Raw genomic sequence first — 72,089 nt, 5'->3', positions numbered from 1 at the left:
AGTTTAGTTTCATGGCAGATCCTGGTGTCTCAGGTCACTTGTCGTGTTTCATTGGAGGGATGACATGTGAAGAGAGGGTAAGGGCCACAGTCTGAGCAGGTGTAAATAGGCTTAGCTCCATCCAAATCAATGGGCCAGATCCTCAGCAGGTGTCAATGGAGCTATGCCAGCTGAAGACCTGGCTGTAAAATAACTAACTATGGAGAGAGACCTTTACAGAGACAACAATATTCCCAGGATGAAGATAACCCCTTTGCCATATTTCAAGTCTCTGCTCCAAAGCATGAAGGGGCTAGAGCGTTTCAACGTTACAACTGTAAGAATATTTTTTAACATGGACAAAAAAATAACGTATCTTCTCTAATCTCGTTTTTGGAAACCACTAAACTGTTTTTGCTGAAACTTTCCAGAACAATTCAGCCAAAGTCAGATACCCAGCATGGAAAGTTTCAGCCCAAATGGTTGAAGTTTGGCAAAGTTATAAGAACTGACACCAGGGTTATAGAATGGAAAGCATTAGGCAACCTTAACCCTAGGCATCACTGTCCACTCTGCCTATAATGACAACTAGTGGGCAAAACAAAGAGTGCACACACATCTGAAAGGTGTAAACACCAAGGAGGCACAGTAATTATTTAGGGTGGTTCATGGAGTAGCAGGACAGAATTAAGGAAGGGAGAACGTAAAGGCTGATTAACAGGAATACCACCCTGCCCATTTCTCCCAATGGGAGGGGATGTTGAATGGACCAGCAGCGGGATGAACAGCCACGCAGAAGGGAGAAAGAGAGGGAGCACACATGCCTGAGGATCCTGGGTCTGGGCCCTTCCTTCTAGCTCCGTGGCAAGAGACCACGCTGGCTTAACCAGGAGATCTTCAGTGATCTGAAACTCAAAAAAGAGCCCTACAAAAAGTGGAAGCTGGGTCAAATTACAAAGGATGAATATAAACAAATAATATTATGTAGGGACAAAATTAGAAAAGCCGAGGCATACAATAGATTAAACTAGCTAGAGACATAAAGGGTAACAAGAAAACTTTCTATAAATACATTCAAAGCAAGAGGAAGACTAAGAACAGGGTAGGCCCACTACTCAATGAGAGGGGAAAAACAATAACAGAAATTGTGGAAATGGCAGAAGGGTTAAATGACTTTTTTGTTTCAGTTTTCACCAAAAAGATTAATAGCAATTGGACCACTAACATAGTGAATGCCAGAGAAAATGAGGTAGGATCAGAGACTAAAATAGGGAAAGAATAAGTTAAAAATTACTTAAACAAGTTAGATATTTTCAAGCCACCAGGGTCTGATGAAATACATGCTAGAATATTGTATTCTAAACAATAGAGATATAGGAGATATCTGAGCCATTAGGAATTATCTTTGAAAAGTTATAGAAGATGGGAAAGATTCTAGAGGCCTGGAAAAGGGCCAATCTAGTGCCAATCTCTAAAAAGGGAAATAAGGACAACCTGGGGAATTACAGACCAGTCAACTTAACTTCCGTACCCGGAAAGATAATGGAGCAAATAATTAAGCAATCAATTTGCAAACACCTAGAAGATAATGGAGTGATAAGTAACAGTCAGCATGGATTTATCAAGGACAAATTGTGTCAAACCACCCGAATTGCTTTCTTTGACAGGATAACAAACCTTGTGGCTAGGGGGGAAGCGCTAGAGGTGGTATATCTTGACTTTAGTAAGGCTTTTGATACTGTCTTCCATGACCATCTCATAAACAAACTAGGGAAATACAATCTAGATAGAGTTACTATGAGATGTGTGCATAACTGGTTGAAAAACCGTTCCCAGAGAGTAGTTATTAGTGGTTCACAGTCATGCTGGAAGGGCATAATGAGTGGGGTCCCACATGGATCAGTTCTGGGTCCAGTTCGGTTCAATATCTTCATCAATGATTTAGATAATGGCATAGAGAGTACACTAATAAAGTTTGCGGACAATACCAAGCTAGGAGGGATTCCAAGTGCTTTGGAGGATAGGATTAAAATTCAAAATGATCGGGACAAACTGGAGAAATGGTCTGAAGTAAACAGGATGAAATTCAGTTAAGGACAATGCAAAGTGCTCCACTTAGGAAGGAACAATCAGTTGCATGCATACAAATGGGAAATGGCTGCCTAGGAAGGAGAACTGCGGAAAGGGATCTGGGTGTTATAGTGGATCTCAAGCTAAATATGAGTCAACAGTGTAACATTGTTGCAAAAAAAGCAAACATGGTTCTGGGATGTATTAGCAGGAGTGTTGTAAACAAGACACGAGAAGTAATTCTTCTGCTCTACTCTGCACTGATTGGGCCTTAGCTGGACTATTGTGTCCAGTTCTGGGTGCCGCATTTCAGGAAAGATGTGGAGAAATTGGAGAAAGTCCAAAGCAGAGCAACAAAAATGATTAATGGTCTAGAAAACATGACCTATGAGGGAAGATTGAAAACATTTGGTTTATTTAGTCTGGAGAAGAGAAGACGGAGAGGGGGCATGATAACAATTTTCAAATACATAAAAGGTTATTACGAGGAGGAGGGAGTTCGATTGTTCTTTTTAGCTTCTGAGGATAGCACAAGAAGCAATGGGCTTAAATTGCAGCATGGGGGATTTAGGTTGGACATTAGGAAAAAATTCCTAACTGTCAGGGTTGTTAAATACTGGAAAATTGCCTAGGGAGGTTGTGGAATCTCCGTCATTGGAGGTTTTTCAGAGCAGGTTAGACAAACACCTCTGGGGGATAGTCTAGATAATACTTAGTCCTGCCAGGAGAGCAGGGGACTGGACAAGAGACCTCCCAAGGTCCCTTCCAGTCCTATGGTTCTATGATTGTATTTACTGGAAGTTAGGCTGGGATTTCACAAAGCACTTCATGCTGGCCTACCCCTGTTCCCATTGAAGTCAACAGGAGTTTAATTATTGCCTTCAGCAGGGCAGAGTTAGGCCAGTGTTGAGTGCTTGTGAAAATCTCAGCCTTGGGTACAGTTTATTTTTAAAAAAATTCTCAGTAAAGAGAGATTTTTAACTGGCCAAATCCCACAAATACTTTAAAAAGAGAAAGAAAAGAAAAGCTCAGACTAAAACCTTACAGAATGCCTAATCCATGGCCTTCCATCCTGCAGGTCACCTGTGCTGAATAAAACCCTGGAGCATTAAAGAGTGATAGCATCAGAGCAACTGCCATTCAATTAGCGCAAGGACATATGCTTCCCTCTGCTACGGTAAGCAGAGGGGTGTCAGAGCCGGTGGAAACTGGCCAGGGGGTCACTGAAGGGTGAAGCAGTAACAATATGGCATGCTCTGTCCTTCATCCTCACCCTGCAGAAGCCTCTCTGCTCTTCATTCCACAGGGGTATGGCTCAGCTTTTTAGAAGGGTGGGCAGGGTTCAAGGCCAGGGTGAAGCTAATGTCTGCAGCATTGTCCCACTGCATATCCATGGAGATTTTCTCATTAGAGACAAAGTGGACCTAGTACATTTCCCTGTGCAGACAGACCTCTGTCCTTTGTGGGCGTGCTTTGGAGCAGGATGCCTCTGGAAGTAGCCATGCTGTCATAAGGGATGGGAGCTCTGGAGCAGCAGGGGCTCTGCCCTGCTTCTCACCGCCATCCTGAGAGATCCATAGGATCTCTTTGAAGATCTCAGAACAGCACTGTATTTGGAGAGTCACACCCCTGACCTGTCTCACTGTCCCTTTGAAATGTTTACAAGGAAGTTGATGGAATTTGCTGGCTCCCGCACAAGTTTTTAATGCATAGGGAAGCACACAGCTCACAGTCTCAATGGAGAACATTTTTGTGACTCTAATCTTGGTGGAAAAGCAGATAGAGACGGAGGAAAGAATTTAGGAGGGGAGGTTATTGAAGAGCCTGCGGGAAACGAACCATTCGGCTTACGTACTTTCAGAAATGCCTGTGTGTGAAAGTATTGAGTGAGTGACTAGGAAAAAGGTCAAGGAAGGTACTAATGAGGCAGCGGGAGGGAGGCCAGGTAAGCAACAGAATTAGAGCTCCAGTTAGAACACCTGCACGGGCGCCTTTACCAGCAGCCTCTCTCTTTGCCTCTGCCTGGCTGTGTCTACGCTAAAAGTTGTCAGTGATTCTCCCACTGGTGCAGCTAGAGCAGACAGGACACAGATGTTTTTAACCCCCAGTAACATGAGCCTGCTCAGAGCGGGTCTAGATGTCTGGGTTGTGACAAGGCATTGTACCCTGACACTGTCTCCATCAGCTAACGCCATAGGCTGGGCCCTACCAGTGACAGACAAGAGTGGAGAATTTCTGAAGCACACGCAAATGCAGACAAGGCATTGGCAGCCTGCTTCCACCACTATGTCCCTGGGTGCCCTGATAGCCGCCCTCAAACACATACATAGACCCCAGAAATTCACAAAGAACATCAGCAAAATGTATGTCTCATTGTGCAGCTCCCCAGGCGTGTGATTCAGGAATAACAGTCCCTCACCTTCTCCACTGCATGGTCAGCTTGTCTCCGCTCATCCAGCCCCACTTGGCGTTTGGCTGGGGGGATCCAGTCACACAAGTGGATCCTCCTGGCTACATAAAGCTGCAGTAGCTACCTGAATAGTCCTCTCTCCCATCTAGTTGTTGCCTAGCTACCATTAAGCTTTGCACTGTTAACCCCTGGGAGAGGCCCTGGAAGATGTGTCATAGCCAAAGCTTCTGCTGGCCCATATTAGGTAGCTCAAGAACTCAGTAAAATGCAGATCATTATTGTCTTGCCATAACAATAGGAGACAAATACACTTTCTTATCTCTAGGTATTTCTGTTTAAATACTTCATCATAATGTAATTAGCTTTGCCTGGATTAGTCATACACATCTAGGAAGCAGAGTCCTTCCTCTTCCTAATTATTGCAGCCCTGGCTGCTATATTTTTCTACATGTCCTAGCTACATTAATCTTTCCACAGCATCCTAGGATATGAATTATTTGGACTGATTTCTGTTTCTTTTAAAAATGGTGCCAAATGGCGCTTCTGCCACATGATGCACTACAAAGGAGAAAGGCGCAGAACTCCCTATCCAGGGGCCAGCAGTAATCTGGCTCCAGTTTTGGGAAGTGGAAAGGCTGGACAGCTAACACAGCCAGCAGCGATAGCTGCTCCAGAGGGGAATTTCTAGGCAGATCTGCGGCCCTGCCTGCACTGCACACTGGATAGCTGTGCTTGTGTGTTGGACACAGGTGTAGCAAGGCAGCCTTCCCTGCATTCTCCCTGCCTCTAAGTTCACTTTTCAACAGCAGAATACTTACAGGCACTGCTGCTTCTCTATCCCCAGCACTGGTCAGCTTTGTGAGAGCCATATCTGAGCCCTTTGTCTCTCGATATTATACTAACCTAGTGAGCTTTGCTGAGTACTGATAAATTATTTCAGTCCTTAAGCACTAAATTCTGCCCTCTGTTATTTCATCACCTGCTGAACTTAATGGAAAGACTCCCATTGATTTGAAATGGGTGTTGGGCGGGGCTCCTAAACCCTGATTCAGTAAAGCACTTAGGCACACACTTAAGTTTAAGCACATCCTGAAATCCAACTGAATTCAATAGGATTTAAATACGTGCTTAGCTTTAAGCATGAACTTAAGGGCTTCCATTAATCAAGGTTGAATTACATAAGACATTTGAACACCAAAAGCTAAGCTATTCTGGAGTGCTGTGGATCACCAAGCAAAGGCAGACACATCTTTGTAAAAGGGAGAAGGCACTGGAAGATGAACAGGTTTCTAACTTTAAAATTGTGTGCTTGATTTCCTTTGAACTTGAAAAGAAAAGAAAAGAAAAGAAAAGAAAAGAAAAGAAAAGAAAAGAAAAGAAATCCACCCATGAGAGACAGACATTTCTGGCCAAAAGAAGGGGGCTTTGTGTGTATCAAAGTTGAAGGAAGTAAAAAATCACATTTGATAATCTATGAACAGTTAAACTTGCAATCCATTATGAAGCCAAAGCAGATAATTGTGAACATCTTGTATGATCTCTTGTATAATACAAGGCATAGGACTTCTCTGAATTAATTTCTATTTGAACTAGAACATGTTGTTTAGAAAAACATCCAATACGGAGATGTTTGCTCTATAATATCACTGCCTGTCTCAGCATCCCGCACAAAAGACTAAAGATCCATGACAAACCACGGACACACTAAAGTAGAAATTCAGATCTGCTTTAAACTCACAGAGAGAAATACATTCCTGTTTTGTGACCCGTTTGCGTTTGCTCCCCACGAACCTCTGAGTTTTGCTGGAATCAATGTCTGCAGAAATCAAATTTGAACATCACATGTGTCAATGTTTGTGCTGAAAGTGCTTATATACTCATCTAATCAGGGAACAGAAAATACTACTTGACTTCTCTGACCAGTCATGACTAAGACATGCGGCTTGACCTTTAAATATCAAGTATTAAATGTGCACAGTGAACTATTCGCAATTCACCCATTGAGCAAAAGAAGGGGAAAAAAAGATGAATAGATGTGAATAATGAACAAATATGAGGAAATCACAATCTGTTTGAGAACATTCATCAGATAAATTTATCACAAGGTCTTAATTGCAAAAATTTTTGTGAACGTCAACGTTTAAGTATTGGCCTGAAGCAAAACCTCAGATCTGGACATCTCTGAACTTTGTGTGGGTTAGGAATTCAACTCTGAATCCACATGAGAATTCCACAGATGGCCCAATCTCTATAATGGGGCAAACAGAATCCTCAGATTGACCCCCTCTGGAATCTGGAGCAGTAAAACGTGTCTAAACCCACTCTCTAAGCCCATCTCTAATTCTTACGAAGGATGGGCATTTAAAATAGTCCTTATTCCAATTTGTGTTTGAGATTCTTAACCAACAAACACAATGAATGAGTCTCATAGGCTAAACCGCCAGGGCCCCAGTCTCGCAATGAGAACAATGGTGTCCACGTGGACTTGATTGCAGGCTTGGGACTGTAATGTTTTGAGAGAAAGGGGGAAGGAGTACAGTGAAATGAACTAGAAGGACAAAAGAAGGATAAATAGGGTGACCAGATGTTCCGATTTTATAGGGAAAGTCCCGATTTTTGGGTCTCTTTCTTATATAGGCTCTTATTACCCCCCATCCCCGTCCCGATTATTCACATTTGCTGTCTGGTCACCCTAAGGATAAACCCCAGGTTTCTTGAAGCCTTTCATACTTTAAATACCTGCCATTTGACATCCTTTCTGTGACTTTGTTTATCAACTTACTTGCAGTCCCAAGAAGGCAGCAACTATCACAAGAATGCTGAGAATTTTGTTTTTGCCTCTTTTAAGAAAATGCCCTCACTGGACACTACAAATTCCAGTTTGTCCTGCCAAGACCTCCACAATGCTCGTAGGGGTGAGCTGCAACATTGGTGACCAGAGGGTGTGGTACCAGATTGATTTCGCCTTTCTTTTCAGGCCCTTACACTACCTTGATCTCTCCTGCAATGGCTAATAAAAGAGTAGAACCTTAACGCTGCAGTATGCCCTGGACTGGGCAGCAGGAGACCTAGATTCTGTTCCTAACTCTACCATTGTGCAACCCTGGTCATGTTACTTCCCCTCTCTGTGTCCCCCTGCACCCCATCCTTTGTCCACCTTGTCTACTGAGGCTGTAAGCGCTTTGGGGCAGGACTGACCTCTCTTTATGTGGGTGTACAGCACCTAGCACAAAGGGACCTCGGTCGTGATTGGGGCATCTAGAGGCTGCTGTAATCATCATTGTGCTATGTGCATCTCTCCTGCAGAATACACTCAGCGTTCAACCACGCTGACAACCTGGAGATGGCAGCCTCCTCCCTGTGACTGAGGGAGTATTCCAGCTCCTCCAGGCTCATTCTAATAGGCCTTGCTCACATTGAATTCAGAGAGAGTAGAATCAAGTCCAGAAAGCAGTTATAGGACAAGATTTTGTTGCTGCCATGACTTTTTACACTGAACTCTTAGTGAGCAATCCCTTTTTAAACCTGGGTTGGGAAGGAGTCCCAAATGATTTACTTAGTACAATAGGGACCTCTACAGGTGTCTTCCTCTTGATATCAACAAGGACAATAACATGCTGGGAGTGGGATGTTACCAAACAGAGAAATGCAACCACAAAAAAGGGACGCTGTGAACACAGGGGACAGATGAAGTTCAGAGCTCTCAGATCCATACCAGCCTTGCGGAGCATAGGACTGTATCTCTACTGCATACTGGTAACGTTACTAACCTGTGCATAAACAATGAAGAGTCCGGTGAAACCTTAAAGACTAACAGATTTATTTGGGCATAAGCTTTTCTGAGTAAAAAACCCACTTCAGATGCATGGAGTGAAAATCACAGATACAGGCATGGATATACTGGCACATGAAGAGAAGGGAGTTACCTCACAAGTGGAGAACCAGTGATGACAAGGCCAATTCAGTCAGGGTGGATGTGATCCACTCCCTATAATTGATGAGAAGGTGTCAATAACAAGAGAGGGAAAATTGCTTTTATAGTGAGCCAGCCACTCCCAGTCCCTATTCAAGCCCAAATTAATGGTGTTAAGTTTGCAAATGAATTGCAGCTCTGCAGTTTCTGTTTGAAGTCTGTGTTTGAAGTTTTTTTGCTGAAGGATGGCTACTTTTAAATCTGTTATTGAATGTCCAGGGGGATGGAAGAATTCTCCTACTGGCTTTTGTATGTTATCATTCCTGATGTCTGATTTGTGTCCATTTATCCTTTTGCGTAGAGACTGTTTGGTTTGGCCAATGTACATGGCAGAGGGGCATTGCTGGCACAGGCTGGCATATATCACATTAGTAGATGTGCAGCTGAATGAGCCCCTGCTGGTCTGGCTGGTATGGTTGGGTCCTATGATGGTGTTGCTAGAGTAGATATGGGGACAGAGAAGGCAATGAGGTTTGTTATAGGGACTGGTACCTGGGTTAGTGTTTCTGTGGTGTGGTGTGTAGTTGCTGGTGAGAATTTGCTTCAGACTGGGGGCTGTCTGTTAGTGAGGACTGGCCTGCCTCCCAAGGTCTGTGAGAGTAGGGGATCGTTTACCAGGATGGGTTGTAGATCGTTGATGATGCCCTGGAGAGGTTTAACTGAGGGCTGCACGTGATGGCCAGTGGTGTTCTGTTATTTTCCTTGGGCCTGTCCTGATTTCAAAGAGAAACTACAGAGCTACAATTCATTTGCGAACTTAACATCATTAATTTGGGCTTGAATAGGGACTGGGAATGGCTGGCTCACTACAAAAGCAATTTTCCCTCTCTTGGTATTGACACGTCCTCCTCAATTATTGGGAGTGGACCACATCCACCCTGACTGAATTGGCCTTCAACATTGATTCTCCACTTTTAAGGTAACTCTCTTCTCTTCATATGCCAATATATATTTATTCCTGTATCGCTAATTTTCACTCCATGCATCAGAAGAAGTGGATTTTTTACCCACGAAAGCTTATGCCCAAATAAATCTGTTACTCTTTAAGGTGCCACCAGACTCCTTATTTTTTGTGTGGTTACAGACTAACATGGCTACTACCCCTCTACTACTTCTAACCTGTGCATGCTACTTGGCCAAGACCAGGATTAGTGAAATATAACAAATTACTGCTCTGTTTTTTTCCCGTCACTACTTTTTTATGCATACTTATTAGGGGCTAACCCAGCCATCCTAACTCACTACATGTAGCTCCTTTCTGTGGGAGCGGCCCTTGAAATCAATGGAACTACTCGAGGAGCAGGGTTCTATTCAAGGGGAGTAAGGGTGGAATAATCCAGCCATCAGGTTATTTAGCTAGACCGCTCAAATGATAATTTTGGCATATCCTTCCAATTTGTCATGACATTTCCCTGGGAATGGTCACACAGACAAATACCAAGTTTGAACGTGATGATGCAGACTTCATATGTATATTAAAAAAAGGTATTTGCTCATGGTCTTCCAACACAGTTTGCCCTTGAGAGCGATAGCCTGTTTCCTTCTTACCCCTTCTCTTCTGCCTTTTGTGAACTACTGTGAGTGCGTAATACAACTATTTTACCGTAATTACACTAAGAAACTCACTATCAGTGGAAAAGAAGGATGGTCCAGTAGGTAGGGCACCAGCCAAGGACTCAGGAGATCTGGGTTCAATTCTTGGCTCTGCTAGAGACTCCCTGTGGGACCTTGGCACCTCTGGAGCCCTTTTAAAAAAGTGGCATCACATGAGCTCTCCTCCAGTCATCTGGTACAGAGGCTGATTTAAATGATAGGTTACAAAGCACAGTTAGTAGTTCTGCAATTTCACATTTGAGTTCTTTCAGAACTCTTGGGTGAACACCATCTGGTCCTGGTGAATTATTACTGTTTAATTTATCAATTTGTTCAAAAACCTCCTCTAATGACACCTCAGTCTGCAACCTTCCAAGGAAACAAAGGAATGTGGAGTGACCATCGCTACCAGGCACATGTGTTAGAACTCCAGTGCGCTGGGCATGCCTTTCCGAGAAAGGCAAGCTTCCCCAGAGGGAGGCTAGAGGAATAAAGCTAATCCTCTTGACTCCTAAACTAAGCTAATTTAACTAACAAGCAAACTATCTAAAACTAAACTAGCAATGAGGCAAAAAAACTTTTAGCCAAGGCACGCTCAAGGTATGATGCTCTTAAGCACCATCTCAAGCCAACATGGTCAAGAAGGAGCTGAGGGTGTTTCATCTGAGCAGCCCTACATAATCTCGGTGCTTGGCACAAGGCTGCGTAGGGAGAATGAGAGGGCTGAATGGACACTGCTAATGGAAATCTGCATGTGCACCTAAAGTGGGGCATCCAGAGGGAGACACTTCTCGGAAAAGAACCTGCGGAGGCTGTTCAGGAAGTTAGGCTAATTAGGTAGCAACATAGAGCATGAGCCCAAAAGCAGCTGGCACTCCCCAAAGAACTAGTCGCAAAGGCCCAGCATGGCTGACTCCACAAAGGAATCTCTTGCAGCATGGACTTCCTTAGTGGTGTCACGGAGTCAGCTGCTCAGCCAGTACCTAGTGTGACACATTTGTCTCCAGTGCCTCAGAGGCACAGGGAGCCTGGTGCGATACCTTGGGTTAGCAGTGACAACCCCCTTTCTCCCCCATTGGCTGCATCTCGGGAGCAATCTGTACATCATCCCCTCCACCAATCACCTTCACCTGTGTCACCGACACCAGATGTGGGCCAGGTCAGTGTCCCTGTCCAGTCGCCCAAGTCACAGCACTTGATTGGCGAGGGTGCGATCTCTGGAGGCCTCAAAGTCACCCACTGAAAGGGCAGTGGAGAAATAAAGCAGGGGCACTGCCTCTCTCCTTCTCTGCTCTTTCCCTTTTCATTTCCCTTTTCTTTCTGTCTCAGATTCGCTTATACGATCCATGTCTAACCTGCAACACTTGTCTGGTGTTTCTTTTACTGATCTTTTCCTCCACCAGCAGAAGCCTCAGATGTTCTTCCTAGGCAGCCTCTCCAGTGCTGCCCTGGCACCGGAGAGGAACCTGGAAGAGAGCCTAACAATTTAGGTGTGCCCTGATCATGCCTCCATTTCAGGCCACACAATCTGCTTAGCCATCTCCCTGCCCTGTTTGCTCATACGCTACTCGATATTCACAAAACACAAGAATCAGGTGTGCACATCTTTAGGCACCCTGTGTTCCTTGACGACTCTTTGAAAATTAATTATGCACTCTGTAAAGTACTTGGCCACTTAGCCAAGTCAGCTGCTCACCCCAATGGGCTTCGGAAATTGCAGCCAGGATGTTAAAACAAACAAAACTACGTCTCTCTGTGTAAACCTTTTAAGGTTATAAGTTGCCGATGTTCATACCCACAAAATATGTGCCCTTCAAACAACTCATTAATGTATGTCTATATTCTAGCACACAGCAATTCTGTGCACAGACGGAATCACGTGCAATCTGCATAATGTATGTGCACATAAAGATAATTGCTGGGTAAAGAGACACACAAAAAATCTGAAGTCTTCCTCCTTTGACCCATTAGACACATGAGAAAAGGTCGAACCCACTGTCTCCAGGCTGAGCATAAGTTTCTAACAGGTGCCTAAGTGAAGCACCTGACCAAATGATTTAATCATTGCAGGCCAGATTTTGCTCTCATTACAAATGCATTAAGCCAAAGGAAGTTGATTCAAGCTGATGAATTTACTCTGAGCGGAACAATTGAGAAAGAAGAAATTGTAAAAGTGTAGAAGAAAGAAGTCAAGATAATGTAATGGAACTGGGCTTATTTAGTCTGCAGAAGAGAAGAGTGAGGGGGGATTTGATAGCAGCCTTCAGGGGTTCCAAAGAGGATGGATCTAAACTGTTCTCAGTGGTACCAGATGACAGAACAAGGAGCAATGGTCTCAAGTTGCAGTGAGGGAGGTCTAGGTTGGATATTAGGAAAAATGTTTTCACTAGGAGGGTGGTGAATCACTGGAATGGGTTACCTAGGGAGGTGGTGGAATCTCCTTCCTTAGATGTTTTTAAGGCCCGGTTTGACAAAGCCCTGGCTGGGATGATTTAGTTGGTGTTGATCCTGCTTTGAGCAGGGGGCTGGACTAGATGACCTCCTGAGGTCTCTTCCAACCCTAATCTTCTATGATTAACTAGATAGCTAGAGAGTTTAATGAGGTTGACCTTGAGAAAAAGGAAAACCAACGTACCTTAAGGAATGCTCACTTCAAAACCTAGAGGAAATGGATGGTAATGCACCTAAGGTCAGCTCCTTGCCCATACATCCTTGCCATTGTATTCATTGTACATTGGCACTTCTAATCAAGCAGGGCATGTCATACTAGAGGACTTAGGGTCCAGTTTAAAAGGGGAAATGTGCATGTTGACCTATCTTACATATTTCGTTTTGAGCATTTCACTTCTTACTAATGACATTATATAAAAAAAAACATGACACACATCACTTGGAAAAAGTGAATACACATAACAAGAGAGCCCGATTTTCAAAAGACAAATGAGGTCCCCAAATTAGCCCTTACACAGTTAGGCACTGTTTCCCCAGGGGTGTCTAAATGCAGCTAAAATCTGGATCCACAATGTGCAGCACCTGAAACAAAAACTCTTCTGAGCAATGTTGAAAATGATCAGCATCAGTATTCCAAAACTCTCAGTTAGAAGCTGCAAAGTTTTTCAGGAGCCACTGTCCTCTGAATCTATTTTATTTCCCTATCTCAAGAACAAATCTCCCCATCTGAAGACATCTTGTGGGTGAGAAGATGAAAAAGAAAGCACATAATATTAATCTGGCAGGTTGGAGCTAGGCATATTTCCTTTACCCATTTCTTGTTTAAATGGTGATATACTACAAGTTCCATGAGCGTGAAGCCAGCTGGGTAGAACTGTATTAACGAGTCCTTATAACGAAATAGCAAGTACAGTCTTGTTCCTCTTGTCCAGCAGTGCATATCACTGGGCAGGAAGATGCCTGACTGACAAGTCTGGGAGTGTGGGGAGCTACTACATGATGTACTGGAAGATCAAGGCTGTCCAGATGAACACTTTCATTGTCCATGTGAGCCTTACTCTTCTCAAAATGTCATTAGCCCTTTGTCCTCTAAGATCTCAGGGACTGCTCTCATTCTCAATGTTATTTTTCCAAAATCATCTGATCTTTATTCTTCTTCATTTTAATGATATCTTTTTTCAGTCTCCCATTTCCCAGTGCAAAGCCTTGGCCGCCTTTATCCACTGTGGCAATAGAAGCATATTGCATTTAACCCACTTGAGAGATCCGCCGTATTCACGTCAGCCCAGGCCCATACTATAGGCCATTGGGAAACCAGAGATGGGCTAGACTGACTACTTGCCTTTGGCAGCGTGTGAACTCCATTCTTTGCCTCAGAGTGTTGAGAGACACATCGTCGTCTTCCTCCATACAGAATGCCCTTGCCTGTTGAACAATCAAGGCTTGAAGTTACCAAAAGCAGCTAAGAGAAGTCAGATCTCCACTCAAAAACAAATGAACCATAGTCGGACAATGGGAAAGGATCCTCGGCCATGTCAATCCACTCAAATAAGTCCCCCAACAACCTTTATTAAAGCAACGAAAGCTTTTATCAAAATGAGTGAAGCCAGTCAGTTCTACAGGCGCGCTAGCTGTGCACCGGTTATTTGATTTCCACTGTCTCCGGTTATCAGTGGCGCCTGCTAGTATTTTGTTGGCACTGGTAGTTCTTTCAAGTAGGAACCTCCTGTAATTTATAGGAAAATCGGTAAGCATCCTATGTCAGTTCTTCACAACGCTGTCTCCCCGGTTCAGACTTTGTACGGTGATTTCAACTTTCTGCACCTAAAATGGATAGCCAATTTGTGAATTTAATCACGCGACAGAACAGTAATGATGTAAACCGAGCCAAATCCTACTTGCCTAAGTCACGTGAGCAGTCCCCACGAACTCAGCGCTCGTGGGCAGCTTCAGAATAATTTGACATGTTACCGATGCAGAAATAGAGGCACAGTGCAGTTCAGTTACTTGTCTAAGATCCCGCAATAAGCGAGTGACAGACCCAGGAACAGATTCCTTAGCCCTCTGCTCTATCCACTCAGACTAATATAATGCTCTTGCTTTCAGGTATTCTGAACAGTTTAGAAATTCACATAACAATTTTCATGCCCCGGAAAACACCTTTTTCCATACCTCTTTCTTACATAGCAATAGATTAGAGCGATGATCCCACTCAGTAACATTCCAGTGCCAATTCCCACTGCAATATAGTGCTCGTAAGAATTAAGCGCATACGAATTCAATGTCAAGTGTTCACATCTTTCGCCATTGTAACCTGTCAGGCACCTAAAAATACAAAAAAAAAAAAAATCCACAAGAGTATTCAGAAAATCTTAACTTGAAACTGGAAGATACCTATTACCTTTGATTCATTTTAAACACTTTGCAATTAAAATGTGGAAGGGAAATAACTGGGGTGGGCAGATTCTATTTTGCAGTCAGAAACCCGTATGTCAGAAAGCTGCTGGATGCCTTGCGCTGCGAATGCCCCAAGAGAGGGTGCAGTGAGAGAACACTGTGTTCTGCTGATACCTAGCTGTTGTAATGACCATCGGGCCCACAGGCAGCCAAGAATAGTTCTAGAAAGCCCTGAAGTACGTCAGGGCCGGATTTGATGCAGAACCACTCCCAGAAGCAGGGAGATCCTGCTAGCTCCTTTGTGGCCCCTGCCCAACAGTCAAGGAGCACAGCTGTAAATTTAACCCTTTGGCTTCAGATTGCAGCCTGATGCTGCAGTTCTGAGAGCAGAATGTGTCAAAAGCAGCTTCCAAGCACTTCATCTTCTGCTTTAGCTTCTCCAGTAAGCTTTAATTACCCAGAGTATGATGTTGTCACAGCTCCATTGTGTTGTTAATAAAGAACCTGAACTTGCATGGTGCCTAATTTGAAGGATGTCCATGTTGCACTGGTTTCAGTGGAACTACTTAGATGATAAACCTATGCCTGCATACAGATCAAATTGCAGGTCAGGATAAATGTTATGTGTAACATACACAGGAAACAAATATAAACTCGTCTACTTCTCCAAGAGTGTCTATTTAAACATTCAATGTATTCACCTGCATATGGGTTTCTTGAGTTCACTATGAAAAGCACAGAGGCCATTAATACAATAACTGTCGTGTTCTTCAAGACAGGATTGCATAAACTTCAGAGCAATAGGTTCCTCTGGGTAGTCTATTGAGAAAGACGTAGGAGAGGAGGAAAAGTTACATTTGAAGAAATAAAATTGTCTGAAAACAATAATCATGTCATTTTTAAAAGTAAGATCATTTACAAGAGAAAACCCCATTACACACACGTTGAAGGTGATGTAAAATTTGCTGACCAATAGCGACACTGCGAGCTAAAACAGAATGAAGACGCTGGACACCTTAGCATGGAGTTTTTCAAATACCAGTTTTAAATCAATGATTTCCTCTCAATAAATGTGCAGAAGTTTAATGAATATGCTGGATTCATTCCAAGTTAACGTCAGCATAACCCAGCCTGAAACCCAGCAGGATAGGAGCACAGAGGATTAGCAGGATTGTTGTTAGCCACTGCTTCTGAATCTGGCCTAATGTGATTAATTTTTAATCAAAAGGACAAAACACCATTGCTTTCAGGCAGCTTGCCCTTAGTTTGTTCCCAACACTGGCAGCTAATTGTTTTATGTAAATGGCACAAATCAGGACCATTCTTCAGGATTGTGGCTAGATCACTATTTGTTGATAGAAAGAGCCAGAGGCCAACAGTAATGGGTCGCGGGATGGGGGAGTGTGGTGGGGCAAAGGAAGGGAGGATGTCAAAGGCTTGCTAGTCGGACGAAGTATTTGTCTGAACAGGTCTCCTGGCTGCAGGAGTTATTGATTGGGTGGAGCAGCCAATCAATGCCTGTTATTTCGGGGAATTGTTTTAGACATAGCCGAGTGAGTTCTAACCTGAATATTTCACAACACTGGTTTTCAGTCATGACCGCAAGAAAAGAAAAACACACTCAGGACAAGAACAACACCGCTTCCAAGTCACTGAAGTCTGGTATTGGTCTTTTGTCAAGCAGAAAGCTTCCCTCTGAGTACGTGCTGAAACAGTGCTCCACCAGGGCACTCATGTACTCTAGGTTGTTGGAGGTGCCGTCAGAGATGTAAGCCCAACGTTCTGTCCTGACCACTTGTGGTCACTGATGATCTTATGACACATTTCTCAAGAGTGACGTTATTAATCCCCCATTTCCTGACCAAATTCCAATCAGAGTGATTCCATTCTGCCTTACTACATTCCCCCGTGCTCTCAGCTGGGTGAGCGCTTCCTCTTTTCATCCTAGTCCAAACAGTTCCAGGTGGCTCTTGTGTGCCAACGTATTGTAAACCACTTTTGTCTGATGCGTCAAGTGATGCTGGCATATAGAGGGGCTGATTCTGTCACCATTATTCAGGCTGAGCAGCAGCTCCCTAAGAGAGTAGTCCCACTGCCATCCAAGATACCATTATGCTGAGTGAGAGGGACTGGAGATTGCGTCAATCATGTACCTCTTTGAGACTGGATGCGAACTCACCCTTCAGTTAACAGGATGAGTTAATCAGAAGCCCCTCCACCATCACCCCTGCACCAAAGACAAAAGGGGGTTGTGAACCTGTCCAGGAGTTTGGAGTGAGTGGGTGGGGGAGAGCTTTGCTGAGAGACGGAGAGTGGACCAGATGGCACACAGAGAGGCAGGCAGATGCAAAGAGCAAGCCAGCCAAGCAGTAGCCAGAGAGTACAGTAGGGTTGCCACCCGTCTGGGTTTTGCCTGGACAACCCAGTTTTTGGCTTCGGTGTCTGGGTGCCATTTAGGATTGCCAGGTGCCTAGTTTTTGACTGGAAAGTCTGGTTGAAAAAGACCTGGCAGCGCCCAGTCAGATGTACCAACTGGACACCAAAAATCCAGTTACCGCAGGGAAGGAGGTGGCGCGAGGTCATTAACCCACACCAGTCCCTGCTCAGCTGGGGCTGCCTCCTACCTGCTGGCAGGCTCCTTGTCAGGCTGCAACAGTTCCTATTCCAGCCCTGGAGCAAGGGGGGCCCAGCTGGGGAGGGAGGAAGGTGGAGACGATCCAGGAGCTACAGGAGGAGGCAGGAAGAGGAGTGAGGGATTGGGGCAGGACCTTGGGGAGAAGAGGGAGAAAAGGGGGCAAGGCCTCAGGAGTCCCGTTACCAGCAATTAGAAAGGTGACAACCCTAGAGTACACTGTCACCTTGGAAAAAGCTACAGAGAGTATTTTTGGATCTGTTGGCTAAAGAGGCTTGGAGCTGTAAGGTAAGACGTCATTTCTTGCGCTCACTCAGAGACACAGGACTTTGTACATTCTTTGTAAACAAAACTGCATCAGATAAATTCCTGATATCACCAATTTCATCTCCCAGCTGAACATCCCCAGAGCTCCAAACTGCAGCTCAGGTCAAAAAGAGGCAAAGAGTACAACTCAGCCTGTGTATTGGTAGCAGCATCAAGCCTCAGGGTTGTTAAGTACTTTGGTATTTTAGAGGCTGAAAGGCCCTATAGACATTTATGTAATGTATAGCTCTTAATGTCTAACATAGGAGTTATGTGCTTGATATAACTCTTTACCACTCGTGTAATTCCTTCTCAATAAACTGCTGTGCATTGAAAATAATGACTGTGGACCTTTTTCACTGGTATAACAGTAATCTGCTCCGCCAGGAGCCAGTAAAGATACATTTCAGGGGTAGTAGCACCCCCTGTTGTCAACCCTGGGGAGGTAGGATTATTCTGCTAAATATTTCACGTAAAGCCATGGTATAATGGTTAAAATAAAATAAAAATATATCATTAAAATTTGCTAATCTACATAGAAAAAAGCACAAAATCTCCCACTGTCAGAATAAAACTGTAATATTTTCACTCTGCATAAAAAAACCTTCCTGGTTTTCTATGGAAGTACCATAGCAAGTTGCCAAAAGGTGGCAGCATTCCATTTTCACAGGATGAAAGTACTAAACAGCTGTATCAGACCTCATTGTTATTCTAAATGCATTTAAAACAGGAACGAAAACAGGCCTAGAAAATGTTTTGAGACAAAGTTTGGAGAGAAAAATCTTGTAATTCAAGGGCCCAGTCCTACAGTATTTTCTCATACACATAGACACACACGCACACACACTCACACACACACAGCCCCCGCTAACATCGGTGGGAGTTTTGTCTAAGGGCTGCAAGCTCAGATATCAAATCCAGACCCCAAAATTAAAAGTGCTAAATACTGTAACTCTACAATTTAAGAGGAATTACATTCAAATGAATTATAAAATCAGAAACAAAAAGAAAAACATTTTTTCTAATCACATACGGAGACAATTCTACTAACTTAAATATTGTATTATCCACCTACACACCGGATAAGCTGTTTAAAGAGCACCTAGTGACGCTGACCTTTGCAAAGCATTTTGTGATCTATCAACGAAAAGCATCATCTAAGAGCCAGATATTAGTTCCCATTTGCCCTTTAAGTCATGTGAAGAAAATACGCAGTATAAGCATGCATATAGATGGATGTTTGCCACATGCAAGTCATACAAAGGTGAATTTGACCTGATCTGACATGAAATCAAAATAATGGATAACTGAAGGACTGGTCATGACAAAACTGACAAATTTTACAGTTTGACACAAAATGACAGAGCTGTTATAAAAGAAAAACTAAGTGTATATGCTATATAGTTACCATATGTACCAGCACACACACAGAGTCCACGTATGCATGTGCATCCACATTCAAAATATCCAAAAAATATTGCGAGTGCCAGAGGTAGATTTGTATAAACTACAAATGCCCAGACTGCAATGCACTTAATAGAAATTGCATCAGACAGAGATCCGTCGTTTCTTCTGCATTAACTTTGATGCATATTGCCCCATTTTTGAGCAGGTGAGAACTAATCATCCCCATGGGATGCAGGTAAATGCGTCAAAGAACTTATCTGACCGCAAGCATGACAGCTGATCCATCAGGGGGCTATTTGGAGTAGGCTGTGCAAAACAGACCAGGAGTTGGCTGGTGGGTCTGCACAGGTTCTTTTCTTTGCATTTTGAGAGTACATTCACCCTCAGTTCCTCGCACTCAGCTGATGACGATGAGTATGTAGATTTTCATCCGTGATCCAGCTCATCTAAGTCTCTCCCAGTTTTGTTCCACTCTAAGTAAAACAAGACCCTTCCTATTTCCCCAATTCCTTCCTGATGATTAGGGAGCTGGAGCACATGACCTATGAGGAGAGTCTGAGGGAACTGGGATTGTTTAGTCTGAAGAAGAGAAGAATGAGGGGGGGATTTGACCGCTGCTTTCAACTACCTGAAAGGGGGTTCCAAAGAGGCTAGATCTAGACTGTTCTCAGTGGTACCCAAAGAAAGAACAAGGAGTAATGGTCTCAAGTTGTAGTGGGGGAGGTTTAGTTTGGATATTAGGAAAAACTTTTTCACTAGGAGGGTGGTGAAGCACTGGAATGGGTTACCTAGGGAGGTGCTGGAATCTCCATCCTTAGAGGTTTTTAAGGTCAGGCTTGACAAAGCCCTGGATGGGATGATTTAGTTGGGCATTTCTCCTGCTTTGAGCAGGGGGTTGGACTAGATGATCTCCTGAGGTCCCTTCCAACCCTGATATTCTATGATTCTAACATTGGAAAACGTCCCCCTTAGGCAGGAAGAAATTCTCATATTCCCTGTCAACTTCCAGTCAGCTGCCAGCCCAGCCTCCTGTCTCTCCATGTTGCTTCTTTCCTCTCGCTGACCTTGCCACTCAAGGTGAACCAACAGCCCCTAATTTTTGAAGTTGAGGATGACTGCATACGACATGCAGACTAAGGAAGGTTCCTGGCTGATGGGTGTGGGACTCAGCTCACTCTTGCCTGGATCCACAATCCCACAGGATAGTGCCATTTCCGACCTGGCATTTGCCTGGGAGTTAATTAATTTCCTAAGGGTTTGTTATTAACATGATTTAATTATGAGCTTCCTTACTTCAGTGTTAAATGACTGTTCCACCTGTCTAGAAATGGAAGCTGCAAGAATGGAGTGAAGGGATGTGGCCAGTTTCACACAAGAGTCTTTAAACACTTCCTTCCACCCCGAAGTCCAGTCTTCTAACTCTTAAAGGGTTACTGTTTTTAAAAGCAGAGGACTCTGATGAAGTGGGTTATATCCCACGAAAGCTTATGCCCAAATAAATTTGTTAGTCTCTAAGGTGCCACAAGTACTTCTCGTTGTTTTTGCTGATACAGGCTAACACAGCTACAGCTCTGATACTTATATCTGCAAACCCCAAGTGTGCAATTGCATGCCTGTATTTGTGAGTAATTGTTAAAGCCACCATCTCGCTGACTGCAAATATCCATTTTATATCCTTAACGACAGCAAGTGCACATTGAGGAGGTACAGCTGCCCACGTGGCTTTGTTCATGCAAGTGAACCTCTCATTTGTGAAAATCTGGCCCATAATAAATTCCCTCTCTCTAGTACAACCAGTATTTCAGACAGCAAGGCTAGTCAATGAATCACAGCATAAATGTCTACAGCCATGTGACACCAAACAGCATCATTTTTTATTCTTTATCCAATGCTGGAAGAACACCCATGTCACAGAGAAACACTCTAGGCCAGATCATGGGCTCCATCTACATCAGGGGTGGGCAAAGTGCGGCCCGCCAGCCATTTTAATCTGGCCCTTGAGTGCCTGTTGGGGAGTGGGGTCTGGGGCTTGCCCTACTCTGGTGCTCTGCTGGGGAGCAGGGTTGGGGGCCACTTCACGTGGCTCCCGGAAGCAGCAGCATGGCTCCCCTCCAGCTCCTACGCATACGGGCAGCCAGGAGGAGGGAAATGCGGCCAATGGGATCTGCAGGAGTGGGTCCTGTGGATGAGGCAGCGTGCATATCTGCCTGGTTACGCCTCTGCGTAGGAACTGCAGAAGGGACAAGCCACTGCTTCTAGAAGCTGCTTGAGGTAAGCACCGTCTGGAGCCTGCACCCCTGGGCCACAGCCCGATCCCCTTCCCGCTCTCCAAACCCCTTGGTCCCATCCTGGGCACCCTCCTACACCCCAAACTTCTCAGCCCCAGCCCCACACCAGCCCCCAATCCCCTGCCCCCTCCCACACCCTGAACTCTTCATTTCTGGCCCCACCCAGAGCCCGCACCCCCAACCAGATACCTCACCCTCCCACACCCGAATCCCAATTTTGTAAGCATTCATGGCCCGCCATACAATTTCTATTCTCAAATGTGGCCCTTGGGCCAAAAAGTGTGCCCACCCCGATCTACATTGATAAAGGAAAGTACTGCACTTAAAAGCAGACCAAAAATTATTATGAATTTCTGTCAATACTACTTCTTGCATACTGCGATGGCTCTCATGTGACTATGACTGAGACTAGTCGACAGGATCAGTATTTTGACTCTTTGTGGATGATGGGGGGAAAGGAAAGCTTATAGATTGACTAAAAAGCTACTTGAAAGCCTTTAGATGATCTAGCATTAATTGAATGCATATGTCGATTTAAAAACTAAAAACAAATACATCTTAAAAACAGAATAGTTAAAAATCCATTCCTCCTTTACTTACCTGCCAAGTCCTGAGTTCAAGATTCTTCATTTCCCTAACAACAAGTACACTGCTACCTTGATATAATGCCATCTGACATAACATGAATTTGGATATAATGCGGTAAAGCAGTGCTCCGGGGGCGGCGGGGCTGCACACTCCGGTGGATCAAAGCAAGTTCAATATAACACGGTTTCACCTATAATGCGATGAGATTTTTTGGCTCCCAAGGACTGCGTTATATCGAGGTAGAGGTGTACTGTCATTACATTGCTAATACCTATGGCAGCATCAAGAATGCAGCCTGCAGGAAAAACACAAAGCTCTGTACTCAGATCCTAGCAACCTTTCAAGTTTACCTTTAAGCAGACATATATTGAAGAGAAACAAGAAAAAGAACAAAAGGACACCATCAACATCAGTTGCAGTGGTTTTGGCAATCAAAGACTGTAGTGCAACAAATAAAGAAGCTGTCCAATAGCAGCAATGGGAATCATTAGTTTTAATCTATTCGGGTATCAGCTGCATTCTCACTTGATGTACATGACAATTCAGATTTAAGAAATAGCTGCTGATACCTAGAAAATGAATAATGGTTCACGCTGGCAGAAGAGACCTTCAGAAAGTGCACAGACTCTACAGTACCTGGTTATTACATACTTAACCCCCCACCTCCAAACCTGCATAACTTGGGATAAGTATCAACAGAGGGGAAATTATTATTTGTAGCGACCTCGCCACTGCCAGTCACTACAAAAAATAATTTCGTCTCTGTTGATATTCACACCTTCTTGTCAACTCTGGGAATGGGCCACATCCACTTTGATTGAATTGGCCTCCTTACACTACAAAAAGTAATTGTCCCTCTGTTGATATTCACCCCTTCTCAACTGTTGGGAACTGGCCTCGTTAGCACTGACAACTCCACTTGTTAAGGCAACTCCCCTCTTTTCATGTGCTGTATATTTATACCTGCTTACTGCATTTTCCACTCCATGCATCCGATGAAGTGGGTTATATCCCACGAAAGCTTATGCCTAAATAAATTTTAGTCTCTAAGGTGCCACAAGGACTCCTTGTTTTTACTGATACAGACTAACAAGGCTACCCCTCTGAAACTAATAGAGAAATGATCGCAGTACAATAAACGCTACCATTTGACTAAATGACAGTCACGTTAAGAGTAGTTATCAATTCAGGTACACTCAGCAGATAGGATTTTTTTTCAGTTTACAAATGTTTATTTGAGACAATACAGAGCAGAGCAGAAATACCTTCTGTGTTGTTTTTTGCCCAGCTATTCCTTCGGTCTGTGGTTAGTGACGAAACAGTAATAGCTGCCTCTTCACCCAGCGCTACCATTGCTGTATAATGCAAACAACAGTGGCTTTAGCAGGAAAACACTTTTGCATGAAGCTTATTTCATCTGTACAAATGTGTCCAGTTAAATGGACTGCTGAATGACTGAACTTAAATAATGAGGATTTCTTTTGATTACATTCTTGCCTCTTTGAATTCCTTTTGTCACAACTTAGTTATGACCGTGGGGAACAGAAAATGAGCTACGGTTTGTGTAGTCTCAGAATACATTCCCATGCTGTTATAAATCCCATTGTAATGACTTGATATTGTATACAATACAGTTCACTAGAACATGCTATATAAGGCATATCTGCTGATAGATAGATTCTCTTAAAAATGATTTGAAATGAAATCATCTCTATCCAAATTCAGTGAAGTCAGAAACTATTGAAACTAATTTTGTTTCTGAATTCCTTTGAGCTTTCTGGATTTTTTCCCCCCACTGCTTATTACAGAAAATATGAGTGAACGTTTCTTAAAAAATGTATAAATACAAAACCTTATGTTTATAAGACACTGATAAAAACCCCAGAAAACCTACCTCTTAGCAAAATATATATTAGCATTCCAAGTGCCATATCTAGCAGCAGATTAATAGAGTTTTCTTCTCTTCCAGACAGCTGGGTTGTTCTGCTTACCTGTGCTCATGTTTCTTCCTTGCACTTATATACCGTGAAGCGTCACCTGCTGTTCTGACCAATCAGGAAAAAACAAAAAAAAAAGTGCATCTGGCAACAACCTAAAGCCTCAGGGCAACCACACATTCATTTAGGAAACTACCATTATCCAGCAATCTGTTCGGGTTCTCTTTTGAAATGCCCGTTTCCTATCACCTGTAGGCATAATTGTGCATGCAAGGACACTTTTTTATGGGGAAACCTGGTATTTGTCAAAGCAGAGTAACAAGATGCAGTGAAGCAAAAGTCAGTGAAACTAGACATATGCACTACTTACAAATGAGAGATATTTTCTGTGTGGCGTGTACTTTTTGGAGCTTATATTATTCCTAGAGAGGAAGAACTGGCCAATGGTTAAGGCACTAGCTGAGAATTTAGAAGACACAGACCTCACTGAAGCTGATGGGTATGCTAGCCACCTCTCATTCAGGCTACAAGGGAACAATGAAATGTCTCTTTGTTTAGTGATAGCTGAAACAATGGGAGACCACCACCCAAGGTACTGGCTGCATAAAGGCCTGGGCAGAGGCTTAGCCATGCATGCCAAGGGGTTTCCTTAGAATGGATTGAAGATGCAGGGATTGGGGCATTCTTTGGTTGGAGCTATGCGGGTGAGAAGCAGAAAACCTGGGAAAAGCCAGAGAAGAACTAGTAGCATGGCTGTGAAAGGAAACCAAGAGAGCTTCTCTTTGGGCAGAAAGCTGGACATGGAAATTGCAAGGAAGAAAACTGACTCTTCTTGTTTCTATTGTGTGCAGGGAAACAGGATGCTGTTTACATTCTTTGTAAATAAACAGGGTTGCACTGACAAATATAGCTCACTCCTATCACTCATTGCTCTTTCTAATGGAAACAATCCTGCAAGGCCCTCCATATCGGTTAACAGCTCAGGCCAAAGGGGCACCAAGAGCCACACAGGTACCTAAGAAGATACTTGAAAGATAGTACAACATCAGTTACATTTCTATTAGTGTTTACAATTGGACTGATCCCTCCCAGGGTCACTAATTTAATCAGCGGTTCCTGATCCAGCAAAGCACTTGTACATGCAAGTAGTCCCATTGCCCTAACTCTCACACATTGTTATGCTCACAGAACATAAGCAGCGACTTCCACTTTCACTTTCTCAATAGAGAGGTAGAGGTAGGGACGAACATTTCACAATGTAAGGGCTGGTCTACACTGAGGGGAGGGGGGGAATCGAACTAAGATGTGCAACTTCAGCTACGCTATTCGCATAGCTGAAGTTGAAGTATCTTAGTTTGATTTATCTGGCCGTCCTCACGGCGAGTGGACTGCTGCAGTTCCACTGTCGACTCCATTTACTCCTCCTGCCGAGTGGAGTACGGGCATCAATTCACGGATTGATTTATTGCGTCTAGACGAGACGCGATAAGTTAATCCCCGATAGATCAATTACTACCCGCCGATCCAGCGGGTAGTATAGACATACCCTAAAAGGATACTGTCGTACATCTCACAGTGTCAGGTTATTCCTCTGTGTTGTTCCTCTCAGTGACCCATGGGATTAGATTCAGGAGCTTCACTTGTCAGGAGGCAAATGGCGTGTTAGCCTTGCCCAATCTAATTCACTCTCCTGGGAATGCCTTACAGCCAGGAGGTTTTGATCCTTGTCAGGTGTGCTGAGTCACTGCACACCTGAATACTCATGGGGTGCAGCTTGTGTTTTATGCCTAGGTGGGCAACGCAGGCTAATAAATCACAATTCAGGAGGATAGCTGGATCAAGCAAGCTTAATTTTCTTTATCTAGCCATCCATCCACCTACCCACACAATAGAAACTTAATTGTACTAGTACCCACAAGGTGGCTTCTTCATTATCAGTAGGTTCAATAGGATTGTATCCTTATATCCTGATCCTGCAAACACTTATGTGTGCATTTAAATGTAAGCACGTGCCTAAGGCTAGGTCTGCACTACTGTACTGCTGCAGCTGTGTCGCTGTAAGGTCTTTGTGTAGCCGCTCTCCTGCTGGCATAATTAAACATAGTGGTAGCTATGTTGGCAGAAGAGCATCTCCCGCAAACATAGCACTGTCCACTGGTGCTTTTGTTGGCAAAACCTGTGTCGGTCTGGGGTACGTTTTTTCACAGCCTTGACAGACAAAAAGATTTGCCGACAAAAGTGCTAGTATAGACAAAGCCTAAGTGTATGCAGGACTGGGACATGATTTGTACGTGGTTGTTGGACACTGTTTATGCCTTAGGCGTCAAGTGTTCTTCCTGTAAAAAACACATTACAGAAATGATCAGTTTATTCCATTCATTTGGCACAACAGTTTTATTTACTTCCTTGGTTTATGCTATTTTGACCACCATTGATTTTTCTAAATATGTAGAAAAAAATGTTAGCAGAAATATAAATACCTTCACTTTTCATTTTTGTATTTTATATACATTTAACAAAAATAGCAGGTGTCTGGGGTTTAAAAACTAAACAGAAAAAACTATCATAAGAAAAATCAGTACAAATGTAACTTTCCAACTTTTTTTTTTATTGTAGAAAGTACATTTTTGTAATTGAAGAAATATTCAGCATTATATTTGGGCTTTTTTTCATTCAGGCAATCTACAAACTACTGGCAAGCATCAATGGCTCTTGATTAGACTAAATAATCAAAACCCTCTCTACTGAGATTCAGAGATGTAAACAATGGCCCAATCTGACACCAACTGACGTCAGTCGAGCTAGAGTGGGCCCTCAGTGTTAATCATATATGCAATCATCATCAGAATGGCATCATCACTGGCATTCCCATTTTAATTTTACATCACATTGATTACTCTAATCCAGTTTTTGAACTGACTCTCTCTCTCTCATTGAATAAGTGAGCATCAACATTTTTATTCCTTTTTTAAATGCAGATAAATATTCCCCATTCTCCCAAGTTTGCCTCTTATTTTTATAGCAGTAGTGTCCTCTTCCCAATGTCACTCTTCTTTGGTCACTAAAGTTAATAGCAAAACTCCCATGGAACCAGGATTGGGCCTTATGGCAGAGACTAAGAACATGAGCTGATCACAGGAGGGAAGAGGGAATGCAGTTCATAGTTTTAACACAACTATTTCATTCTGGATGATCTTTTTCTCCTCTTTTATGTTACCAACGACACATTTCTATAGTAGGTTTTACTATAGATTTATTAATCCCAATCCTGATCTTGCTAAGTGAGCCATGCATGGTCACATCATAGGACCAGGGCATATCAAACACTGAGCATGCTTAAAAAGAAACACAACACACTGCATGTGTATCAACACATTTGGCTAATGAACCCTGGATTCTGAAGGAGACAAATTCTGGTTTCCATTCTAGTGCACATAGCTCCCACTGACTTCTGGGTATGTAGATAAGGTCAGAATTTGGCCTCTGGTGTATAAGCTCATTTTAATTTAAAAAATATACATGCTGAATGTGAGCCCTTCATGATTTCAGCATGACTGGCATGCAGTTGAATCTTAGGTTTGAATCTTGCATTACTTGGGCATGCAAAATTCTACTGACATCAACAGACGTTTTGGATTTGCAAGGAATTCAAGATTTAGAATAAAATTTTCAAAAGTGTATAAGTGACTTGGGAGCCTAAGTTCAATTTTCAAAAAGTGATTTAGCATTTAGGAGCTTAAGCGTCATTAACTTTCAATGAAGTTTAGGGTCCTAACTGACTAAGTCACTTTTGAAAATAGGACTTAAGAGTAAAATGTTCAAAAGCATATTTTTTTTTATAAACAAGTTTGACTCACAGAACAACAATACACATGTGAAAGCTGTGACTGAACTTTGTTTTACTCACAATTCAGCTGCAGGAGGTAACAGAAAGTATTGCAACATTTTGTAAATCATCATCAGATTCATAATATTTTACATGAAAAAATAAATACAATGTAGAAATAAATATATTTGTAGTAAAAAATAAATGTTTTATGCATCAATAAATAGAATGACTTGGATTCATTTTTTAGTGTAGCAGTAGCTCTCTAGTAAATGAGCTTTTTAGCAGTAATGAGTGTGTTCTTCAAGAGCATGGCCACAGTCATAGGTCCTACTCCTCCTGGGACTGGAGTGATAAAGCCCGCTTTCTTCTTTACCTCTAATATAAACAGAAAAAAGATACGACTGTAAGAATATTTCCAAATAATATATTTTCAAAAGCTCAGGAAAGTTTGGGAATCTCACTTTGAAAATAAAAAAGGAAGTCCAAGTCACCTGTGCATCTGGTGGATGGAATTACAGATGGGCTTCCACCACCACTGTTCTAAAAACGTATAAACAGCAGGGCTTCAGCTGAGGTTTGAGTCCTCTGTCTCAACCTGGCCTACCGCCTGTGGCCAGAATACTTAGGTCTGGTCTACACTGAAGGTGGAGATCGATCTAAGTTACGGAACTTCAGCTATGTGAATAACGCAGCTGAAGTCGACGCACTTAGATCTACTTACCATGGGCGTCTTCACTGCAGCAAGTTGACTGCTGATGCTCCCCTGTCAACTCCGGAGTACCAGTGTTGACAGGAGAGTGCTTGGCAGTCAGTTTATCGCGTCTTCACTAGACGCGATAAATCGACCCCTGCTGGATTGATCGCTCTGGAGGTAAGTGTAGACATGTAGTGTCCATCAAAGGGAAGGGAGGAGTAAAAAGAGAGCTGAATTTACTGGCTAACATGGCTTAGAGAGCTGGGATAAGACTGAAAAACAAAGTTGGGGCTGAATGGATAGAGCGTCTCAAGTAATAAATACTCACGGGCGTCATCAGTTTTACATAATTAGTTTCCTCAGAGGAGGCTGCTGAAAACCACACCAGCAATCCAGTCACAAACCATGAAACATAACTCCTCCCCCTGCAGGGTTAGGACATTCTTTCATTATTTGTGAGACATACTAAGGCAGCGTCCTGGACATTTCAAAGAACAGCCTTTAAGGACACAGGAGAAATGGAGAACAGTGTCATGTTAACCTGTTGGCATGGGAGATGGAATTTCTTGGCACAATGTGCTACTTATATATTTTGCATAAGGTTAACCATTGGAACTCCAGGCTAACCACTTGCAGAGGAATCATTTAACTTTTGGAAAACCCATCAAATGATGGAATGCAATCAACACATTATGTACTAGTTGTGGTTATTCTACATGGCAAGTCTATTTCTGCACTCAAAAGTCCAGACTGCCGCAGAGCTTGTGATTTTTTTAAGGTTATACATTTTCACCTCTCCACTACCTGCCTCAGAACTGGCAGTGCTAGCTCTTAAGGAATTGCCAGAAAAATCAAACCCTGTTATTTCTGCCAAATGCATGAAACAGAATAGAGGAGTGAAGTGGAATTGCTAAACAGCATTTGCCACTGAGTTGGGCTCTGCATAGCATGTGGACTCTGTTGGAGAACAGTTTGGGAAAGGAACCTATTCACAGCATATATACAAGGATTAAGAAGGAAGTGTCTTTTTTTTTCCTAAATGGACCATGTTCATCTCTGATGTAAGTGGGAATATCCCACCAAAGTCAATAATGGGCTGAAATTGCACCATTATTTTCAAATTAAGCATTATATGAGATCCATGGAGATTAAGGGCTAGAAAATTAGGCAGCTAAAATATGAGGAATAAAGTTACTTGACAATACTACTGATAAATTAAATGTACATGGATCTGGTGTTCAACTGATGAGTAAAATGAAAGATTTTAGAAAACCATTGAGAGGAAATGAAGGGTTGCTATTAATTATTTTCTAGCTGTTTTTTTGTAACGAACAATTGACTACGAATGAAGATACCTCTCCATACTATTTTTTGCAGTTAGGGTCTGATGCTGCATCCGTTGATGTAATTGACAAAGTTCCCATTGAGTTCAGTAGCGCCAAATCAACCCCTTATTGAGGCGAAATCTAGAAGTGGTAATTAAAGTTGACAGAGTTTTAATTACGCCATTGATTGATGCCATCAGACATGCTAAAAGCTTTTTGAAAGGTAAACATAAACTGCAATGTGTTTTTTTGCTTATCTTATACAATAAGAATGAATTTGATGAAATATGACAGTCACTCTTAAAATTCTCGGATACATGATATGCCTTTTCTTTCATTAGTTTTATAATTTTGAACGAATTCCTACTCATTTTTTGATTGAATTTGGTGTGTTCATTTAGTCAAGTTATCACTGCACTGTCCCAACCAATGTCATAATCACTGTACCCGGGCCTGAAGTAATATTAGCCCATATCAAGACTGTTATCCTGTATTGCGAAGTAACGCAATGTTAATTAAAACAGAATGTATCTTAAATGGATATATTTCAAGTGGTAATATTTCATGGTTTTCTCTGTGGTACTATTCAGAATGCAATTCATGCCATCTTATTTACAAAGAGATGCAATATACAACCTGAAGATGTTTTTCCTGTAGAAAGCTTAGCAATGAAAAATCATGCATAGTATTAATTAATTACCTGAAGTGCTGGTGTCCCTGTTAGGACTAAATGCATGAGGTGCTGTTTTTCCCAGATGCTGGGCAGTTTCTTTTCTTGCACTGTATGTTAGGTACTGTATATTGTGTTATGTACTGTATCATTATCCTGCATCTGAGTGGGACAGAGGTTTACTTTTATACTGGCTTACATAACTACCGGCCTAGGATCAGTTTGCAAAGGACAGGCAAAGGGCCACATAGGTGACCAAGTAAAGCCATCTAAAAATGAGTTTGCCCTTACAAAAGGGTGATTGCAGACTGGTAAATCCCTAGCTAGAGGAGTAAATGGGGATGTGTTGAATGCATTTTTTGCAGACAAACTTCGGTGCCCAGATCTGAAAATTTGGCCCTGAAAGTTCTAAGGAGATTTGGTTTGACTGTGCAGCTTGATAAATAAATGTGCAGTTTCTGAGCTGGCGTTTGAATATGACTGCCCAATCAGCCACAAATGATGTGTGGCATTGCCAATTACTTTGTCTCACCTTCACTTTTAGATGATGTAAAAGCTTTAGCCTCTGAATCTGCTTTAACTGCATGAAGACTCCTGAAACACACAGTGTCCTAAGCACTTATTTGGCAGTCTGGAAAAAGCCAATGTTCTAATTAAGCACCTAAGGGGAACGAGTTGCCATTTTGAAGCGTCTTTAGAACTTTAAAATATCTCTTTGATTCTTAACAAGAAATGAAAAACAAATTGTTTCCTTGACAAACAGGATCCTCTACTTTGGAAACAGTCTTCATTTGCTAGGTTCCTTTAAAGTTAAGAACTTCAGACACTGAAGAGGATTAATCACACAATCTAAGAGTAGATGATAGTGCTCTTAAGCCCCAAACTAGACTCACTCTTGTCAACAACAGCTAGATACAAACATAACTTCATTCTTTGAACTGAACATTTATGGGTAACAGTCTCAAGGAAAAAGAACAAGAGTACTTGTGGCACCTTAGAGACTAACAAATTTATTTCAGCATGAGCTTTCGTGAGCTACAGCTCACTTCTTCAGATGCACAGAATGGATGTCCGTTCTGTGAATCTGAAGAAGTGAGCTGTAGCTCACGAAAGCTCATGCTGTATATTTGTTAGCCTCTAAGGTGCCACAAGTACTCTTGTTCTTTTTGTGGATACAGAATAACACGGCTGCTACTCTGAAACCAGTCTCAAGGAACAGTCTGCAACTTTTGCAGCTCAAAAGTTGATCTGGGTACAACAGTCACAGGAGCATTTTGGCACAAACATTACGTTTAGCACTTTATTTACTCCAAATTGTCATTAATTTAAAATGCAACTTTTCCATTATATATTTCACACGCAGTACTATTTTTTCCCTATGTGAACATCTACGCTGTGATTTGCCACTTTGTACAGTAGTTGCACACCAGTGTAACTCCATTGTTTCTAATGGAGCTACTTCTGATTTATGAAGGTGAAAGTGAAAGGAATGCGGGCCCACAAAATCTGTTCTACGATCTGATCTACCTAGCAAGCTATTCGTGCACTGCCTAGCACCATAGCATGTAGGTGCTTTGTAAAGTAATTAGGAAGAAGCATTCATTGTCTGCCCACATTAACTCTACTCCTCCCATGGGTGGAAAGGAAATGTATCAAAGTGTTGGTTTTTAGGAGGAAAGTTTGTATTTGTTGCTCTGTTTCTGTATGTTTAGGTCAATATATAGTCTTTGTTGAACATATGTTGCTCTGAAAGGGGAAACACATAGACTCAACCTGATCTCCAGTGTGTAAGATGTTCCACCACCAAGAGCCTCAATCCACGTGGTAGAGATGCTTGCAGATATTGGCCAATTTTTCAAAACATCCACTAATGTTGGATGCCCTACCTCAGACCCTTAGGGTATGTCTACACAAGGAGTGCTATACTTGTATACTAGCCTGGCAAACCACTCCTAGTGTGAACGCAGCTTATACTGGCAAAACTGAGCTTTTACCAGTATAGCTGAGTTTGTTTGGGAGTGAAAGGGTGGGTAGGGGGGCTAGAATAAGCTATAATGGCAGAAGCTCAGTTTTGCCAATATAGGGTTTTTGCAAACACAGCTCTGTCAGGGGTCACACCTCATCACACTCCTGACCAACATAGCTAGGCCAGCAGAAGTTTGTTGTGTGGAGATAAGGCCTGATTTTCAGAGGTGCTGAGTACCCATGGCTATCATTGCCTTCAACAGGAGCCGTCTCCTTTGGTCCAAAAGTGAAGAGCCAAACACACCAGGACCACCTGAGTGAGAAAGCGTGTGCGTTTGAGCAATGTCTGGATATAACAATATATTTAAGAGGTTTGGGGTGTAGTAAGCACACAGAGCTAAATTAAGCATTGGTGTACACACTAAAGGCAATGGATTAACAGCTGTTTACATCAGGATTAAATTTGGTTCAGAGACCCAAGAGACAATCTGGATGGAAAGAGTCAGTCCTGGTCCTGCTTGGAAGTCCACAGATAATTTCACATTGTCTCTGTACTTGGACCAACTAAGACCAGCTGAGAACAGATATGGTGTGCATCTCTGCATGGTCAGAAACTCTGGATGTTTTGTAGAAAATAGGCTATGGGTACTTCAAAAACTGTTGCAGCCATCAAATTTACTATCTGCTGCAAAATCCTTATTGACATATGGAGGCTCTGCTGCAGCCTTCCTGCCAAATCTATGATATCCCAGACTCTGGAAGAAGGAAGGAAAAAGAAGACTTTTAGCTGAGCCACATGAGAAACACCAGGAAGTTATCAGCAAATGTCAGGTTATCTCAGGCACATTAGAAGTCACTATTGAGAAAAGACCCAACCTGAACTTTGGGGTTGGGGTTCACTTGCAAATCAGATACAAGAGGGGAGGTTTTCAAAAGCACCTAAGGGAATTAGGAGCACAAGTCTCACTGACAGTCAGTGGAACTTGTGCTCTTAAGTCCCTCAGGTGGTTTTGAAAATCTCCCCCAGGACTAATAGGGGAAATACTTAAAAACTCAAACACAGTGATTAGGCCCTTTGACATCAATTCATGTACATGGAATAGTTGGTACACGATCAAATGCTGCATAAAGCCCATTGTGTTGGGCCTGCACCAAAATACTTATTCCTCTTTTGAAACTTACTAAGCTATTTACTTTAATGATACTCTGTGGAAGTGAGTGCCACAGGCTAATTATATAATGTTTTGTATGTTGCACAACTATTCCCTAGTACAATTTTTATGTTTGTTTCCTCGGAGTCCCTTCAGATGTCTGTTTTATCCTTATATTCTGGGAAGAGTAAGCATGAACACCCACATGATGTTGATCCTCATCTCTGCTCAAATGTGAAACTTGAAAGCTTTGTTTTGGTATCATTTCTTTGAGCATAAAGATAAATTTTATAAGTACCATAAAGTAAAACTTTATAAGATCTTCCAAAAGAGATGTAGAGAGTAATCCTGAACTCCCTCCAGCAGAGGTAGGAATTCACCCCACTGTCCACTTTTAAAGCATTTAAAGCTTCCTTTAGTTTAAAATAGCATCCTTCAATATTTATAAAGCAGGGAATCCAAGATGTTAGTTGTGATGTGGCAAATGAAGTTTCCACCGTGCTGTTAAAGGTGATCTCAAATCATACTGCTTGATTAATCCAAGCCATATTTATATATTTTTCTTATAAAGGAAATTTAAATTTGCATTGCCCAAATGAGAATTAATGCCTCACTTTCTATTCCAGTGCACATTTTTCTATGTCAAGGATGGTTTAATAGCAGGGAACAGCTGAGATCAGGGAGGGTGGCAGGATGGAGCCAGGTGACACTTTAAACTCTTACTGCATATTACTGCTGGCCATTTAAAGCATTTTATACTCAACTGTTAAAAAAAAATCAGATGTGTATAAATATGAATTCAGCCAAATGGTCAGATTTGTATACTAACTGATTATAATTCAGAGAATCATTAAGTTAATTCTCAGTACAATACTTTTCTCAGTTTAAGATACTGTTGGTAAAAACACACATGTAACTTAAACACATTAAATAAAAATGCAAATATCTAATAACTCAGATTGTGATAACTATATCATTTTCAATTGATATAATGGCTTGCTCCACTTCTTAACTGCTAAATCAAATAATTTGCATGTAAATGTTTTACTTTACAGCCTATATGCATCAGATTGTTGCTGGTTCATTAGTATCGGTGAAAGTTTCACTAAATCATTAATAAAAACAAAACAATCTCCCCATGGCAATGTGCAGCTAAGTACTACCTGTAACTTCAGTGGCATAACCCAAGTTAACAAAGTTCCTCCCTCCTTCTGGGATCTTCCCTCACTCCAGGTAAAATCCTGAGGAACAACCCACAGCAGAACTTGTCAAGACATACACAGCACAGTAATATGTCTTTATGTACAGAAACTTTGAATGATGACCTGGCCATCCGGATATAGCTTTATATTATATTCCGATTTCACAGTAGCAGCCGTGTTAGTCTGTATCAGCAAAAACAACAAGGAGTAAGTACTTGTGGTACCTTAGAGATTAACAAATGTATTTGGGCATAAGTTTTCATGGGCTAAAACCCACTTTAGCCTGCAAAAGCTTATGCCCAAATAAATTTGTTAGTCTCTAAGATGCTACAAGTACTCCTCGTTGTTTTTATTATATTCAGAGTGTCAGACAAACTTTTTAAGAAATCAAGAGAAATGTGGCACACAAATTTAAGACGTGTTTCTGCAAATCATGTTTCCTTGTATATACTAGTAGTTTGTGGAACTTTTGCTTACTATATTTTGTTGCAGTTCTGAACAGCATCTGCTATGTAACATTTCTTGTACCATTTTACCATCTTTTACTTACTACCATACAAAGCAGCAAGTGAAGAGAGCATTTTACTACAATTGTATTTTCACAATAATTTCCTGTATATCTCTATTTTAAACGTGCAGTTATACATATGCACATACACCTCTACCTCGATATAACGCTGTCCTCGGGAGCCAAAAAATCTTATTGCGTTATATCCGAATTTGTGTTATATCGGATGGCGTTATATCGGGGTAGAGGTGTACATGTCTAAAATATATCTAGAAGCAAGCCTGTTGCTCTACTCATGAGAGTAATTTCATTGACTTTAATATATCTTTATGTGTGAGTAAAGCAAGCAAGCAGGGTTTTGTCTAGTTTATGTATGTGAAGCTCTAGCAGTCCTTTTAAAAACATTTTGAATACAATTGTGCTGTCGGATTGAGAGCCTGTGTGTCAAGACTGGAAAGATTATTTAAAAAAAAAAAGTGAATGAATTTCATGCATATCAAAACGAGGGGCCAACAGCTAGAATGTAAGTGTAAGCTTCCCACACACAGCTCTGCCAATAAACTTTAATTTTGAACTGTAACAATCCTGCTAGTCCAGTCTAGAACTTCTTTTGAGCAGACATTGTCAATCAAGACATATTGTGCAGTTGTTTGGTAACACATTGCACAAAAAAGGACACTAACATGAGATCAATGTGCACATTGTCATTTATGATCTAAGATAGGATTGTTTGCACCCAGATTTTCAGGATCAAAAGATTTATATACAGCAAGTCTTAGCACGGAGAAAATTACTTAAGCAAAATTAATATTTTAAAATATGAGTTTCCAGCGGAAGTGCAGAAAGATCCTTGATAACAGAAGCTTGACCAGTGATGCTGTAATATATACTCTACGCAATTGGAGTCGCTAAACTTATAGAGGAGGTCTGGGAACTGCTTTCTCTAAGGCCTGGTCTACACTATGGTGGGGGGGGGGGGGGCGGAAATCGATCTAAGTTATGCAACTTCAGCTACGTGACTAATGTAGCTGCAGTCAACGTACTTAGACCCACTTACTGCAGTGTCTTCGCTGGGGTGAGTCGACTGCTACCGCTCCCCCGTTGACTCCGCCTTCGCCTCTCGCCAAGCTGGAGTACAGGAGTCAACGGGAGAGCGTTCGGGGCTTGATTTGTCGCATCTAGACTAGACGAAATAAATCGATCCCCACTGGATCGATCGCTGCCCGCCGATCTGGCCGGTAGTGAAGACATACCCTTAGTGGTCTTGGACACAAGATGCCTAAAGGGAGCAGGGAAACTTGGGGAGGAAGAGGCACCACAGCCCTTTGCCATCGCTTCCCCTCAACCTGTCATCAGTGCTGGCATGCATTTTATAATTATACCTCCCAATTTCCTTTAAACCCAGTTATACTTGGGCTCTTTATTAATAGAGTATGTATTAAGTTTAGATACAACTTCTTGCTTCTTCAATACACTTCTTCAGGTGAGGGGAAAAGATTTGATTTGACAAATTAATTTAACCTTCTCATTTTTAAAATAACCAAATACCTTAAACCCAACTTATCTAGTCCTTTTATATCAGGAGGGGTATTTTTCTTACCTTGAAAGTCCACATCCCCTACTAATTTGGTTTTCCCTGTCAGAGGGTCATGGATATGATTAATGCCTACGTCAATCACAGCTGCACCTTCTTTAACCATATCAGCTGTAATCAACTTTGGAATACCTGAAATCATCAAGAAATATTTGATTAACGCAGCCAGATACAGAACTAAGTTATCTGCTCTTAATTATAGAAAAGGCAGGAAAAAATTGGGTTTATTTTTTCAGCATCTTTGTCATAGCTCTGATACACAGAAAACACTATGGTTTTAACTACATTTTGAGGATCAGAAACAAAGTTGATGTCAAGAGGCTGTGTCTACAGTGAGCAAATAATTTGAATTAGGCTATGTGAGATCCTATTTCTACAGGACATCATTGGATTATTTGATTTTCCATATATTTAATTGTTAAATACTTGACATTCTAGCCATTTACCTGAACAGTGTACAATACTATTTACGTAACATTGCTGACACAAATTTTACTATTCTAGAAGCAGATAAAATATCGCAACTGTTCAACATCTACATGCAGCCACTAGGAGATCTAGCAAGACACTATGGACTCAAGATATGCAGGTGACACACATCTCTATCTTTCACTATATATGAAAACACCACGGTCACCAAGCTAACCCTTGACTGAGATCAGTTCATGGATGAAGAACAACTACTTGATGGATGATGACCTGGTCTCAGTAAAATATAGTTTCATCAACTTCTAGCTGGACTACAGCAGTGCAATTAATCTGAGGATGAAGCCCTCAGCAACTGAGAAATTCCAACCTAACTCAAGCGCATGGTGCATGTCTTCAACCAGCCATCACTAATAAAAACAACTTAATACACGTAAAAAGAAAAACTCACATAATTCCCCTCAGCTCAGAGAGGAGATGGGAGACAGAGAAAACTACACATGACAATGATAGTTACATCACTTAAAACACTATACTGGAAGATACTACGGTGATGAACAGAATGGAAAGTTATCTCAGTATTTGCAGTTTTAGCTAAACTTCCTTATAATCATGAGAGGAAATCATTAGAATTCTGCAAATACCAAGGCTGTTATCCAAAGTAATTGGTAAGTATAAGGGTGACCTCTTTGTAGACAGCCTGATCTTACTCCCATTGAAGACAACAGCAAAACTCTTTTGATGTCAATGAGAGCAGGAATGGTCCATAAAGACTTTCTTCTTTGCAAGGATTTTCATCAGAAGGAGCTTGATTTTAACACCCAGACTTGTGCAGAGAGATGACTGCTCTAATCCGGCCTCTAGGCTCTGCTAAAATTCAACATAAGCTCTTTGAACCATTTCAACAATTCTCTTTGATGTGGAGAAAAGCCCTACCTCTCACGAACACAATTTTAGTGCCATCTTTTTTAACTGTGTTCCAATATTTAAATCAACTTTATAGTGTTTTATATTTTTAATTTAACTTATTGCTATGGCTTTAGAGACAATCACAACAGATCTGACTAGTCATCAGCTCACTCCTGGCTAGGCAAATAGTTAACTAACAGTTAAGACAACTGTTAAGACAAATACTATATGACACTAAACCATTATGTGCTATTGAGGAATAAAGTATAGAAATACTTGTACATTACCTACGTATTATATTTTACATGATCTAATCAGAATAACACTCAAACTACCCAAAGCCATTTCCAAAGTTTCTTACCTATTACATTATAGAACCCCCCGCTTTTTAAATGAGAAGACATTCCATCTTTAAAATAAAATACAGTCTTGCTTCATGAGTTCTGGGGACACCTTCACTCACTTGATGCTGACACTGTTTAGTAATATGGTCATTCTAATACTCTAAAACAGAACATCTGCAGTACCCCTCAGAGATATATATTGTAATAGGTTTCTCCTCTCCCACTAGCCAGGTCACAGGCAGGAATGGTTTGAGACAGCTGTGGGGGGCGGGAGAATAGAAAGCAAAAGTGAGTGTTTCTGGATGCAAGCAGTTTTAGGGGAGAAAGGGACTGCTGTATAAGAGATAGGTGATACAACATTTCTCTCTATATATTCTATATGGATGAGCTTGAAAAGTGTTGAAAGAAGCAAATTTTCTAATATACTTTTCAGTAATGTTGAGAGACGCTGGCCTATGTCTATTTCATCAACTGTTGCACAATAAACCGCAAGTTGTACTGGTAATAGGACAACTCCACAATTTTATGGGGGAAATTATCTGAGTGGCATAGGGATAAAGGCATTCTCTACAACTCTTATTAAAGCTAACAGGATTCGCACAGCTAAATCCTTTACAGAAAGGTTTGACAACATGCCCCATCAATAGAGTAATACTGAAACTGAACAAAACAAAAAAAATCACCTCCTCCAGAACAAAATTAATAAAGTTATTTAATTCAGCCTCAGTGCAGAGGGCTGGACTAGATAACTCTTGAGATCGCTTCTGAACCTACATTTCTAGGATTCTGTGATTTACCAAAGCCTCCTTTGCATACCAACTGCTAGGAGATCACTTTCTCCTAACATGCTTTACTTCTAATATGTGGGAAATTCTTAAATGCATAGGTTTTCCAGAAAAAGCTAATTATCTGTTTTTTCAATATCACAATTTAGGCAGAGCTCTCCTCTGCAAGAAATCTGAAATAGGAACACTTGAGGAAATGAATAAAATGAAGGCTTCAAAAACTAACAATTAAAATGAAGATAGAGTATTGCATCATGAGTAGCATTTATTGCAGAAAAGGAGTCAAACGGGGGGCCAGCCTGCAAGTGGGCTTTCTATAGATGTGTTAGGGAACACACAAGGAGCCTCCTCCCACTGGCACTTCCCACATACAGGCCTGTCACAACTGCAGCCCCACCACAAATGGGGTGGGGAGGAAATAGGTTCATGCCCTGAACTTCCTTCATCCTAGCAGCAGAGCAAGCCAGACACATCAGTGAGAATATTGCACCATTCAAGAGAAAGATGAAGTCTGTACAGTTCCTGTGAACTCAGGGAAACTTAAAGGGATTATGCCTTCCTGAGGCGCTCTCTCTCCCTGAGCTTCCACTGGGGCTGTGCAACTCCATGCCACACCCAATGCAGGACTGTGTGTACTTTGCACAATCTAGCCCAGATATATCTCGTATTGTGCAATGAGTGTTGTATCATGTTCTTGTAACACAGGGGTTCTCAAACTGGGGGTCGGGTCCCCCTCAGGGTGTTGTGAGGTTATTATGTGGGGGGTCGCGAGCGGTCAGCCTCCACCCCAAAGCCTGCTTTGCCTCCAGGATATATAATGATGTTAAATATATAAAAAAGTGTTTTTTAATTTATAAGGGGGGGGTCACACTCAGAGACTTGCTATGTGAAAGGGGTCACCAGTACAAAAGTTTGAGAATCACTGTTCTAATAGGTGACATGAAGAAAAACTGTAAGGAGCAGGTATTGCTGAATTGGCACTGAACGCAGTTTAACTGCAAGCATAGCCAACAACTAACTTTGTTCAGAAGCTGTGATTAAACCCTGACAGTAAGTTCTGATGAACTACTAAGAAGCATTTATCTACACAGACATGCTAAAGAAAATGATTCCACATCCTTTATTATTTTTCACTTACAGTTGTGAATTCTGGTTACATGCACAGTCTAGTAATCACCATGTTGGAGATCTGAGATTAAGACCCGAGTTTATTTTCTTGCTCCTAAACTGGCACGTGAAGTGCATTTAGCCTGTCAGAGAAAGCAGCACCTCACTTCACACTTGAACAGAAATGATAAGCCTAAGAATAATCCAACCCCCTCCCTATTCTTCTGAAAGGCAGTTAGCAAGGCTTGGGGTTTGGAGTGTGGAGGAGTGATGGGGGATGTGAAATGACAAATCCTGTGTACTGCAAGAGGGGCTTGAATGGCCACTGTGGAAAAAAAAAAACAGAAGAATTGCATAGACATTGGCCAAACTTGTTTCTAATGTTGTTAGGATGTATATTAAAAATACCATTAAAGCAAGATTTGCCATCCAAAGTTGGAACTCTGATTAGTTCTTTATTTAGTGAAGAAAGGCCAAATCAAAACACAAGTATTTCTGTCTATATATCTCCAGTAATATCAAACCACTGAACTTTCCAGTTACTAATTATAGAAAATCCATTCTTTCAACAGTCCATTCTTCTATTTCCCTCTTTATACTGCAATTGTACAAAACAAGGATGAATAATACACACATAATACCAAAACAACTGCATTTAATTTGCCAAGACTGCCCTTAATTCTAATAGAGAAAGAAAGGCACTATTGTTACCTGAAGGTGGCCTCCAGCTGATTTAAGGAAACCCTGAATGACTCACCATTTTTGTACAGTACAGAAAATGTTTTAGTTTATATAATTATACCTGTATAAGCTGTGCACTGACTGGTTTCCATTCCTGAGTTCATCCTTAAGCTTCCCTAAGGGGAAGGTGTCATACCTGATGAGAAACTAGCTTATGAATCTACAAATATGAAGGGCAAGAACTGAGGGCCAAATCTCTTCCCTTACTCAAAACAAGCAGACTCACTGAAGCACCCTCAGCAAACATGATCATAACCCACTTAGTTAACATATTTAAAACAGCTAGTTGTAGAAACCGAGTACCTGGTGAATTTTTAATATTTGCCACTGTAGTATTAAGGACACTTAGTATTACCTGCAGCTACTACTATAATGTCAGCTAGTTGGGTATGGATCTTCAGCTGCTCTTTTGGAGTATATCTGTGAGTAATTGTCACTGTAGCATCACCTGTAACGTACAATATTCACAATTAATTGTCATTTAACATGTGGAAACGATTCATTAGATTTTGGTATATTAAGAACACACATTTGATCAAATAAATTCCTGTCTTATGATCTGACACATCATCACACATATTTCTTTTTCATGATCTGACACCCTTTTTCAGCATATGCAGAATGCCATTGCTTGCCTTCCCACATGTACTAAGAAGTGCAACCACATCACTCTCATTCTTCAAAAACATAACCCAGTGCAGTTGTTTAACAGTGTGGACTAAATTCTTTCCTGGGTTAATGTCACTGAGTTTCATGGAATTACATGGGAATGAATCTGGCCTTATGTATCTGTCTTACTAAATGTGATAGAAGTATAGCACTGTAAGACACCTTCACTTATCACAACCTAAAACACTGGATATAAGGGGACTATGTTTATAAGTTTCTCCTCATGTGCCCTTGGCCATTCGTCCCCTTCTGTGCCAACTATACACGTCTCCTGCCATTCTGTGGCACAAATTCTGAGGGAGACTACGGACTTCTCTATGTCTACAACCTGAGGTAACAGCAGAATTACCTTCACATCTCTGCATTTCCCGCAGGTCAGAGTTTAGTTTTCAATGTATGTTTTGGAGAGGCTGGAATATACCAAAAGGGCAACGAGTGGTAATTAATGTTAACAGAAGCAGCATTCATTCTTGTTGATATTTCCCCTCAGATTTGGAAATGGTTCATCATGCAGGAAGGAGACATCCATGGCTCTGCCTCCGTTCTATCCACAAGAGAGCTTGGATTGCATGGGGATTCCTGGCAGCTATGACAGCAATATGGAAGTCTACCACCAAGGATTTTCTGCTTACAAAGCTCTGCCCCTGGCTACCATTAGTTTCATGTTGGGAGCCAGCACATGGAATATCATTGTTGATTGCAGTGGCTCTAGTAGATTTCAGAGAGGAGAGAATTTCTTTAAGAAACATACATGCCCAAAACAATTAACAACACTGTCACTATTTGTATATCTGGTAAAATTCCTATTAGATAGACTTGAGAATGCCTGTCACTGTGCCCACTTAGGGGAAGAAATTAGCCAGACCAAATCACATGGTATTATCAAGTGAGGTATCTTGGCTGTCCTATGCCTTCTTCTCCTAAACCCCAGCCGAAGCACAAAGATAGCTCATCGCACACTGCTCAGACACATATTATTCCATTAATATGGATATCAAAAAAAGTAGAAAGGAAAATGTCTCCCAAATCTCCATGTCTGCTTTTCTTTCATTGCAGATGCAGAAAAGTCTTGTTCCACTATCTCCTGTTACTTGCTGTTAAACAAAGAGCTGATCACTCATCTGTGCCAGAGACCACGGGAAGAGTTTGCATGCATGGCGAACGGAAGCCTACAGTCTTTTGGGCAACTCAGCAGCTCTGGAGCCCTGCCCTTGCATGGGTGTATGTATTTGGGCAAGGACAGTTCTTCTGTGGTGCCTAACACTAGACATGAAAAATCCTACAATTGTGGGGTACTTGCGAGTAGCCCATCATGCAAATCAAGGAGGTTCGTGAGCATGGGGACCATGCTTCCTTGTTGTTTTCCGAAAGCAAGGAGGAGATAATTGGGAAGGCAATGAAGGTAACAATCAGCAAAGAAGACTCTTCCCAGGCCCTGAGCCTGATACCAGCTCTCTTTCTCTTTGCTATCTTCCCTGCATATCCTGAACCTGTTTCACCCCATGTTTTTCACGCTCCATCCATCTCAGGTCCCTTGGTACATTGTTTCCTCTTAAAATTTTACACTACAGTTTTCACTGTTTCAGTCCCTGCTATCAGCTCTGAGACCTCAGGAACACCTCTTATTGACCAAATCTGCACCTCATCTCATTGATATACTTTTCTTCCTATACCTTCAAACCGTGCCCTCACTGGATTCTCTGTTCTTCTTCCCTATCCATTCTTCATGTATCCACCCTACTGGGAAGGTCACTCCCTCTTCCAGCATATTCCTGTACTTTATGTGCTCTCCCACAAGAGAAATGAATCACAGTAATTGGCAGCAGGGAGACACCCAGAGTGTGGGAACAGCTTCACTGAATCAGTGGACCAGAGGAGGTTACACTGAGAGAATTTAAAAAGCAGTTGCAAAACCCACCTATCTGTTAAAGCTTATCCATAACCAAAGTTAAAAACAAACAAGGAAAAAATAAAACCAAATAAGCTAAAGGAAACAAACAGGCATAGACTCACAGAAACTGGAAAGGGTGAATCCCCTACAAAGTACCCTCTGGACATCAGCATGTAGATCTGATCTAACTGTTCTGCACTGAGGCTTTTTGTTGATGGGGTCCCTGGGGAAAAAAACCTGGATGGTTGGCTGGCTGAAACACAATTCTAAGTGATAGGAGATAGACAGAAAAGATGATAAGGGGTCAAAGGGAGGGCAGCAACTTTCCATACTCAAATTCAGGCTCTAAGGACAAAAAGCCTGGCTGCAGCTGACTGGGTGTTAGCTGGACCACTCTTCTAGAATCTCTTAGCTAATCGGTCTGCTGTGACAGCAACACCCCCAATCATTCTTGTCAAGAATCCTATAGATGAAGTGTAGGCCTTGAGGTTACTTAAAGCTACATTTTTCTCCCTTAGCATCTTAGGGATCAATAAATGATATGCACAAAACAGATATTGTGGAAACAGAAAGGAGACGTTATTCTTTCTAGAAATCTGCTGTCATATCTTTCAACTTACTGATTATCACTGGCACAAAAAAAATTAATGAGGGAGCAATCCCACTGGTTGTTTAGATGGCAAAAGTTTATCTTCTTCAAGGATCTCTCGCTCATATAAGTGATGTTGGCATAGAAAGTACGCTTATTAAGTTTGCAGACGATACCAAACTGGGAGGGATTGCAACTGCTTTGGAGGACAGGGTCAAAATTCAAAATGATCTGGACAAATTGGAGAAATGGTCTGAGGTAAACTGGATGAAGTTCAATAAAGACAAATGCAAAGTGCTCCACTTAGGAAGGAACAATCAGTTTCACACATACAGAATGGGAAGAGACTGTCTAGGAAGGAGTATGGCAAAAAGAGATCTAGGGGTCATAGTGGACCAAAAGCTAAATATGAGTCAACAGTGTGATACTGTTGCAAAAAAAGCAAATGTGATTTTGGGATGCATTAACGGGTGTGTTGTAAACAAGACACAAGAAGTCATTCTTCCGCTTTACTCTGCGCTGGTTAGGCCTCAACTGAGTATTGTGTCCAGTTCTGGGCACCGCATTTCAAGAAAGATGTGGAGAAATTGGAGAGGGTCCAGAGAAGAGCAACAAGAATGATTAAAGGTCTTGAGAACATGACCTATGAAGAAAGGCTGAAAGAATTGGGTTTATTTAGTTTGAAAAAGAGAAGACTGAGAGGGAACATGATAGCAGTTTTCAGGTATCTAAAAGGGTGTCATCAGGAGGAGGGAGAAAACTTGTTCACCTTAGCCTCTAATGATAGAACAAGAAGCAATGGGTTTAAACTGCAGCAAGGGAGATTTAGGTTGGACATTAGGAAAAAGTTCCTAACTGTCAGGGTAGTTAAACACTGGAATAAATTGCCTAGGGAGGTTGTGGAATCTCCATCTCTGGAGATATTTAAGAGTAGGTTAGATAAATGTCTATCAGGGATGGTCTAGACAGTATTTGGTCCTGCCATGAGGGCAGGGGACTGGACTCAATGACCTCTCGAGGTCCCTTCCAGTCCTAGAGTCTATGAATCTATGAATTGATACTTTAGCCAACCTGCTTGCATACTGAGACGTTTATGTGAGATGAACCTCTTTTATAGTTAATTTATTTTTTCCACCCAAATTGCAGAAGAACCAGATGTCCTCTTAGGAAATTAATACTATGGGGTTCATTGATATAAATAATAGGTTCCAGATTGTCTGCATTGATCCAGTATTGTTGAGATTTCAGGAGAGAGCACTGAATGCCTCACATTGCCAGGACAATCTGACTCTGGAAAACAGCCTGAGGTGTAGATGCTATCCTGAATGGAAGAGTTTTATGCTGGTACTAATCATTCCACATTACCGAGTGCAGGAATTGATAATGCTGCGGAGCTACTGGAATGTGTAACACAACTCCTCTGAGCATAAGTAATGCCCCAGCTGCTGCAGCCACTGATTTCAAATTTCTTGTAAAAGAAAACCAAAAAGAATTCAGCTATTTTACATCATTGCTTGGTATCCTTAAACTTCAAATGAACTGTGAAGAACAGGGTAGCATGCCTACTTGCCAGTTCCGTGCTAAAACTGCAATACCAGAGATGCAGTGCTGTAGACCCAACCTCTTTTCTTGACTGATGGGGAGATCAAAAGGGACAAAGCCACAGAAGAGGAAATGTCCATGAAGCAGCAATTAGAAACTGGATGTTATCAGTTACCATTCCCTTAGGGAGAACAGTCGAAGGAGGGGAAATATAGACCCTGACATTATGGAATCCAGAGCCAAGAAACATAGCTGTGTATCTAATAGGGGATCTCTGAAAGAAGAGCCACCTTTGCAACAGTACATATGGGTACAGTTCTCATTAAGATTTTAGAAAGGAAGACTTTTAAAAAGCTGAAAAGTCCACACCAACTGTCATCAAAGAAACTTCCTCTGAGGAGAGGAAATGCCAGCTTGTTTAGAAAAATATACCTTTCCTTCATGCACATAGTCACACAGCCTTTTGAGCTACTACACTGCTGGCCAGAGATTCTGCAAAGTCAAGACTAGGCTGGAAACTTAATCAGCTTCTAAGGATGAACATTAGAGGCTTTCCCTACAACTTGTGAGGAAAGATTTGTCCTTAGGCAGTCCCTAAAGCCAAAGAACTAGCAGCTGCATTGAAGAATGGGCTTCACATCCACAGCAGTTATCATGGAACATGTATGAACCTCAAAGTAGGGAGTTTTTTTATTTTGTGGTTAGGTTAAAATACCATAAATATATTTTTTCCATACACCATTACCTAAACTTCAAGAATAAACTGGAGGAAAAGATTTTGCTGACTAAAGCTTTTTGTGTGATCCTGCTAAATCACTCCACCAGCCTGCAAATATACTTAGGATTGAAGCCTGGTTTCTAGAGCAGCGGTTCTTAGACTGTGAGTCGGTACCCCAAAGAGGGTGAGACTCCATTTTAATGGGGTCACCAGGGCTGGCTCAGACTTGTTGGGGCTTGGGGCCGGGACCAAAGCCCAAGCGCTTCAGCCTTGGGCGGCGGGGCTCAGGCTTTGGACCTACCACTCGGGCTCAGGCTTTGGTCCCTCCCCTCTTGAGGTCATGTAATGATTTTTGTTGTCAGAAACGGGTCACAGTGCAATGGAGTTTGAGAACCCCTGTTCTAGAGAAGAATACGATTTCCTTTCTGAGGCCAGCATCAATTTTCCTGCCAGAGGGATCAGATAGGGAGGTGTTGCCATCTGCAGGACAGAAGGACTTCTAGAAACATATCAGTATAGTTGAATCCAGCACAGGAAAAGAGCCCCATAACTGTGATATGTCTGTAAAGAATTTGTATCAATCTATCAAAACTTTTAGATATGGGGGATTCCCCATCAGGAACATCTCTGACCTCCAATACAATCTAATTCTGATCAGATAAAGCTAGACAAATTCTGTATCTCCTCTCAGCATCTAGAAAGATCCCCTGTGCCCCCAACTTTTTCAGCTTTAAGACAAGCCTAGAATCTGTAGAAAATAATTTAATCAGATTATTGATGCCATCCAATTTAACGTTCCTCAAAGAGTCATTGTTCGAGGATTTGTATTTATTGTACTCACTGGGTTCTTAGGAGGAAGAGGAAAACCTTTTAAAGTTTCTTTTGAAAGTGTGTGGGTTTGTTTAGGGGTAGATGTCTTATTCTTAGGAGAAACTGAGGGTGACTATTTTTACTTACTTTTCACCTTTGCCCTTGTCGGTAGAGGAGGGATCATTGTTGTCAGAGAAAGAACCACTCAGAAAAAATACAGAATGGGACTTGGTTTAATGAGATTTGGCAAGGAACAGGGGGTTGTTCCATCAAGAGGTCATAAATGTTTAAAGAGTGGTTCTACTCCAACCAGTGGCTGCAAAAATGACACTGTGGGGTTAGATGCTTATTGTCCTTCACTGATTTCAGATACAATCCTTAATTTTATAAATGAAAATATGCATTTTAAAAAATGTTAGACCTTCAAGCTCTACATGAGATCTGAAAGTCAAGCTTTTTTTCTTTTCTCCTCACTCATCATCATCAATTACCCTGAGCCAAAAAGACGTGCATTGGATTCCAGATGCTCCTTAACAACAGGCTGCCATATGCTAGGTGGGGCATTGTTGGTGGGATGGTCTTGGGACATCACTGTGAGGTTTTTGATTTGTCAGGGAAGTGGGGGTCAAAATGAAGGAAGAATTCTGACTAGTATCTTATTTTTTAGAAGTCAGATGGTAAGAGGTAGCTGGTTTATGAGGGTAGGTTCAAACACTATATGATGCAAATTATAACTCTTAATGTAACCAGGACACATACATGCTTTAAAAAAATATTTATCCCATTAGATCATTTCACCACAATTAGTATATTCACTCTCATTTATAGAATAAAACAAGGAAAGGTATGTAAAAATGTATGCCAAAATGCTAAGTTTGAGATTTCAAATTAATAATAGAAAATCCAATGAAGATCCCCTTAGCAACTATCTCCTTGCTCTCAGGGATTACAAGAATGTTCTCCATTATCTGAGCATTGGGTAACTTGACTACAATGCAGTAAATAATACACATACTATACACAAAAGAACTTCACTTTGCTGGAGGTCTTCAAACCACGATTTGAGGACTTCAGTAACTCAGACCTAGGTTAGGGGTTTGTTACAGGAGTGGGTGGGTGAGATTCTGTGGCCTGCATTGTGCAGGAGGTCAGACAGGATGATCATAATGGTCCCTTCTGACCTTAAAGTCTATGAGTCTATAACCAAAGATGTGAATACTGTTGCAGACTACATACATGTAAGTATAATAGATATTTGTAATCTGCAACAGTATTCACATCTTTGGTTATAAAACAAAGTGAAGTTCTTTTGTGTATAGTGTGTGTATTATAGTACATGTAAACTGAGTGTTTTCAGGAAACCAACAAAACACTTCCTTTGTTTTATCATTTCCCTCTCACTTGGGCCCTGATTCACCGGGGCTGCAGCTGAGCTGTGGTTGCGGGAGCCTCATAAGTACAAAGGTGGCTGTACGCTTCTTTTGCACCTCCCAGATTAGGCTACAGCAGAGGCTGCTCTAAACATGCTGAGCCGCAATGACTCAGCACAGAGCCACCTAGCACTGCAGTGTGGCTGATGTGCAGAGCTCCATTCCACTATGACAGGGGCTGTATAAAAGAGGGAGCCAGTTCTGCTGGCTATATGCCTCTTGGGAATCCCCTCTAAGACTGTGAGCTTTCCATAGAGCCATCATACAGGGGTCACAACACAGGGCAGAATCTAGCCCCTTGTATCTGTAATTCAGCCATTTTATAAAGACTGATTAAATAGGGATGGAAATCACACCTACAAAGACAACTTTTGGGTCGTCTACGAAGCTCCTATCAAGCCAAATAAGAGTTAAACTGATAGAAGCATCTTTAATTAATTCATCCTCTAATAAGTCACCCAATTCCCAAGTTACGGCCAGCTTTTGGGTTGGCAAAAGCCCTCTTACAAACCTCTGCATCCATCTTCCTTTCATTCCCACACTTGTTTTGTTATGGTTGCTTTGACTAGAAGAATAGATAATTTAACCTATAAAATACAAAGACACCTCTCTAGAAGTACAATACATTTGGCTGGGACGAAAGCAGCATGGTGTATCTTTGCCAGCCAGGAGCACGCTGGCAGTCTCAACATGGGAGGGAGGAAAAAAGAGTAGGTTGGAGGCACAAGTTGGGAGCAGATACGGTGGTTGAGTTTTATGGGGGAGAGTGAGGAGGAGCGAAGGGCATGATGGTGATCTCCTTTATCAAGCTATAAAAAAAAAATGGATTCTATTCAGTGGTTGGGTGAAGCTTTTCTCTGGGTCCCCTTGTTCCCCTGCTTCATTTCCCCAATGTTCATAAATATTAAATCCTGCTTCAAAGGCAAGCCAGTGAAAAAGCCACATATATGCTGAACGGTACCTTATGTACAGAAACACAAGAGTAAAAGGACCTATTAGCAACAATAGTCAGAAAGTAGAGGCTTCATCCTTGCCAAATAAAACAAGCAAATTAAATCCTACAAAGTATATGCAGGGTGAACATTTAAAGATCATGTAAGATAACGCTACCCTTTTAGAAGGCAATGTTGGATGACAGTCTATTGTGTACAATACAGAAATAAATATTGAGTCTACAGAGATATTCAAATTCTGGAAAGAGTACAGAACTTGACAAATTAGCTCAAGGGGCATGAAAAAGATTTCCCAATGAAGCAAGGCTCATTGAATTTAAAGATATGTTTTGAGAAAAGGTGATGGCAAAAGAATTGTTATAGCTTTTAAGTACCTCTTGGGTGAAACAATGAAACAGGAATATTTCCAAGAGGAGGGTTTTCAGAAAGCTGAGTGAATACTGCAAAACAGCATTTGAAAATATTTGCTGGAATAAAAATCCATAGATGTATTTCTGTGGTAATTCATAACCCTTTCATTTCTCTCTCACAAATATTCAGACAAATAACGTTCATGTGCAAGAACGTTCATAGAAAGAAAAAGTCTTACAAATACCTGTGCAAATATATAGTTGCAAAGTTTTGTGACAGAAGTATTTGCCTGGTCATCTGGAAAATGACTTAAACAGCTTCAGTGACTTATTCAATTCCTCCCCCTGTATATAAAAGTTTCAGACATCCAATCATGGAACAGAAACAATAGTCCTGGGACTCAGATGTCCAGTCACACAGCATAAATAATGAATTATGGATGGCGAATAGGAGTTGTTTATAATCTGTGAGCAATCCCATAGGCTGAAAGATATTTGCATAAAACATGAATCAAATGAGCTTGAAAAAGAAGTTCATACTTACTTAAGTCTGTTGATATAAGTAAATCTGCAAACAGACGAAGAACTAATTTATTCAAATAAAGTATTTGCTACAAATACTTTACACAGTTCTGGATATCAAATGTATATGGAGGAGTCATTCAATCACAGAATCACAGAATATTAGGGTTGGAAGAGACCTCAGGAGGTCATCTAGTCCAATCCCCTGTCCAAAGCAGGACCAACACCAACTAAATTATCCCAGACAGGTCTTTGTCAAGCCTGGCCTTAAAAACCTCTAAGGATGGAGATTCCACCACCTCCCTAGGTAACCCATTCCAGTGCTTCACCAACCTCCTAGTGAAATAGTGTTTCCTAATATCCAACCTAAACCTCCCCCACTGCAACTTGAGACCTTTGCTTCTTGTTCTGTCATCTGCCACCACTGAGAACAGCCTAGCTTCAGCCTCTTTGGAACTCCCCTTCAGGTAGTTGCAGGCTGCTATCAAATCCTCCCTCACTCTTCTCTTCTGCAGACTAAATAACCCCAGTTCTCTCAGCCTTTCCTTGTAAGTCTTGTGCCCCAGCCCCCTAATCATTTTCAATGCCCTCTACTGGACTCTCTCCAATTTATCTACATCCCTTCTGTAGTGGACGCAATACTCCAGGTGAGGCCTCACGAGTGCCAAATCGAGGGGAATAATCACTTCCCTCGATCTGCTGGCAACGTTCCTACTAATACAGCTCATTATCCCGTTGGCCTTCTTGGCAACAAGGCATACTGCTGACTCATATCCAGCTTCTCGTCCACTATAATCCCCAGGTCCTTTTCTGCAGAATTGCTGCTTAGCTGGTCGGTCCCCAGCCAGTAACGGAGCATGGGATTCTTCTGTCCTAAGTGCAGGACTCTGCACTTGTCCTTGTTGAACCTCAACAGATTTCTTTTGGCCCAACCCTCCAATTTGTGTAGGTCACTCTGGACTGTATCCCTACCCAGAGAGCGTATCTGCCTCTCCCTCCATCTTAGTGTCGTCTGCAAACTTGCTGAGGGTGCAATTCATCCCATCATCCAGATCATTAATAAAGATGTTGAACAAAACCAGCCTCAGGACTGATCCCAGGACACTCTGCTTGATACTGGCTGCCAACTAGAATCAAGCCGTTGATCACTACCCATTAAACCCGACATTCTAGATAGCTTTCTATCCACCTTATAGTCTATTCATCCAATCCATACTTCTTTAACTTGCTGGCAAGAAGACTGTGGGAGACCATATAAAAAGCTTTGCTAAAGTCAAGCTATATCACATCCACCACTTTCCCCATATCCACAGAGCCAATATTTCATCATAGAAGGCAATCAGGTTGATTAGGCATGACTTGCCCTTGGTGAATCCATGCTGACTGTTCCTGATCACCTTACTCTCCTCCAAGTGCTTCAGAATGGATTCCTTGATGACCTGCTCCATGATTTTGCCGGGGACTGCAGTGAGGCTGACCAGTCTGAAGTTCCTCAGGTTCTCTTTCTTCCCTTTTTAAAATATGGGAACTATATTTGCCTTTTTGCAATCATCTAGGACCTCCACTGATCACCATGAATTTTCAAAGATAATCACCAATGGCTCTGCAATCACATCAGCCAACTCCCTCAGCACCATCGGATGCATTAGATCTGGACCCATGGACTTGTGCATGTCCAGCTTTTCTAAATAGTCCTTAACCTGTTCTTTCACCACTGAAGGCTGCTCACCTCCTCCCTATACTGTGTTGCCCAGTGCAGCAGTTTGGGAGCTGACCTTGTCTGTGAAGACTGAGGCAAAAAAAGCATTGAGTACTTCAGCTTTCCCCCCCATTCAGTAAGGGTTCCACACTTTCCCTGACCTTCTTGTTGCTAACATACCTGTAGAAACCCTTCTTATTATCCTTCACATCCCTTGCTAGCTGCAACTCCAGTCGTGCTTTGGCCTTCCTGATTATACCCCTGCATGCTTGAGCAATATTTTTATACTCCTCCCTAGTCACCTGTCCAAATTTCCACTTCTTGTAAGCTTCCCTTCTGAGTTTAAGCTAACCGATGATTTCACTGTTAAGCCAAGCTGGTCACCTGCCATATTTGCTATTCTTTCCACACATTCTGCTATTCTTTCCGATTTAAGAAAAAGGTTTAACATTAATTATGGATGTAGCTGTGTAGGTTTTAAATTAAATTTTCATGTAATTTAGGCCACGTTAGGGGCCTAAAGGACAACAGTAGTAAATAACAGGACACTCAGGAAGCAGGCCGAGCTTTCATTGGAGGAAATACATTCACATGGCAGTTGCTACAAAGAAAACACTGGGAGAACTGGTTCATTTAAATATTGCATCAACAATTCTAAGCATGGGAGAACAGAGGCAAATCCTGAATACAAGGGAAGAAAACTGAGGTATTTAACTGGTCTGAATATCTAAGCTGTGAAACAGGTCATTATGAACTAATTCCACAGCAATTTCTCTTTCTGATTATAAAACAAAAAGTGTCTCAGATCACTAATTCTTCTGAGTCTTGGCTGGTAGAAGCCAGAAAACTGTACAGTATTTTTGCCTATCAAACTTCACTGCTCTAATTAGATCAGCATTGTAGATGGGAACTTGGAAAGTTAGTCCTGCTTCCTTAAACCTGGTAACTAACAGTATAAGAGAACTAATTCTTCTTCCAGGGTAATGAATGGCAAAATTCCCATTGATTTTCATGAGAGCAGGATTGAGCCCAAAGCTTTTCACTGCCTATAATTACTACACAAACATACAGAGATGTTCCAAACACTAACTTTCCCACAGAGGTTGCATGGAAAAAACAACTATATGATTAGTAAGAAGCTTTCAACATTTCATTATAGTAATAATACATTTCACTACACTCCTACTAAACATGACTGAAATTAAGCAACACCCATGTTTACTTCATTTATAAATGACACTTCTGAAGTTCTAACATCAAAACAATGTTGCAACAGGGTAATATCTTATTTAAAATTAAATAGCATTTGTTATTCTTTTTACACTGCAATTATAGCGGCATATCAGTGCCGCTATAACTAAGGAAGCATCAATAATTCCTTAATAAACCTTATTTTCCCTTATTTTCAGGGGGGACATAAATTGAACCATAACTAAATTCCTCCAGGCTAAGAGTTAATGTTATAGGTCTCAGTTGAAAAGATACTTTGGTTTTCATTTATAAATGCTGATAAGCACAGCCTAAATAATATGGTATACTACAAAAGTGGTCAGATATACATACCAATAATTTAAAAGAATATAAAAAAATTAAAAGTAATATACAAGTTTGGAGAACGAGGGATGTATCTGTATTATTTTTTTTTCTAAATATCATGTGTACCTCAGTTTACCTCTGTGATATCACACTGCCTGGCTCCACTGAAGTAAATCAAAGGATGCTGCTAGGGGGAAATCAACGGGAAATGAAACTATGGCAAAAATAAGGTACAGTCCAGAGAACATCACCTTGGGGAAAGAATGAGGAAGCTATCAATTGGGAAATACTCCTGGGACAGATTCCAGCTAGGCTGGCAAAGTTTATTCTTCCGTGCCCAGGATAATAGGGAATGCTAAAACCTTAAAGATGCTGGCTTAGGGAAGAAGGAGGCAGAGTTAGTTGTCAGCAGCTGCCTTGAGGGAGAAGACTCTGACAGAGACACACTAAGAAAACAACACAGAAACCGCAGCAAACCGACTCGCCCTCTCAACCAGAGATGGAGACAGCCAGGCAGAAGGGAACTTTCAAAAGCTTGCAAGGAAAGATTATGGTGTAGGTAAAGACCTATGCGTATAAACGTTTTGGTTGTTATCCTTTGTTGTGTGAATTATGTACATTTGACTGAATAAACAATGCTTTCTTTTGAATGAAATATTTTTGAGTCACTTTAATCAGCAGCTGTTTCAGGCTCCCAGAGGAAAACAGCTGACAGGTGCCAAACACAGTTGGATCTTTTGGGTTTACATGGTTAGTAAATGGAAAACTGAAGCCCAGACACCAAGTCTAAGAGTGGTAGGACCATATGGTTTCACCTGAGCAGGGTGAAGATAGCTAAACCTCTCCCCAAAGGGGGTGCAAGTTGAGAGAGGTTAAAAGGGGTCTAAAGTGCATCTCGCCCTGTAACCGTGACAATATGACTGACAGAAGATACTATTTTAATACATTGAAAAATTAATCATTATCAACAGTTTTAAGCCATATTGGAACAAACAAAGTTGATTTGTTTTGGATGCATTTTCTCATTAATATAACTTAAAAACCCATCCTTATCTGAAGTCAATGGAACTATTTATGTGCTTAAAGTTAAGAATGTGTAAGTACTTTGCTGAATCAGAGCCTTAGGTATATGGAGGCAAAAGGGGAGGGTCTTATCCTAAGGTCAATGGTAGCAGCAGGAATTCAGCAGATGCTCAGCACCTTTCAGGATCTGATCCTAATCAGTTGTGTAAATTAATACTTATCACCCAGTACAATGAAGTCCAAATTAATGGCCTTACACTAATAGTCCCATTTAAGTCAATGTAATTATTAGGGAGAGAAAGACAAAGTGCATTTGTTGCATAGCTTTGAAATCAAGATGAAACGGTTGTTGCTGAGACTATTCTCGGTGATGAAATATTGTGACTGGCCCAAAAAAAACAAGGGACAAGGAAGACAGAAAGAGAAAGAGCGTTGGGATTATGGATAGTTTGTCATACTGACACTGGAGCTAGAAACAAACTACCATTTCTGCTTTGAGATTTGTGTTTCATAGAATCATAGAATATCAGGGTTGGAAGAGACCTCAGGAGGACATCTAGTCCAATCTCTTGCTCAAAGCAGGACCAACACCAACTAAATCATCCCAGCCAGGGCTTTGTCAAGCCGGGCCTTAAAAACCTCTAAGGAAAGAGATTCCACCACCTCCCTAGGTAACCCATTCCAGTGCTTCACCACCCTCCTAGTGAAATAGTGTTTCCTAATATCCAACCTAAACCTCCCCCACTGCAACTTGAGACCATTGCTTCTTGTTCTGTTTCTTAACAAGCTTTCAGTAAGGTCCTAAGTATGGACATGTATAAAAAATTAAGTCACTGCATATCATTTTTAACATTTCTATGGTCAACATTTCTTATGGAAAATTTCATTTACTTTTAGTCAACCCCTTCCTCAATACACTGTTAGAGACCATTGTCTAACTGCTTCAGTTGTGCTTATCATCAGATTCAGTGCAGAGGAATATCCATCTTGGGAGACTGGTTCTGTGTTTGTGTGGAATAGATTTGTGGGTGAGTAGAGAGATTTCAAATAATTGGTTATGCACCTAAACAAGGTAAACTTAGAAATTATACATTAACAAGATTGCTAGGATGTGTTCCAAAAATGACAACCGCCTCCTTGCCAAATTGAACATGTTTATTTTAAGTAGGGATTGATGAATCTCCGAAGTGCAGAGTTTGGGCTGAATTTGGGTAAGTATCCAAAAGTTCAGATTCTTATCCAAACAATCTGAACCTCAAGAGTTTAAACAATTAAGCTGGAAATTTTGCAAGAACAAATATTTTCATGAGATTATGAGCATGGTGTTTTCTGCATGCAAACTGGAAGTATACATTATTCATCCAAAGACATTCAGAACACAGAAAAGATGGTTTGAGTATGATTCTAAAAAAATAAAGTGATGGTACTAGGGATGAAATGTACCATTTTCTCTTCCCTCTCCCCTTTGCCTCTCTCTCATTTTGGGCATCTTCATTGATCAGGTTATTAAAGTAAATCATAATACTCTTGGACATACCTCCAGGCCTTTCATGTTCTCCATCTGTATGTAAAAGCATTGAAATAGGCATTCCTACATTCTTAGATCTTCCAGCTACAACAACATTTTTTCCAAACGTTTGTATTCCTTACAGGGAAAAAACAAAACAAAAAATAATTCAGATAATTTAAAAGACCCAAAAAAACTCACCACTTGAACTTGAATATTTTTTTTTCTATTTTAGTGTTAAAATAGGTGTTTACATAAGAGGGAATTTTTGCCCTCAATTTTATATTTTTCCTCAGAATTTATCCAATTTATCACTTAAATTATCTTTCATTACTTAAAATTGAGGTTCATCTAAACTCTAGTACAGGTACTTGCAGATGATATTACAAAAATATGCAAAATATATCAGTGACCATAAAATTACATCATGAAAGATCAACACATTGTTTTGACTATTGTCTCTGTGCTCAATTTATTGTACATCTCCTGGCTTTAAATATCTTACTCTATCCGCAGAATACTGCTCCATCCATCTTACTATCCTTTCTTCTCCATTCAGTCCAGTACTTTAACATAAAAAAAATTATGAAGCAGAACATGTTTGCTGCCAAGTTTTGAAATGCCAAACCAACTTTTGACAGCAGTAGTCTCTTCAGAGACTGCACTACTTCAGTGCAGAGAGAACACTTATTTCATTTCAATTTATTCAACTAGTTAAATTCAATTATGAGTTCACTGAAAGTTAAGACATCAATTGGGAGTTGGAAAAGAAGGAAAACTTCTTTTCCTCTTCTGATCTAGGAATAAAAACTTGGTGAAAGTGCATGGGCTCTACTAGTTCTAAAATTTGGAAATACATGGTGACCAGAAGTAATCTGTTCAATTCACTAAAACTACAGATAATATTTACTTTGTTTAATAAATCAGTTAATTTATCACACGTTTTGAAAAACTTTGTTTTACATTTAAAACTTTTTTTCTTATGCATCCAGCACATTTAAGGTAGCTTTATTTAAAAAAAAAAAAATCTGTTTTTGTTCATGTTTAATTGAATTTGAATTTCCATCCAAATAAAATTTGGCACAAATCACAAGTGAAAAATTAATCATCATCTAATAAATAAAGGCATAATTCTTCATTTTCTAATATAATAAAATATGCAAAACTTAAGAATCTCAATGAATAGAAGTTTACCTCAACTAATCGCTTAAATAAACGTATACAGCGCATCCTCCTGGTTAGCAAAAAGAAGCACCAAATTTAGTGAAAGGCTATATTTAGTAGCAATTCAACATGTTTTAAAGGTTGCCAACTAATGAGAATCACACTTTCTTTAGGAAAGAGTTTATTTAAATTAAGCTTTCCTACTTACTGATTAAAATTGCTTATTTAAATTGCTTTGATTTAAACCAATCCATCCTGCTGTATTCTATCACATAAATTTATTTTTTCTTTTCCAGAGCATTTCAATAGACATTTTATTTCCTACCTGTTCTTTTTATAATTTCCCAAACAGCAGCAGCAGTGGCAGGTATTACAGAAGGTTGATCAAGACACAGTCGTCCAATGTTGATAATATGGAATCCATCCACATCCTTTTCAGGTGCAACAATATTGCAGACTGTTCGTTCATCTATATGATCTGGAAAATTGTTATTTAAAAATTATATTTCTTCTCAGGTGTCAACAGAAGTGAGCACTCCCAGCCCAACTTTTTTATTTTTAAGGAAAACCACATGTATTGTATTCAGTTCAACAGTCTGTCAGGTCACCATAATTATTCACCATGACTAAACTGCCAGCCTGATACGGGGAGAAAATCCTTTCTACCCCACATATGGTGATCAGTAGTTTAACTGAGATCTATGTCAAACAGATTTAGTTAAACTATCACATCTTTTGTAATATAGACAAGCCCAGATACCTCATGAGTTAAAATTTAAATCTGTTGTTAAAATATAGTGTTCATTGGTCTGTGTGAAAATAGCATAGTGGTTTCAGTCCAGGTTCCAGTGGATTGATGTCTGCAGCACTCAGAAACCACCACCATAAATGACAGTCTAAACAGAGTAGTGAAGGACCAAATGAGAATGGAGAGTGAGTTACTCTCTCGCTGTTAGGGTATGTCTACACTACCCACCAGATCGGCGGGCAGCAATCGATCCTGGGGGGATTGATTTATCGCATCTAGTCTAGACGTGATAAATCGACCCCTGAGCCCTCTCTTGTTGACTCCTGTACTCCAGCGCTGCGAGAAGTGCAGGCAGAGTCAACAGGTGAGGGGCAGCAGTCGACTCACTGTGGTGAAGACACCACGGTAAGGCGATCTAAGTATGTCGACTTCAGCTACATTATTCACATAGCTGAAGTTGCGTCACTTACATCGATCCCCCCGCAGTGTAGACCAGGGCTTAGGCTATGTACGCAACTACTTATCTCAGCAGATGTTGCTCAGGGGTGTGTAAAAAACACCTCCCTCAGTGGCATAAGTTACACTGACGTAAGCGCTGGTGCGGACAGCGCTATGTTGGCAGGAAACGTGCTCCTGCCAGCACAGCTACTGTGGCTCATTCGGGGTGGTATAATTATGTCAATGGGAGAGCACAGAGCAGCTACATGAGAGATCTTGGTGCAGCTGTGCTCTGTAAGCTGGCTAGTGTAGACATAGTCTTAGAGGTGGCCCCTCTAGATCAGTGCAGATGCCTAAAGGCAGGGCTCTGCAAGAAAGCAGGGAGTTTACAAAGCCACTACTATAACTGTTCGGAATATATAGAGAGGACTTCAATCCCCAGGCTTTGAGGTGGGACCTTTCACCAGTTCTAAATTCACAAGAAATACTTAATGAACAACTCTCACCTCCACCCTTGAATCTGTTAATATCGCTGCCGCTGCTTTGCAGACAAAACCAATGACTCTAGAGCTAAAAGTCAGCGCACTCCAATCTATTCCCAGAGTCAATCATTAGTCAGTAAATCAGACTTTGTCCTCCTTACTTATGTTACACTGCCACCATGTGGCCAATTCATTTCACTGATTGAAAACTGCTGAAATTAATACTAGATAACCTTAAAGTTTTGCACTTTAAAAACAAAAACTCAACACTTTCCAGCCACAGATCTCAAAACAACTTAAGAAGTATTAAACCTCAAAACCCTTTGTGAAGTATAGATTATTTATCCCCATTTTACAGATGGGGCAACTAAGGTACAGAGAGGTGTCCAAGGTCAAGGAGCAAGACGGGTTCGCAAAGGTGGAAACCTGATCCGACTCACAGTCCTGTGCTTTGTTACTGTTATTTGTATGACAGTAGACCTTAGAAACCCCAGTCAGGAGTCCAGGCCCAATTCTGCTAGGCCCTGTACACGTGTACCAAAAAGACAGTTTCTGCCCTTAAGAGCTCACAATCTAAGTGCACAATGAGACAGCGGGTGGACACAACAGAGGGGAACACAAGGCAACAGATATTGATTAGCTCAGTAAGCAGTAGTCACAGCGCACCAACTGCCTAGCCATTGCTGAGGGTTTTGTAGGCATCACAGCATGGATGGGCTTGTAGGAGAGACGTAAAGGAGGATAACATAAAGGCTTTGTGAATTTTTACACGTAGCTCATTCTAAGCATAAGAGATAACATGAGAAAAAGCATGAAGCTGTTTGAAGGAAAACTGGACTAATGGGTGATGAAGGTTAGCACTGCTTGCGGAACAGAAGCGAGGCTGACCACTTGATAGCATACAAGACGCAATAGGTAAGATTGAGATATGCCATAAAAAGGCCTTAAAAGTGAAGACAAACCATTTGTTTTATCTGGTGAAGAAGGGGAACCAATGGAGGAACGCAAAAGGAAGTGACAACGCAACAAGTCAAGAAAATTATCATTGCAGCAATGTTTTGAGTGTATTCAACGGGTAGTGGGCAAGATGACTTATCAAGACTCGAAAGAAAGATGTTGCAGTAGTCAAGCTGGGAAATGCTGAGAGCCTGCATGAGAGTTTTAGCTGTGTTGACAGAAAGGAGAAGCTGAATCTTACGGTATGTCTACACTGTGAGCTAGCGGTGTGATACCCACCTCATACACCTATACTTGCACTAGGTCGCTTCGAGCTAGCATGCTAAAAACAGTAGGACAGCCATGGTAACATGGACAGTGGCAAGTGGTGGCACAGGCTCTCTGCCCAGAATACGTACTCACAGGATTCAGGCAAATTTGTATTCCGGGCAGCTAGTGGCTACATTACTATTTTTAGTATGTTAGCTCGAAAAGAGCTAGCGCAAGTATGTGTACAGAAGCTGCGTCTCACACCCCTAGCTCGTAGTGTAGACATATCTTTAGAGACCTTGTCCAGAAAGAAGCAGCAAGATTTAAATGTAGCCTGGATGTGTGAATCTAGAAAGAGGGCAGAGTCAAAAGAAGATGCCAGGATAAAGTGACAAGGAGGACCACAGTCTTGTCCTTGCTGACAGAGAGATGTTGGGATGCAGAAGAGTAGTTTGGGAGGATGTCTACGCTGTAGACCTTACAGCCGCTGTAAGGTCTCCTGTGCAGCAACTCTATGCCGGCGGGAGAGAGCTCTCCTGTCGGCATAATTAAACCACCCCTAAAGAGGGCAGTAGCTATGTCGGCGGAAGAGTCGGTCAGGGTGTGTTTTTTTCATACCTCTCACTGAAAAAAGTTTTGTTGACAAAAGTACTAGTGCAGACATAGCCCTAAAAAGCTTGCTTTAACCATGATACCATGTTTCCTCTGGAAAAAAAATTACATCTCTCACTTCTATTCTAGCTACTATTTTATCAAATGATGTTTTTCTTTGGAGGTCATACAATAGCTGTAATTAGTTATTGATTTGTTAATTAGTTGGACACTAGTTCGTTTTCACATGTGGGAAAAAAAATGCAGAAAATATTGTCTAAAGCCTATGATTAGCAAGTATGAAAGGGTCACATTTAATGAAAACCCTTATTAGCAGAATCTAAAAACAGAACAAAACAAAACAGAAAGCTACTTGCATATCCCATGAAAACGATAAAGTTGGCCATGGTCAAGTAGAAAACAGAAAGATGTTTCAGAACAGCAGCCGTATTAGTCTGTATCCGCAAAAAGAACAGGAGTACTTGTGGCACCTTAGAGAGTAACATATGTATTTGAGCATATGTTTTCGTGGGCTACAGCCCACTTCATTGGATGCATAGACTGGAACATGTTCTCCGTATGTATAAATATCTTCTTGCTGTATGTTCCAGCCTATGCATCCAATGAAGTGGGCTGTAGCCCACGAAAGCTTATGCTCAAATACATTTGTTACTCTCTAAGGTGCCACAAGGACTCCTTTTTTTAGAAAAGATGTTTGACTCAATGCAATCAATACAAAATTTTCTGGGATGCTAATTAAGAAACAGCAAGCACTTTATTTAAAATGTTTGTGCTTTGAGATGGAGGGGAATACATAGCAGCTGCCAAATGCCAGTATGACACACAGCACCCCAAAATGAATAGGGGGAACCAGGATCCTACATCTCCCCCACAGCACCCCAAGGAGTGTGTTGGGCTCATCAGCAGAAGTATATATGGCCCACACACTGGGATTCAAGCAAAGGATTGTGTCTAAAAGATAAAGGCCTAAAATGGTTAAATCTCTTGACATTTGTACTACTAGACTGCATCTGCCATAGTATCCATGGGAGCGCACTGAGTTATATAAACATGGACATCTCATATGCTTGTCCCACTCTGCACATGCATCGATTTGAGAGCCACCTATGAAGGGACCCCTCCATGCACACCTAAACAGGGGTCACATTAAGCAATGATTTCTGGAGCTCCACTTATGCAAATTAAGAGGTAATTGAAGCAAATCATTAAGTAGTTCAAAGTACTTCTATCAAAAAAGGTTTAACTCACTTGTAAAATTAGGACTTCCCTGGGGTCAGAAACAGCTAAGCAGTTAGCAAAGCAATCAGATCTTATATTTCTAATGGCCCATTTTTATAATTACTGTCACTCATATAGGTGCATGTTACATAATTAGTTTTTATTATAACAATTATATTTTAATCTCATAAATTATTGTCCATGATACACATTTAATTACTATATTGTGTCTGTGCAGTGTTCCAATACTTTTGGAAAAGAAAGATTGAAGAATATAAAAACACCAAAGAAAAAGCAGGTTCTGTCCTTCCAACAATTACAATTTAAAAAAAATAAAATAAATAAGAGGCTCTTTGTGGCTGACCATCAGTTGTTAATTCATTCCAGAGAAGCTACATAGACCTAGCATTCCCGGATCTCAAAGCAAAGACAGCTCTCATTTCATGTGCCTGTGTGTATGTGTATGAAAATACCATAGGAACAGATTCTCTACCATACAAGGAAAGAGATGAAACTTAACCTCTTAGCAGTCTAAGGAAGAATATTGCCTCATCTTTGGAAACCCCCAAAAGAACCAAATTACCTTGGGAAAAGGCTAGTATTTATTTTTAAAAAATGAATTACATACTTAATGCAAAAACACAGTGCTCAAATACAGAATGGGGGACAACTGGCTTGACAACAGCACTGCTGATAAGGAACTGGGAGTTGTGGTGGATCACAAAGTCAACGTAAGTCAGCACTGCGATGCTGTTGCAAAAAAACCAAATACAATTTTAGGTTGCATTAACATAGGCATAGCATGCAAGTGACAGAGGTGGTAATACTGCTCTACTCAGCGGTGGTTTGGCTCAGCTGGAGTACTGTGTCCAATTTTGGTCACCAGTGTGTAAAATCACACAATCATAGAAGATTAGGGTTGGAAGAGACCTCAAGGGGTCATCTAGTCCAACCTCCTGCTCAAAACAGGACCAATCCCAACTAAATCATCTCACCCACGGCTTTGTCAAGCCAGGCCTTAAAAACCTCTAAGGATGGAGATTCCACCACCTCTGCAGAGAAACTGGAAAGAATCCAGAGGTGAATGTCAAAGATGATCAAAGGGATGGAATGCAAGCCATACCAATAGGGTCCTACCAAATTCACGGTCCATTTTGGTCAATTTCATGGTCATAACATTTTAAAAATAGTAAATTTCATGATTTCTACTCTTTAAATGTGAAATTTCATGGTGTTGTAATTGTAGGGGTCATGACCCAAAAAGGGAGTTGGGAGAGATTATTGTTGGGGGGGCTTGAGATACTGCTACCCTTACTTCTGTCTGCTTTCAGAGCTGGACAGCTGGAGAGCGGTGGCTGCTGGCCAGGAGCCCAGCTCTGAAGGTAGAGCCTCCACCAGCAGCAACACAGAAGTAAGGTTTGCATGATATGGTGTTGCCACCTATACTTCAGCACTGCTGCCTGCAGAGCTAGGCACTCAGTCAGCAGCCGCCACTCTCCGGCTACCCAGGTCTGAAGGCAGCAGCGCAGAAGTACGGGTGGCATAGCATGGTATTGCCAGGCTTACTTTTGTGCTGCTGCTGGCGGGGCGCTGCCGCCTTCAGACCTGGGTGCCTGGCCAACAGCTGCTGCTCTCCAGCTGCCCAGCTCTGAAGGCAGCGTAAAAGTACGTGTGGCAATACCACAATTCCCCTAAAATAACCTTGTGACCCTCCCTCGCGATTCCCTTTTGGGTCAGGGCCCCCAATTTGAGAAACACGGGTCTCCCCTGTGAAATCTGTATAGTATAGGGTAAAAGCACACAAAAGACCAGATTTCATAGGGGGAGACCAGATTTCATGGTCTGTGACACATTTTTCACGGCCGCGAATTTGGTAGGGCCCTACATATGAACAAAGGCTGAGGGAACTGGGTATGTTTACTTTGGAAAAGAGGAGATTGAGGGGGAAAATGATAGTGGTCTTCAAATACTTGAAAGCCTGCCATAAAATAGATGGAGAAAAGCTGTTTTCTCTTGCCACAGGGCGCAGGACAAGAGGCAATGGGTTCAAATAACAGCATAGCAGATTTAGATTAAATCTCAGGAAAAACTTCCTAACTGTAAGAACAGTAGACAATGGAACAGGTGCCTAGGGAGGTTATGGAAGCTCCTTCATAGGAGATTTTCAAAAGGAGGGTGGATAGCCATCTGTCTTGGATGGTTTAGGAACAACAAATCCTGCATCTTGGCAGGTGGCTAGACTAGGTGAACCTTGTGGTCCCTTCTAACCTTATGATTCTATTCTGGGGAAAAATCTGGAACTGGGTGTACGTTGGGATCACCTTGTGGGGATTTTTAAGGCTGGTAAAAGAGAAGGTGTGGCTGGCTGGCTGCAGCACAGAGAGAGACATAGCTGGGAGTGACTTACATGCTGAAGGCTGTTTGTGAGCAGTCCAAGCTGGTGGCTTCAGCAGCAAAGCATTGGAAAGGGCATCCCAGGTTACAGGGCGGAGTGAGACAGCTACTCATTAGTCTGGACTGTTCCCAGGTATGTCACAGCTTCACCAGCCAGTGAGTATAGCCTCACCCCCTCTCACACACAACACAAGGGAGTGGAAGAAAGTCTGCCCAATTTATACAGAGACTAACACAGAATAATTCCTGTTCACCCTTGAGAAAAATATGTGAGATGCACAATATTCCAGGGCATAAACAGATACCTATCCTCTTAATCCAATTAACAGGGAAATTTGTGCATTTGATAAGAAACCTCAGCTTCAATAAGAATAATCTCCACTGTTTCATTAGTGAGATACAGGATAAAATAAGGAATCAATATTAAATAACGGGTGTAAGCATCATGCAGCAGACTCATTATAATCAGCAGTTTCCTCTGAAAGGCTTTTTATACCAATGGGATGCAGCTTGTATGCACCAGTTGTTTACAGTTTCTCTCTTACAACTGTCCAACTTTAAAGCATATAATAAAATTGCATTACTTACCTGGAAGAGGTAACTGGACCAATATACCATTAACTCTTGAATCATGGTTTAATTTGGCAGTCAGATCTAAAAGTTCTTCCTCAGAAATGTCTTTAGGCTTCAATATTATCTCACTACAAATGCCTGATAAAAAAGCAAAGCAAAAGACATTTGCACGGTGCAAGCTTTTTCTAAGGTGAGCTGAGACATTTTTGGCGAGGTTTTTTAGAAGTGCCCAGCACCCACCCAACTCTGCTCCCATTGACTGTCTTCAATGAGCACTTAAGAAAATCTCACCTTTTCTGTTTAATTTTAATAGTATGCATATATAATTCATGTGTAATCTTATAAAGAAATTCATAGGAAGTTAAATGTCTTAATTCAGTAGGTCTAACAATATTAAAACAGATTTATATATGTTTGGAAAATCCTAATCAAATAATTTATCAAGCAACATCATAGAATTGTAGTTGTATTGATATCGAAGTGATTCAAATTTCCATTTAGACTGTGGTGTTAATTCAGGAGGGCTGCTTATTCTTCCAATGTAGTCATTATTAAATGTATTTTTTCCTGCAGGATTTTAGAGGAAACATTTAATAATAATAAAAAGTAATTCTTCTATTGATGAGACAATGTAACAGAATTCTATTTCATTTTATATACCAAGCTCTCCATCTTCCCTATGAATTGAAATAATAAAATTATAGGGGAAAAATAAAGATTTTTGCAACATCATCTGACATTCCTGAGCAGTTCAATTTTTTTGTTTTGTTTTTAACTTAATATAAAACCAAATGCATGAAAACAATACAATTTAATCTAAAAATTTATAAAACCAACTGACTATTAGTGGGTCAATTCATTCTTTTCACTACTACAGGTTATAAAGTATAAGTCAAGGATTTTTGTTTAAAGTCGGTATTCTTAAGGACATCTAAAAGAAATACCCACACCCTATCTGTTTTATATTCTTACACCACACATCACAATGGTGTCAGAGGATCCTGTCCCATAGTATAATCTACAAACCTTTCCAAGCAGAGTAAAGATGTGAAAACTGAAGATGATGAAAATAGGGGTAAAAAGCAAGACTGTAACAGGATGGTCTGCCCCCTTTAAGGTAGTGGGGACACAGAGCCAGCTAGCACTGTTAAATTAATTATATATCACTGGTTTCTCCTGTTCCTTTCTTCACTGCTACTGAATTTTCACCGCGATCAAAAGACTGATGTAAGATAAGAGGTGAAATTCTGCCTCTACAGAAGTAGTGTGTCTATTAGGGACAATGAAAATAATATTGTAGCTGAGCAACTGGCTGCATTCCATATATTTGCTAGGAATGACAGTTTTCTTTATGCCAAGATGTAGATGTACCTCTTGTAGCCACACTGTAAATGAAGGGTACAAAAACTGATTTGAACCTATTTTTTAAATTTTGTTAGGGAAGACCTGGATCTTTTTTCTTCCTCTCATTTTTAAGGTAGATGGTCTAGATGACCTTCTAATGCTTTATTTTTGCTTGAGGAGGAAAAGCTGTGATTTTTTTTGGTGAGGTTCTTTGTGGTTTTCATTTAATTTCTTATTGTTTTAATGATGATATTTGAACCAAAGAAAGAATGTGCCTTGTCTTATGAAAATAGATACGCTCTCTAAGCAAGGATCCTGAGCCCGCTCTAAGGAATACTGAAAGACGTGTTCGTCAGGAAGTTTGGGCAACTTAATCCTAGCCAGCGATATTATTGCTATAAATGATACTTGGTAGAAGCTGTTAAAGGGGATTGATTCGAGAAAAATATCCATAGCTAACGGCATGCATTTTAAAAATGGTATCTAAAGTCAGGCAACTAAATCCTTATTTCATCATATAAATAAGTGGACTGACTTTCAGAAGTGAATGAGAACGGAGCATGCTTAGAAGTTACATTTGAAAAACTGAAGCTAGGCCTTTAGCATGGTGGATCCCACTGAGAAATAATCAACCTCTGAGATGGAATTGTAAGCAGAAGCTTTTCAGAATTTTGATAGTGCAAAAGAATTAGATGAGTTATGGGGAGTAGTGGTGAGGTGCTGTGGTCTACTGATTGGGCACTCAACTGCCAAATCTATGAGCTATTTACAGGTTTCAGAGTAGCAGCGGTGTTAGTCTGTATCCGCAAAAAGAACAGGAGTGCTTGTGGCACCTTAGAGACTAACCCATTTATTTGAGCATAAACTTTTGTGGGCTACAGCCCACTTCATCAGATGCATAGACTGGAACATGTAGTAAGAAGATATATCTACGTACAGAGAACATGAAAAGGTGGAAGTAGCCCTACCAGCTCTAAGAGGCTATTCTTAAAGCTGAGACTGCTGCCTTTTGGATTTAGAGGTGTGAAGCTGTTGTTTTTATTTATGAATCCAGAAAGAAGGTATTCAGTGGCAAAAGGAATTTCACAAGGTACTATGGCTATAACTTTATGTAATGCCTTACAATCATGATGATATTATATAAAATTTTCCTATAAAATGTAGCTACTTCTTTTGAGACGTATCAATTCACAAGCTTAGTTCCTTCAAATTCTAGGATATTAGAACTTGTTTCTAGGGATTCAGGTGGCTGTACCAGTTACAGAGAAAGATTAATTAAGATTGGAAAAGTAATCTCTTAAATTTATTGAAAAGTTTAAAATAAGTTATCCTGGGGTGGCTTGTGGGAAGGACCAAAAACTGGAGTGACTTCCACTTGATTACTCTTAATAATCTGTTTTTCCAAGGCAGGCAGATTTAAGGCATTGCCATAAAGCACCATACAAAGAGTTGAGAAGCCATAAGCCTTTTTCCCGCTGCGGTTTCCCTTAGTTTCTGATCTCTGAGGGAAAGCATGTAAATAATTTATTCAAAAACATTTAAAGTGTAGAAAATTAATTCATTGAAGGCCAACACCACTCTCATGCCTAATAGAACTATTTTCATATTATATTAATTTCTTTGTTTGCCTCTTGACTATATTCCTGCAGTATCACAATACAGTATTGTCCACAGTATGTAAATCAGGGGTATTCAAAAAGGGAAATGATTCAAAATGAAACCAAGATATTGATCATTTTGAATGAGAACAAATCTCACGCTTAATATGCAGATATTTGTTCTTACTCATCACATACCTACAGCAGTAGCTGCCTTCATCTTATTTCTTACATATGTATGACTGGCTGGGTTGTCACCTACTAAAATGACAGTGAGATGAGGTCTCCTGTTCCCAAGGGACATCCATGATTCTACATCCCTCTGGACTTCTTTATAGACTTGTTTAGCAAGCTGAGTCCCTGAGATAATGGTTGCTTCATCACTATAAAGACAAAGATACAAATTCAAGTGTTAAAAATCTACCATCTTAAGTCAAAAATTTCACAATCAAAATACCTAAAATACTCAGATATCCTGTATTATATATTTACAAACATTGGGGCCAATGGAGATTGACCTGCTGTTTGAATGATGTATAAATGACAGCATGAAGTTCAAGTGTGGCATGCCAGCTGCTTTCTAAACCATAAAGAAGTGGACGGTCCTGCATCCAGAGAACCCCCACACATACAAAAGGGAAGTTCAGCCGCCTGTGTGGCACTGTTGCCCCACTTTCCTCAGACACACAGCTGGCTGCATCATGTTAATGCCCAGAAGTCCATGGGCTTGGGGGCAGAGTCTGGGGATAAAGTCCAAGGGAATCTGATTGGAGATATCTGCCCTTAAAACCTTCCTGTAGCTGTTCCCCCCCACATACACACAAAGTAGGGGATACTGCTGCTCCATACTTAGTTCAAGGCTATAACTGTCCTGTTATTTGCAATATAATCCCTTTTATCAGTTCTTGGTGGTGCCATTTCTTTGCTTTCCCAGGGCCTATTTGAGATAAGGCGTTTGGTGAGAACAGGCTGGTGGAAGCTCATTCTAGATCAGGGATCAGCAACCTTTGGCATGTGGCCCGCCAGGGTAAGCCCCCTGGCGAACCAGGACAGTTTGTTTACCTGCAGCATCCACAGGTTCGGCCAATCGCAGCTCCCACTGGCTGCGGTTCGCTGCTCCAGGCCAATGGGGGCTGTGGGAAGCAGTGGCCAGCACATCCCTTGGCCTGCGCCACTTCCCGCAGCCTCCATTGGCCTGGAGCGGTGAACCGCGGCAAGTAGGATCCGCGATCAGCCAAATCTGCACATGCAGCAGGTAAACAAACCAGCCCAGCCCTCCAGGGGGCTTACCCTGGTGGGCCACATGCCAAAGGTTGCTGATCCCTGATCTAGATAAAAGCAGGGATGTTATTTCACAGGATGAAGCAACTCAAGGAACTGATATCCAACAGGGGTTGGGAGTGCTGCACTTACAAGAACAATTAGTTCATCAGAGTTTCTCCAAATTTATAAAGGTAAACATTGTTGATGCAAGATAAATTAAAAAAATAAATTAAGCTAGGCCACAGAGCTGTTGGAGTAGATAGTTCTAAAGTCTCTCCTAAACAGGAAAGGCCTTGTCTACACGACAAAGTTTTGTCGAAAAAGTGATGCTGACACTCAAAAAATCGACATAATAAAAATAGGAAAAAGTTATATTCACACTAGCTCCCTGTGTCGGCAGATCGCGTCCACAGTGGGGGCATTAACATCGACACTGTGAGCAACGCATTGTGGGTACCCTATCCTACAGTCCAGCTCGACACCTTCCGTCGCTATGTGTTGTGGGATGGCAGTGCGGATTGCAGCACATTTTGGGACCGGGCTCAATGTCCCATGATTCATTGCTTTTTGTCCCTGCACTCAATGGGCTTCCAGCTTTCTTTCATGGCATTTTTGCAATGGCCCTTCTTTGCTGTGCCCGCTGGCATCTTTGTGAGAAGGGATGGATCCCACCCTGCTTTCCTATGCTCTGTTAACTGCCATGAAGACACCACAGATGGCAGTGCAGTTAACCGTGAAGTTCCTAACTGAAGAAGACTCACAGACACCTGACATGCTGCGTGATATGGATAGGAGCAACTTTAGATTGCTTTAGGCACTCACAGAACAGCTGCATAGAGTAGACTCTTGCTTTTTGGTTTGAGAAACAAGCATTGAATGGTGGGATCGTATTGTCATGCAGGTGTGGGATGACAAGCAGTGGCTACTGAACTTTTGGATGTGGAAAGCCACCTTCCTGGAACTGTGTGCGGAGCTTGTCCCCACACTCCAGTGCAAAGACATCAGAATGAGAGCTGCCCTATCGGTAGAAAAACATGTGGCAATCGCTGTGTGGAAACTACCAGTTGGTTGCAAATCCATTGGGAGTGGGGAAGTTGACCATTGGGGCTGCATTAATGCAAATGTGTAGGGCAATAAATCACATCTTGCTATGAAGGACCGTGACTCTGGGAAATGTGCTTGAAATAGTGGACAGCTTTGCAGAAATGGGTTTCCCTAACTGTGGAGGGGCAATAGATGGCACACACATTCCAAATTTGGCACCAGACCATGTTGCGAAGGAATATATCAAAAGGAAGGGGTACTTCTCCATCGCATTACAGGCACCTGTAGATCACTGTGGGTGTTTCACTGACATCAACACGGGGTGGTCCAGGAAGGTGCATGACACACACATCCTCAGGAACACCAGCCTGTACAGAAAGCAACAAGTGGGTACTTTCTTTCCAAACCAGAAGATTACAGCAGAGGTTGCTGAAATGCCCATAGTGATCCTGGGAGACCTGGTGTACCCCTTACAGACATGGCTCATGAAACCTTACACAGGACACCTGGACAGCAGTAAAGAGTGGTTCAGATAGCAGGACTATCAGAGGATCACAGAGGGGGGCAATTCAAATCAGGGAGGCTTTGAGGCAACACTTTGAAAATGAGAACCAGTGATGTGTATCTCTGTGACTGGTGCTTCAACATTACATTACACGTGGTTTTCCTAGGAAGCAATGGTGACATTTGGGGCCTTACATTCCAATAAGCACATGATTAACATGCCTGTGCATGTATTGGTAGTGCCTGCTATCTCAATTTGTAGCAAAGATGAGTTACCATTCAAAAATTTTGCTTTTATTGTACAAGAAACACCACACACAATCACACAGAGATGCTTGGTGTGAAAGGAGGTACCAGGGAAGGGCAGACCTTCACAGCTGTGTGCAAGTCCAGCTTCCATTTTGAAAGTTGTCCGAGGGGGTGAAGGGGAAACCGAGAAGTCCCAGAAAGGACTGTTGGGGTGGAGTTTGGGGGGGGGGGGCGTGGAAAAGAGTTCTGAATGTGCTAGAGGGGAGGGTGGGCTCAGATCTGCTTAGTCTGCAGCATTATTTCAGCATCTGCATTTGCTCCTCCATTACTTTAATCATCCACTTAGTTGCATCCTTGAACTCCTGATTCTCTTTTCTCTCCTGCTGTTTGGCTTCCCAGCACTCCTTGCATTCCCTTTTCTCTGCACTGGAGCAATGCAGCACCTCCTGGAATGTCTTATTTGCTGTGTTTTGGGCGCTTACTTATCTGGCAGAGACACTCCGCCGGGGTGTGTGGGGTGTTCCTGAAGGCCACATCTGCCAAAGCACAAGGGACAATGCATAGACGTGGGATTGCTAAATTCACACACAGCACTGAAACATTTCCGATAAATACACTTTTTGCAACATAACAATCACTTTCTCACTGACTCTTGGCAGGCACAAATCTCTGCAAAGCATGGTGAGTATTGGTGGGGTTGGGGGAAGTGCTCCACATGGGGAAAAGAGCATA

At 41.4% G+C, this 72,089-nt stretch overlaps 2 protein-coding genes across 3 annotated transcripts; both read right to left on the bottom strand.

The window, feature by feature from the left end:
- Positions 1 to 13,032: 13,032 nt before the first annotated feature.
- EPGN (epithelial mitogen) lies at positions 13,033 to 24,025 on the bottom strand. Its single transcript, XM_030564253.1, has 5 exons — positions 23,989 to 24,025; positions 23,360 to 23,449; positions 15,575 to 15,692; positions 14,649 to 14,801; positions 13,033 to 13,901 (listed from the first exon to the last, which is right to left on the bottom strand). Exons 1-5 carry the CDS (start codon positions 24,023 to 24,025, stop codon positions 13,850 to 13,852), a joined length of 450 nt encoding a protein of 149 aa, XP_030420113.1. The 3' UTR covers positions 13,033 to 13,849.
- A 2,674-nt stretch (positions 24,026 to 26,699) lies between these two features.
- Positions 26,700 to 68,676, bottom strand: MTHFD2L (methylenetetrahydrofolate dehydrogenase (NADP+ dependent) 2 like). 2 transcript variants are annotated; one of them, XR_004000741.1, is made up of 8 exons: positions 68,560 to 68,676; positions 65,371 to 65,493; positions 58,010 to 58,162; positions 56,551 to 56,658; positions 41,637 to 41,729; positions 36,976 to 37,101; positions 29,910 to 30,020; positions 28,186 to 28,235 (listed from the first exon to the last, which is right to left on the bottom strand). XR_004000741.1 is itself a non-coding variant. In XM_030565230.1 (7 exons), the coding sequence occupies exons 1-7, from the start codon at positions 68,603 to 68,605 to the stop codon at positions 28,123 to 28,125; spliced, it is 762 nt and encodes a 253-aa protein (XP_030421090.1). In that variant the 5' UTR covers positions 68,606 to 68,676; the 3' UTR covers positions 26,700 to 28,122. The 2 variants fall into 2 exon arrangements, 1 of the variants encoding a protein (XP_030421090.1); XM_030565230.1 differs by lacking the exon at positions 29,910 to 30,020 and having other exon boundaries at positions 26,700 to 28,235.
- Positions 68,677 to 72,089: the final 3,413 nt, after the last annotated feature.

Source organism: Gopherus evgoodei, chromosome 5, assembly GCF_007399415.2.
Source record: "Gopherus evgoodei ecotype Sinaloan lineage chromosome 5, rGopEvg1_v1.p, whole genome shotgun sequence".
NCBI lineage: Eukaryota > Metazoa > Chordata > Testudines > Testudinidae > Gopherus > Gopherus evgoodei.
Note: the sequence above shows the minus strand (reverse complement) of the source record. Positions and strands in the feature narration are given on the sequence as shown.

Coding starts and splice junctions, on each gene's coding strand:
- EPGN (XM_030564253.1), bottom strand. CDS start 24,025: ATGGCACTTGGAATGCTAATATATATTTTGCTAAGAG. Junction 23,450..23,988: donor AATATATATTTTGCTAAGAG/GTAGGTTTTCTG, acceptor TGCATTATACAG/CAATGGTAGCGCTGGGTGAA. Junction 14,802..15,574: donor CTCAAGAAACCCATATGCAG/GTGAATACATTG, acceptor TTGTATTTTTAG/GTGCCTGACAGGTTACAATG.
- MTHFD2L (XM_030565230.1), bottom strand. CDS start 68,605: ATGGATGTCCCTTGGGAACAGGAGACCTCATCTCACTGTCATTTTA. Junction 56,659..58,009: donor GGAAATTATAAAAAGAACAG/GTAGGAAATAAA, acceptor TTTCCCTGTAAG/GAATACAAACGTTTGGAAAA. Junction 37,102..41,636: donor CATTATAGTAGTAGCTGCAG/GTAATACTAAGT, acceptor TGATGATTTCAG/GTATTCCAAAGTTGATTACA.